The sequence below is a fragment of the Aethalodelphis obliquidens genome, unplaced genomic scaffold, assembly GCF_003676395.1.
Source record: "Aethalodelphis obliquidens isolate GAN/ISIS:26980383/991018 unplaced genomic scaffold, ASM367639v1 scaffold12, whole genome shotgun sequence".
In the NCBI taxonomy this organism is placed as follows: domain Eukaryota; kingdom Metazoa; phylum Chordata; class Mammalia; order Artiodactyla; family Delphinidae; genus Aethalodelphis; species Aethalodelphis obliquidens.
Window position 1 is genome coordinate 39,792,198 of NW_020837956.1, and position 72,089 is coordinate 39,864,286.

Consider the following 72,089-nt stretch of genomic DNA (forward strand, 5'->3'; position numbering starts at 1 on the left):
CCTGGCCTGGGTCACCCTCACTCTAACCCTGAGAGGTAGGCACACATATGCGGCACATTTTACAGAAAAGGAAACTAAGGCTCAGGAAGCTTTGTTAAAGTGCCCAGAGCTCATGGTGGGAAGTGCAGAGTGGCTTCCTCCCCAAAGCCCACTGCTCTGTCCACAATCAGCTTCTGCTCCCCTCCGCGGAGACCCTTCTTCCTCAGGGCCTTTGATGGCCACAGTCCTCCGAGTCAGCACCTCCATCAGGTGTGAGCCCCGGACAGCCCCTGGGTCTCCTGGGTGCTGATGGGCTTCCCGCATCCCCCTCGTGCTGGCCGGTCCTCCATCCCCGGCTCCGGCCTCTGCACGACTCCCGCGTCTCTTTCCAACTCAAGCTCTCTTCAGGTTACAGAGCCACACTCCTCCCGGGGCCTCCCCACCCACAGCGCCTCTGCAGCCTGCTTGGCTACCCTCTCTTGAAGCTTCTTCTTTTCTCCTGCTGCAGTGATGAGACACGGTAGAGAAACAAGGTTAGAGAAAGGGGCCCCAGTGAGAGATGGTTGCATCCCCATCACAGGTCAGAGAGCAGGATAGGCAGCCTCGCCCATCTGCACCAGAGCAATTTAAGGGCGCCTGTGGGTTGGTTCCTACCGGGGTTGTAGGACAGGGGCTGGACAGCAGCGTGGGGTCTTGACACCCTCCGGATTCCTCCCTGTCCCCACATCGGGGCCCTCGGGCCAAGAAGCTCCAGTTTAATAAGGAGATCAGGTGACGCGGGGGGCACAGCACACTGTCTGAAATACTCAGGCCCAGGTGCCGAGAATCCTGCAAACAGCAGATCAGAGGGAGCGGGTACCCAGGGCAGGCGGTTCTTAGGCAGGCTGAGCGCGGGAGGGCTGCTTAGGGGGCAGAAGGTACCATCAGGCTGTCTCAGGGGCCCGGGGCTGGGAGTCAGGTCCTGGAGCCTGAGTTCCTCATCCGTGCAGCCCATTTCATATCCCCTGAGAAAGTGAGTCATGAACATGAGAGACTTTGCAAACCCCCTCGCACCAGACCTGCCATAAAGAAGGCCTTTTTAAACCTTCATCAAACGAATGAAGACATATCTAGCGCTCCCTACATGGTACCCTTGTGAGTCAGATTTAACATGATTAATGAATTTTATCATTAGCAATGGGAGGTGACATTCAAGCGTGTGTTTGGATTTGAGAAATAAAACAGGAGAGTCTGTTAGAGGAAAGAAAGAAAGCTTTGCGTTAGAGTGACGATGAGAGAAACGAAAAAAGCAACACTTTGCCAAAATCTCGCCCATGGGAGAAGCTGGGGAAAAGGCACAAATTCTCGTAAAGAACAGGCTTCTCTGGGCGTGTTCGCATACCAAGGGTCTAACTGCGAGAGGAGTTTTGTCCTGTCGGAGAAGGAGAAAAATCCCTCCTCTTGTTTTGGCTTGTGCAACCAGGCAGGGCTGGGATTTTGGAAAGAAAGTCTGTATTTATGGACGACCTTCACTTGACTTACTGCCACTGACAAGCCAGCCTGAAGCCAGGAGCTCCGTCTACGCAGGATCCACACCCCTTCCCTCCTGCTTCGCAGGGACTAGAAAGTGTCGCCCGTCAGGTGGATTCCAAACGCAGTCTCACGGCCTCTCACCCTCCCCTGGAGCAAGCGGGAACCTAGCCCGGCGGCTTCAGAACGTTTCCTGGACACGGGCAGAAGAATGGGCTCCCGTGTCAGAGGAGGTGACACAAGGCACAGCCAGAGCAACCACAGACACCGGCTGCAGCTCTGGGAGCTTTGCTTCCGAGAAGCTGCTTTCCAGGCACAGCCACGTGAGCTACCCTCCCTCTGGGGAAGATGCGAAACCGGGGAGAGGAACATCTCTGTCCCCTCCCACCCCTTCAGGCTCGCAGTACCAGAACCTGCCCTGGGATCTGTCACTGAAACAGAGATGGAGTTTCAGATGTTTGCCTCTCCGTTTCCCGTCGTTTCAGCTGCCTTCGTGGTCCTCTGGAAAAATGAGTCTTGTATTCACTTATTCATGCGTTTAAGCAGACGTGGGTCTGTTCGCACACTCATCCGTTTAAGTAAACTGGGCCGGGTCTGTGCTGGGCGCAGAGAGCACATAGTGGCAAGGAGGAGTGGGTCTCCTTCTCCAGGCTCACCCTTTGCCACGGCCGTGGAGCTGCTGGACGAGCCGTTCACCTCAAGGTGACACGGGAACCCACAAAAGTAAGCGCAGGTGCCACCCAAAACCACAGCGGCCAGGCCAGCACGGGGTCAGGGCAGCCTGGGGTATTTCTGGACCGATAACATAAGACTTGGAGGACAAGTATGCATTAGGCGTTAGCCAGACAGAGAAAAGAGTAAATTCTCATCTTCAGCTTTTGCGTAACTAAAAAGGTTCACCCTGGTGGGAGCAAGGCTGCCTTATGGACAGAAAGCTGGAAAAGAGGCTTACTACAAGGATGCAGACTCATCAGTCTCAGGAGGGAGCTTGGACCCAGGGGAACGGAGGACCTGTGAAGGGTGACCAGCTGGCGAGTGGCCTGATGAGATGTGCCTTGGCCACGTCACGCTGCAGAGCGGGAGGAAAGCAGGGGCAGGATGGAGGGCGGTGGTTACAGTGCTGCTGGTGGTTGGGACCTGAATGAGGATGAGGGTGACAGTACAGAGAGAAAGAGGAGGAAGGGGGAGGGGAAAGGGAGCGGGAGGCCGGCTGACGGGGGTCTGCCATGTGCGGAAGGAGACAGCGACGAGGGAGGCTGTTTTTTTGTGTTTTTTTTTCATTGGAGTATATAGTTGTTTTACAATGTTGTATTAGTTTCTACTGTACGGTAAAGTGAATCAGCCACGCTATACATATATCCCCTCTTCTTGGATTTTTCTAAGGAGTCTTAGCCAGGCTGATGGAGAGACCAGGAACACAGGTAGCCCCTTAGAGGAGCCCTGCCTGGGACCCGCACGCTGGGCACCACCAGGGAGAGCGTGGCCGGCACGAGCACCAGTGTGGACCCCAAGGCCTGGCAGCTGGGGTGACCGATAAACACGTTCTGGGCAGAGGATGTTCTTCAAGGGAGGCCCGAACAGTAAGCTTCCTTCCAAGGCCATCCTCATGACTCAGGTCCCTACCGTGGGCATCGAGGGAAGAAAGGGTGGCATTTGGGAGGTCTGGAACAGTAAAGAAAAGGCAGGTTTTTCAGGGGACAGAGAATTTGGTGATGAGCTCAAAGTTGAGTATGATGGGCTTGGGGATGCCTTTGAGGGATCCAGGAGGAGAGGCCGTTAGAACCTCCTGGAACCCAGAGGACAGAGAAGTCCAGGCTGGGAAGAGATCTGGGGAGTGGTACCAGCACTGTGGTACTAGGATGGCATCACACTGGGGGAAGGGGCAAAATGAGAAGAGAAGAGAGTCCTGTGGGGTGGGGAGGGCAGGAGGGAGGCTCAAGAGGGAGGGGACGTGGGGACTTCTGTGTGCATATGGCTGATGCGCTTCGCTGTACAACAGAAACTAAGACAGAATTGTGAAGCCGTTATACTCCAATAAAGATCTATTAAAAATAAAAGTGAGCAGAAAACAGAGAAGCAATAAAGAGGGCTTGAGGAGAAAGTACTAGATACGAAAATATAACCACTAAAAGGCACTATCAAAGGAGGCAAAAGAAAGTCTAAACATTGAGAAATTGGTCCAATGTTCACAGCAGCCAAGAAAAATGAAGGTTTAAAAGTCCCTGTTGGGTTTAGATACACAGAGAAACCTCCACCACTTTGGCAAGAACAGAGTCAGTGTGTGGACAGAAGGGAAACCCTGTGAGTAAGGGCTGGTGGGGAAAGCGAAAGCAGAGTGTAGGACACGGTAAAAATGCGTCAACAGGGGATGAGACAGACGGTGGTACCCAGAAACGGAATGAGGTCGAGGGAGTTTTTGAGGTTTTTTTGTTTTGTTTTTTTTCAAGTTTGCAGATGCCTGAGATATTTGTTTAAAAGCAGGAAGGAGCCTGTGTATGCGAAAAGTTGAAGATTTTGGAAAAGGAGCATCAGGTAGAGTAAGGCCACGGAGGCATCTGGAAGGGTAGGATGGAGACCCCAGATGGGAGAAGCCACTCCAGCTAGGAGGAGACAGGAAAGACGGGTACCTGCGGGGATCATACCTTTGCAGTTCTGGGGACAAGAGGTGGACAGATGTTTACTTTATGGTCCCCAAGTTCTGTGAAGTAAGTGAAGTGGTCTCTTGACAGTGTAGGTTACAGGTGGCCAGCTCTGCCAGTAGATGAAATTGGAGACATTTTTGCACAGTTCTGGGGGAGCACAGGAGTGGGGGCCATCCAGGCCAGCCTGGAGGATGGCAGACAGCTGTGGAAACTAGGTGGAAAGCAACCATGCCTCCATCTACACTGCAGGCAGCAACCATGCCTTTGACTGTATCTGGGTTCTGTGAGCGGGTGTCTTTTAATGGTCATGAAAACTTCAAAAATGCTGAACTCTGCAGGTTATCATAAAACCCAGTATTCAAGGTTGTTACCCTCTTTTCCCTTTGAAAGGAGAATGCCACCATGCCTGTGAACTTGTAGTATGAGTTGGTGTTGAAACTGGCTAAAGTTCCTCTCAACTCTTTTAAGGAAATATCAGTGAAGTTTTTGAGACACTTTGATGATACACATTGAAAAGTCCTACCCCTGAATCATCCCAGCTCCCAAAGCACCCACTTGGTTGACTCCCTGTAAGCACCCTGCACGGCAAGTACACCGCTACCATTCGTTTTGGTCAATCAGTCAACCTAACTCATGTGCATCCCCTATAAGACGAGGCATGGCCTCTGAGCCCCAGAGGAAGGGAGCAGTGCTGAGAGAGGGTAACTTCCACGTGAGGAGATGCTGTAGATTAAGAGATCTTGCTTATAAGAATCAAGCCCAAAATTCTGTCTATTTTGTATTTCCATTTGTGAAGCATTCCATGTGATTTATCATGGGTTCTGGACTCTCAGAATCGATTCTTTGTTCTGACCAATATATTCCTGGACACAAATTTTCTCCAAGTTTTTAAAAATGATACAAAGTCTTAATATTTCTCCTTAAATATCGAACCGTAGATTATGTTGGAATGTTACTCAAGAGGCCCTCAATAGTAGAATTTGTTTTCTAATGCAGTAAAAGCAACATTCCAAAGGTAGCTAATGCTCACATTCGGTGCTGTCCATTAAAGAAGGAAAGCTGCCCGTTGTAGAAAATAGTCGAGCCCAGTCACTTACAAGTGTCATCGTTTTAAATGACGTTGCAACATTTGCCTTCTTTTCTTGGTCATTTTCTTGTCGTCTACTAAGGCACTGCAAGTGTGTAATCAGTGCGACGGGTGAGGTGAAGAGCACTTTTGTTTGTTTGGTTTGGTTTTTGTTTTTTCAAGACTCAGGAATTTATCAGAAAGGTTAGAGAAAGGAATAGAAAGAAAAGGAAAGAAATATTGATTGATTCACGTAGAATGTTCCACAAAGAGTCAACAGCCACCCTTGGATACGTGCATGTCGTATAAATAGACTTCCGTGTGTCCACTCCCATTCCAGTCTGTGCCACAACTGTGGGAGCTGGGCTGCTCCCCGTTTACAGATGAGGAGACCAAGGCTCACCCAGCTCATAGGTACAGAACCCAGATTCTGTCTGACCCCACGGACCGTCATTTTTCTGGAATATCTTGCTGCCTCCTGCTAGTTTTTTTTTAGCTCATTTAATCCTCCAAATAGCCTTGCCGATTAGGAATGACTCTCCCCGTATTTGCAGAAGTGGCCTGAATGCATTCCTTCTCAATCTTTGATATTCAGTTAAATCACAGCCTTCTCTGGAGGCCCTCCTTGATTACCTCTGCCTTTCCAGGTTGGGTGGACTTTATCTTGTATATAATATACCTCTGTTATCACTTTATCCACACGGTGTTGAAATTACTTGGTTTATGTGTTAGTCTGTTTTCTACTGCAGCCTGGGTGCTTCTTGTGGGCACTTGCATACTTAAAGGTTGATGAATGAATGAATATATTTATTTTGAACATAAAATACACAAAATTCAGTAAGAGTAAGAATTTGATAAAATTTCTTTACAGATGAATTACTGGAGCCCACCCTGAGAATGGTTTGTCTAATTACGGTTGAATCGCACCATGAGAATGACTCTTGGGGTGTCATTCATTCATAAATTCTTCCTCAGGCAAATCCCAAGTACTCTGGCAGCTTCAGTAATGAGCCTAGTGTTCTGATTGCCTCCAGCAGTTTACTTTAGGAGCCTGGCTGGTTCTATAACGTGGAATTGAGTAAGCAATGTACCTACTTCTCATCCCCGAATCATGCTGATAATTTTATTCAGATACAGCTTTCTCTTTTTCCTGGAAATCCGTATTGTTTTCCGAATGTCAGCTAATTGTGCAATGCAGTCTTATGCTCTGAGAAAACCGGGGTCATCACTTTGAGTAAATCTTAAAAACTCCAGATACGTCTATAGAAGGCAAAAAAATGACATGCTCAATTTTTAGGATAATATTCAAAAGATGTCTCATCTTCCTTTATCTCTCACAATTAGCCACCAGGACAATAAAATGCCCTACCTACCACACTTGTGTTAAATTGATGCAGTCACCTCAAGGGAAGGACCTGGTGAACTTTCCTCTGGTCTTGGTCTAGTGCATGTTACAGGCTCCTCATTGCCTCCCAGATCAAGCCATTCCTGAAGGTGCCCTCATTTCTGGCTCATCTACTTCTCTCCTCCATGCCTCTTTCACTGGCCCTAGTTAAGTGCATGTTATAGGGATACAATATTGAGCCTTTAAAGGTCTGAGGAAAGGATTCTGGATTCTCCCGTGCAAGGTTCATGGGCCCTTGGGCTCTGATTTTTCTGTAGTTTATAATGTACATGTGCGGACACACCATAAAACCGTGTTGGTGTTTACCTACTCCTGGAAACAAATGTCCCTTTCACAGAACACTCTTAGTTTTAATGTCAAGCACCGCAGTGATACCTACAAAGGAGCAGTAATTGCTAGTCATCCTGACATGATAGCTCTTCAACAAAGATTGAGACAGCAGGTCGGGGTTCCTCTCTCTCCCTCTCTCTCTCTCTGTCTTGGTCTGTCTGTCTTTCTCTGTCTTTTTAATCATGATGATGTTTCACAGTTTCCACAAGAAGCCAACAGATGCCTCCTCTGTTTTTGCAAAGCAGTCACATTAGCACGCACAGAAGAAAGGAAAGAAATTGATTCACTTTACACCCCCTAGAAGTTCACCACCGAGATGGACATCAACACGGGTAAGAGAAATAGCTTTGTAAGTAGTCTTGTTAAACACACACACACATGGGCTTCCCTGGTGGTGCAGTGGTTGAGAGTCCTCCTGCCGATGCAAGGAGCATGAGTTTGTGCCCCGGTCTGGGAAGATCCCACATGCCGCGGAGGGGCTGGGCCCGTGAGCCATGGCCGCTGAGCCTGCGCGTCCGGAACCTGTGCTCCGCAGCGGGAGAGGCCACGACAATGAGAGGCCTGCGTACCACACACACACACAAAAAAAACACAGACACACAAGAAATGAAAAGTACTCACGCTCAGAGGTAGGCATTTTAATCTAAAATCTGCAGTAAAACATCACCACTCTGGTTGTCCTGGCAAAGGCTTTGGAGAATCCTGACTAAAATTCCTCTGAGGCTCAGTCCTGGATTTTCATGGAGAGAGTAGACGGCCTGCTGGGAGCCTCACCACACACAGGAAGACAGCAGCGAGCTTGGTAACAAGATTTTAGCTGCTCCAACTTCCCAGGACAACAGCCCGAGCCTTCCAGTGGCTGTGTCAATTTCCAAAGTATTCACCTCAGTTATGAAATCACTAGGACTCCATGAAGATGTACTGAGTCAAATCAAACCTCTTATTTTATGATATTTCCCATTCACCAGTGGAGAAGAAATTTTTAAAAAGTGAATAAAAGAAAATAAAAATGACACAAGAAGGTGGAGGGTGCCTAAGACGACACCTCCTAGGTCGCCGGTCTAGGGCACCTGGACATTCCTTCATAGGGTCCCACTTTGTGGGATCACCAGGGAGCTTGGCATGTGCTTCTCATGGGTAGTGAGCTCTCAGTTTCTCCCCCACCCTCTTGGAGCCCCCTGCTCTCTGGGATTGGTGGTATTGGGGTTGTATTTATAACTGAGTCAAGAGACTAAAATGAAGCAAATATAAAATACAGAGCTATTTGCACCTCTGTTAGAAACCAAGACATCAGCATACATCACCTGCCCTTAATGAGGAAGAGCCATGCAGGGCAGCAAAGCCAAATAACCACACAGCAACGCTGAAGGCGCCAGCCATAATAACTAGAGGAAGCGTAGACTCCCGTCCAGGGTACGGATTATTGCAAACTTGTTATACAATTGATTTCCAGTGTAACAGGGTCTGGGTCCCTTCCAGCAGACCCTCGGCTAACAGCTAGTCCCAGAGCCTGGGTCCCTGCTGCAGCTGCCAGGCCACACCGATCTTTGTAAGAGCCAGGATGAAGCAGAGCCGTCCCTCCTCCAGGGCTGGCAGGAGGTGCAGACCTTGCTAGGCCCCCAAGCCCACAGCAGAGCATTCTGAAGCCCCAGGGGTCTCAGGCTGGGAGTGGGAGTGGGAAGGTTGGTGGAAGAATGATCCCCCTTGGGTCATTACAGAAGCAGTAGCATTCCGTATTCTCATGGACCTGCCTGTTACTTAGACTGCATCGCCCCTTCCCGGCCCCTACACCTGCCTCCCAGATCAAGCCATTCCTGAAGGTGCTTCAGTTCTGGCCCACCTTCCGGGCTCATCTGCTTCTCTCCTTCATGCCAGAGCCACGCTGAGCCTACAGCCTCTCACCTTGTCCACCTGCCCTTTCTACCAGCTGAGGGCACGGAGCGCCTTCTGCTGGGAGTATTCTTTCCCCTTCATCTCCCTGGAAAATGCCCTCTGTTTCTAGATGGGATCCAGTGTTCTCTAGGTCAGTTTGCTAAGGCTGCAGAGGCAAAGCACCACAGCCTGGGAGGCTTCATCGACAGAAAAGTGCTCTCATGGTTTTGAGACTGAAAGTGTGAGATCAGGTGTGGGCAGGTTGGCTCCTTCTGAGGCTGGGAGGGAGGTTTGCCCCATATCCCTCTTCTGGCTTCTGTCAGTTTGCTGCCCATCTTTGATGTCCCTTGACTTGTAGAAGCATCGTCCAATCTCTGTCTTCATCTTCACCTTCTCCCCACGTGTTTGTATCCAAATTCCCCTCTTTGTATAAGGACACAGCCATACTGGATTGAGGCCCACGCTAGTGATCTCATTCTAACCTGATCACCTGTGAAGACCCTGCTTCCAAATAAAATCACAGTCGCAGGTACTGGGGGTGGGATAGGAATTTAACACATCTTGTGGGGACACGATCAACCCATAAATCCCCTCTTCACATTGCATGTCCCACTCCCATCCCAGCCAGGCCCCCCTTGATGTGGCCCACAGACCCCCATACATATACCCCGGCTACACCTAGGCTCCCAGGAGATGGGCTATTTCACTTCCTGATTCCTGCCCCACTTCTCTGAGCTCCTTGAGGGCAGAAGCAGTGAAGACATCTTTAGACTGGGTCCCGCCCACCATGGCCCCAGAGTAGGGACCGAAGAGAAAAATGGCTGTCAGCTTAACAAGATGTCCCACATCCTCCTAATCTTCAAATCGATGAGGGTCATCTCTTCTCTGAGACTGTAAATCCCTTTGGGGAGGGCTCCCCGTTGTCCCCTGCACCTTTCCCACAGTGGGTTCTGGAGGAAGCCAGAAAGTACTGGATTTGTCCCATCAACACACCCACGAGGATGCTGGATCTACCTGGGTGCTTGTCGTGAAAAGTCTACAGAGGAAACAGGTTTGGTTGTTTCAGGACCGCATCTGCGTCTTTCACAGGAAGAGACAGAGAGGCCCGATTTCTCCCTAAATTCATCCACCCCTGAGAATAGAATTTTCATTTCTGGAACTTCTCATTAAGTGTTATTTGAGAGCACGCAGTTGGTATTTCTCTAAATATATTTGGGTTGCTAATCTCTTGACCCTTGAAGGGAATCTCTTAGTAAGTATTTTTAGCATTCAAATAAAAGTAGCAAGTATCACTGACTAATTTTAGGCCAACCCTCAAGAATAAAACACATGCCTCTTTGGAGAAAAGTTTCCTGACTGTCATGAACCAGTTGTTCCTTTTCAACAACCTCTGGTTTCAAGTATCAAGGTGTGCTTAAGAGTTCTACAGAGCAAACATCCTGTATTTTATCCTATGGCTACACCTTCTAATTGACTTAGACACGACACAAAGGAAGCAATAGCTCTCCTTATCGGCCAAGGGAGATGCAACAAATGTGCACTTCCTGATGCTGCAGTTGATGTGGGTCAGGCATCTTCCCTCCTGGCCACAGAAGCGTCCGCTTTCCTATCCACTGTGCCTGCATCCTTCGTAGGATTGAACACGCCTGGGAGAAGACGTGGGGCAGCTGCCTGAAATCCCCCAGCAAGTGCTCTTTTGTTCCTTGAAGACTCTCATTTTGCTTTCCTCTGACCTGAGCTCTGCAGGCTGACCACGTGGGCAGCTGGGGAAAAATGGTGGAGGTTTCCTCTACTATGGTTGTTGTTTTTAAATAGCAGCTTTATTGAGGTACAATTAACATACCGTAACATTCTGCAATATACAAGTCAGTGGTTTTCACAGAGTTGTGCAAACAACACCATTGCCTAATTCCAGAACATATTCAACACCCCAAAAAGAAATCCCATTCCCATTAGCAGTCACCCCCATCCCTGTCCCTGGCAACCACTAATCTACTTTCTGTTTCCGTGGATAAAGAGGAAGATTAGCTTCAGGGATCGGCTTGTATATTCAATGCTTTGCTCAGTAAACAAGACAAAATACAAAGACTCAACGGTAATTCAGTTTAATTTTCTAGGGAACTCATTCTGTCTTATTAAAAGAAAAACAGTGACTTTTCATTAGGACTGATGGATTTATTTAGCTCCTGTCCTTGCGGGACAGACGGGAGAGACCGAGGTGTCAGGAAGCTTGGACTCACCTGTCCTAGTCTCTTAGGGTGTGATCTGGCCTCGTGAAGCTGGGAGCTCGTAAACGTTGGGTGAATCCATGACGGACCAGAAGCGGGCACTGAGGACAGCACGGCGGGGCTCATCCTCAGAGCGCTGTCAAGTTACGACAGACTATGCAGGTGGGCGGCTCTGGGTCCACAGCCCCTCCATCAAGCCTGATTCACAGCTCAGTGATAACAGAGCTTGAGTGGACCAGTCCCCTGAGGGGTGAGCTGGAGGCAAGACTTGAATTTCTAGTTTCTTTGGGCATCCCTGCCCTGTTCTGTGTTGAGCAAAGTCAGTGACTGAATAAATACTTTCTGATGATGGACTTGGCAGGTAAAAATCATAACTCAGACAGCACAAACACTCACACATCCGTGTGTTTACTCAACAGACATTGACGATTGTCGTGGAAAGCACGCCCACACCGCTCTCTCGAGAACAGAAGACTAGCATGGATCTGGACACTGTCCTCAGGAGCTCACAGCCACTTTGGAACACGTGCAAAGGGGCAGAAAGAGAGGGCACACTTACCAACAGCCACGTTAGGAGTGAAAACTGACCAAGTCTAGGAACCAAGGCCGGGAGGAATGACAGGTTTGGAGTGGGAAGAAATTGCTTCCACCAGGCTGGCGAGCCCTGTGACCATCTACCCCTCGCTGTACGTGGGCGCGCAAGCTTACACACACGTGTGCACACACACACAGACACCCGTAATGAGAAAACTCCCTGATCACTGAGCACTCACTCTTGGTCAGATGCCTTGCTCATAGCTTTATGTGCGTAGTTTCCCTTTGCCTTTTAATAACCGCCAAAGATAGAAATGTTATCCCCTTCTGTCCTCAAGGAAGTGGAGAAATTTCAAATATCATAGATCTCGGACAGTTGGAATCCAGGGCCATCTGACGTTTAACTTGTGCTCTCATCCAGGAAGCCGAGGTGCCCCTCTGACTCTGGAGGGAAGGGACACTGGAGCCAGTTCTCAGTACAGGTGGCAGTTGGACAGGTTACCGTGAGGGGGATGTCCAGCCACGTGGGAGGAACAGAGGGCGCAGAGCCGGGGGCATGGGGTTGGGATGCAGGAAGGGTAAGCAGAGTGTGGCAGGACAGGGACTCTGGCTCAGATCTGTCCACACAAAGGCCTCCAGGCTTACATCCCACAGCGCTTCCGCTAAGCTGTAGAAACTGTGTACAATTCTCATCATAGGATTTGGGTACATGAAAGACTTTGAAAACCCAGCAACCCCCAGGGCAAGGGACACGAACAGAGCTCCCCTGTGGTAGCCAGGAGCTAATCCTCCTGTGGAACGAGTGCATCCCAGGCCCATGCCCTGTGCAGCTCCGTGCCCAGGACCGCGGGGTGAAGGGGGAACCACGGGCTGGGCCAGAGAACCTGGAGCTGAGACCTGGGGGGAACGTGGGTCAGCCTGCAGAGCTCAGGTCAGAGGAAAGCAAAATGACAGTCTTCAAGAAACAAAAGAGCACTTGCTGGGGGATTTCAGCAGGATCAAGTAATTTCCAAAGAAGAATAAAAATTGGTAGATTGCAGGGGCTTCCCTGGTGGCGCAGTGGTTGAAAATCTGCCTGCTAATGCAGGGGACACGGGTTCGAGCCCGGTCTGGGAGGACCCCACATGTCGCGGAGCAACTAGGCCCGTAAGCCACAACTACTGAGCCTGCGCATCTGGAGCCTGTGCTCCTCAACAAGAGAGGCCGCGATAGTGAAAGGCCCGCGCACTGCGATGAAGAGTGGCCCCTGCTTGCCGCAACTAGAGAAAGCCCTCGCACAGAAACGAAGACCCAACACAGCCAAAAAGATAAATTAATTATTAAATAAATAAAAATTAAAAAAATAAATTGGTAGATTGCAGCACTTTCAAATCACCCAACTTTGTAGCTTCAACCGGTATCCTTAGGTGAGGGCAACTAAAAGCAGGGACTCTAGACCCAAAAGGATGGGTTTGAGTTTTCAAGCTGCTGCTCATGAGCTGTGTGACTTTAGAAAAGTTCATAAACCTCTCTGTGCTTCAGTTTTCTCATCTGTACAGCAGGGCTAACGTGACAGGCTCGTGAGGATTCAAAACCTTCTACATGTGAAGTGAGGATAGTGGTCCCGGGCTCACGGGGAGCCCCAGCAGATACCAGTTTTCTTTCCATGGCCATGGTCGCTTCCCAGGATGCCTGGCAAAGCCCTGGACACGTGTGCTTTCCCTGGATGCCCAAATAACCGGGGTTCTTAGAATAGGAGACGATTCTTCAAAGGGAACATGAAAGCTTATCGGGAAACATCAGAAAACTGGGTAGGTTTTAACAGCTGCCAAGTATGAATGTATGGGACAGTTCAGGAAGAGGAGAGTAGACTCTGGAGACCCCTTTCTGAAACACTGATTCTCCTGAACCCACTTCAGATGAGCAGTACAAACCGCACCGCTAAAGGGAGAGTGGAGGGCAGGGTGAGCGCACCAACGCACAGGTTGCTGGGACCCGTACCAGCCCTCTAACTAGTCTGTGTCCCTCGTCATCCACTCACTGATTTTATAAATATTGCTGAAGCCAGTAGTCGCCTGTGTCTGACACTGTGGGTTATAAAAGAAGGATAATCAGGAAGACTTTTTTTCAGCCACATGCAGTCTTATAGGAGAGATTCTACATCCCTGTTAACGTTAAGAGACTTCACATAATTTCCAAGAGAATGAAATCACCACCTTTGTGTATTCTTCTCCAAAATGTTTAACTTGAATCCATTCAAGCTTTTAGTTAGAGGTAGTTAAGCAATGCCCAACCTGAACATCGTCTCTCCCACCAGGCCGTGCATGAGAAGAAGAACTGTTCTATATTCAAGAAGACATGGGGCTTCACTGTTGATTTGGACGGGGTGTGGCTTTGCTCACACAGAGACAAACGGGGAAAATGCAGGACCTGGGTACGCAGTTTAGGTCTACTCCCCACAACTGTGTGTGTGCGTTTCATGTCAGTAAAAGGGAGACTGAATTTTAAAATGTGACCTGAGCAGTGTGGGTAGTCGGCGCTAAGAGTTTAGAGGAGAGAGCGGTGATTGCAAGTGAAGGGGTCAGGGAGGTGACGGAACAGGCAGGACTTCTACCGTTCCTGAGATGGCCGGCAGAATCCAGTGTGTGATCGGGACTTGTGGGGTGCGGTGGATCTCGTCTGGATGAGGGTCTGACTTAATTGGAATGCAGCTCAGTGAAGATGTCCTCTGCCCGACACTGATGCGCGGTAGTATGTGTGTGTGGGAAACGCTGAGTACAGTGGCCTGCCAGTAAGAGCAGTTAAAATATTAATAGTCATTCATGATCAAATCTACTTTTTCCCCTCACCAAAAACACTTCTCCAGAGAGAAATGAAGCCACATAGCCTAGTGGATGAGAGCACATTTTCTGGTTTCAGGATGCCCGGTTTTGAGTCTCTCTTCTGTCATCCACTGCTGAGTAATCTTAGAGGAGTTACTTAACCTCTCTGTGCCTTTGTTTACTTGAGTAACAATGCAGGTGATAATAGCCCTACTCAAGTCATTAGGTTGCTGTACTACACGACTTACTCTGGGTAAAGCTTAGAACAGTCCCTGACACATGTAAATTCTAAAGCAATCTGTCAATGCCTTGGATTTAAAATAATAATAATAATAATAATAAATTCACACAAGTCCAACATCAAATTCATTTAAGTACCGAAAGGAGATAAACAATATATTTACAATGGACTGTGGAATTACACGCTACTTTCATTGCTTTTTTTATGCTTATTTATGTTTTCTTTCATTTGCCGCAATTAATAAGTGGGATTTTTACAACAGAAGCAAAGCAATGCAAATTATATTAGATCTTTAGCTATGAGGAATAATATAGTCTTTGTTTATATGGTATTTAAAGACAGAAAAGATTTGCATATATTCTTGGATCTGAATCCCATATTATCCTCATTATGACAGTGGAAACAGTGAGCCAAGGGTCTGAAGGGTTAAACTTCTTTCCAAGGTCTCAGCATTAGAGCTGGCCTTCTGCACCACAGCCAAAGTTTTCCCCTTTGCTTCTTATCTGCAATGAAAAATATAGGAATGCAATTGACAGGCCTCCTTAGTGATATTTCAGAGCCCCTTGTCGGTACCTGCAATACACTCTTGTGTCCAGGAGCACTTGGAATTCCTAAGCCCCTAAACAAGGAGTGTTTTTGAGGAAGCCAGCACAAGTCTGCCGCTTTCTTATGCATGCTTCCGCACTAATTCTGAAAGCCATGACAAAGGGAGCAGGGCGTTGGCAGGCAGGGGTCCTGTGGGCCCATTCAAATGCCTCCGACCCAGTTTTCAATCTGAGAAGGTCGGCAAGGTGTGGAGAAAATGCCCATGCCACGCGCTGGCAAAAGCTCCAAGTTGAACTCTGCCAAATCCCACAGCCAGCTCCTGAGAAGTCACTTTTTCTTTCTCTTCCCTGAGGCCCTTTCCACTTCCAAAGCTACTTTATTGTTCTGAGACTGTGTCTCCCTCCGGCCCGTGGTCCTTAGGAGACAGGCGAGAAAAGGACTTGTTAATGAATGATTGCTGGCTGATCCATCAGGGGCTCTGACACCCACCTTTGGTGAGCTGGAGCCAGGATCTCTGCCGGCGGTGATGCAACCCAGCACTGCTCAGAGGAGCGTTTAAGACCCATTGGTCCCCTCGATTCTTGCAGGGCGACCCTGCTGCCCTCCATTTCCCTTAAAGTTTTGCTGATTTGATATTCTTTTTCCCCCTAAATTGTTGCTTTACTTTTCTGCATTCCCTGACTTGACTGTTCCATGTTGCTACGGTGGGATTTCTCTGGTTGTTTGGGGCAGGGGTGGGGAAGCTATAAAAACCTAAAAGGATTGAAGACTCCTGGGGGGAAAAGTGATTTGTAAGACTTAAAACAATATCATCAACACAAAAGACATTGTTAAAATGGAGAGGGGGGAGGAGTGATGAAGTGTATGCCTCATGTACACATTAGTCCCCAACGAGTCCCAGGACAGAGCAGCGAGAGAAAAATGGAACTTGGGAAAAGTTTATCGTGTCCCAGGCGTGGACTCAGTAAGCTCTTTGCGTCAGTCATCTTCTTTAACCCCCATTAGAACTTTTGAGATGGGGACTACTATTCTCTTCTCACAGATAAGGAAATTGAGTCCGAGGAAAGCTAAGTGACTTGCCCAAGGCCTAAGTAGCACAGCCAGAACTCAAGCCCAGATTCAGTTTCCTCAGCATCAGAGCCTTTAGTCCCGACACGACACACAACCACGTCGGAAGGCAGAGCCCAGAGCAGTTCGGTGATTAGCCAGGGACCACGCAGCAGGTGAGTGGTTGAATAAGGAACCGAACTCAGGCTTCCCAGAATTCCATAGAACACGTTTCACACGTGCACATGCACACGCACGCACACTCACTGACCAAATCAGCTCTTTCACTGCACTCAGTGGGTAAACACCACTTGTTCAAAATGAGTTGGTATCATTTGTTAATAACTTTTTGACTAGAGCCTACACAAGTTCAGACAGATGGGCTGACGGGCTAAACAAAGCAGGAGGGACACAGGAATCCCCGGCTGAGCGTCAGTCCTCTGAGAAGCCTGATGCGAAGTGAATGACACAGCCATAAACGGAGAGGACACGAACCCGTAATCAACGGGCGCCGTTGTATAAACACACAAGCACCAGTGATAAATGCCGTTTGGAGGGGCAAAGTCCAAGGGTTAACACTCCCTCCAGAGGGCAAGCGGGTTGACCACAGGGGCAGCAGGGAGCCCTCCGGGTGGAGCAGTCACTGCAGGGCTCCTGAGGGCTGGGTGGCCTGTCCAGCAGGCCAGGGTGCAGCCCCTGCAGTGCAGGAGCCCAGAGGCATGGGCCTCACCTGGTGCCTGGACACAGTGCACGCAGAACAGGACCGGCGGGGGCTCTGAGGGACCCGAGACAGTGGCAACTGATGTCACGGCCAAGCTGGGCAGCCTTTAGAGTCAGCACTCACACCAACCATACGTCACACTTCCCCGTAACAAACAGCACCGAAACCTGATTTTAAGCGGTTATTCTCAGTGTTGACCTAATTGGATGACCTCATTCATAAATTCTTATTTAAGGCTGAGGTCTAGGTGTTTAATGAACAGCTGTGTTGGCTCAGGCAGAAGGCATAGTGGAAGAATCAAGACCAGAGACAGCTGGCCAAAAAGAGTCATTTACTAGCTGAATTTCCTCAAGTTAGCTACTTAACCCTTCTGCTCCTTGGTTTACTGACTTACTTTAGATGAGAATATCCCCATTACACCCACAAAAGAACACTGTAGAGTGGTGTGAGATGGTGTATATCTTATAGAGTGACTAGCCCATAATAGGTATTTAAGATCTATTCTAATATACTAAATTAGGTATATTCTAATAAAAAAGCTAACAAATATATGTATTTAATTACAACGCTAATAAATATATACCTATTTAATAATTATATATTTCTGAAACTTATTAGACTTTAAAAAACAAATTATTTTAAAATGGCAACTGTCTTGCATTTTATCTAATAAAGTTCCCTTTAAGTTATTTTTTCCCTTTTCGGATCTTCAAATGCCATGTGAATTTCATAAGACATCCCCATTCTAGCAAGGGAGAATTAAAGAGGTGATGTTTTGTAAAAGTGATTTGATTCAAAATACCCATAAAATCCCCTTGTCTATTTGCCTTCAAACATGTGTACCAGTGATCAAAAAATACGTAATAGAAAATTTCCAACATACAGAAAAATAAATGCAATGAACCTCACGTTTATATTATCCCTCTTCAATAATCAATAATTCATGGCCATTCCCTTCATTAATAACTCATCTACTAGATTTTTTTATTGAATTATAGTTGATTTACAATGTTGTGTTAGTTTCTGGTGTACAGGAAAGTGATCCAGTAATATATATACATATAGTTACATATATATGTATATAAACATTCTTTTTCAGATTATCCATTATAGTTTATTACAAGATATTGAATATAGTTCCCTGTGCTACAGAGTAGGACCTTGTTGTTATCTACTGGATTATTTTGAAGCAAATCCCAACATCATATCGATCCTGTGATTTTTAAATAGTTCTTTTTATATGTTTATAATGATACAGAAGAACTTAGTAGCCAGTGATTTTCTTGAATTAATTTACGTTATGCTATATTGTAAAGCACAGATTAGATACGACTTGATTTCCCGTTCTTCCACAAGCTGGATCACTAGCAGGCCTCCCACCATTAATCATTCATGAATTAGGAGTATATTAACAGCAGTAATGAGGACTGTTATTTATTGATTATCCACTCTGTGCCAGCACTGATCCACACCACGTATTTTCCAGGAAAACAAAGCCCAGGTGGATGAACTATTTTGCCCAATCTTAAGCAACGGGTAAGTGTCTGAATGGAGATTTGATCTTAAGCCTTTAGAAATCCAAGAGCTTTCAGTTGTATCATTGGGAAAACTACTATTGAGATTGCACATTTCCTTGGATATGTCCCCATGTGTGTCCTGATAACACTTAAAAATGTCCATCAGTGCAGTGGTACCAATGCCTTTTGACTTCATCATCGTTTCCATTCAAATGAAATATTAACTTTCACGGTCTTTAGACGTGAGTTGCTATTAACAGAAACGTGAAAAAAGAGCGCGAGCAGTGACTCCTGGGCTTCTGGGTGTAAAGCCAGAGATTTGTAAGAACACTTGCAGGGTTAATGCGCACCTTTGCCGGGAAATCTAAGCCACTCACCTGCTCACGCCCCCAGGTCACAGCCCTTGGTTGATCCTGGGCTGGACCTGAGCAAGGTGCAAAATTCCTCTGTAACCTCCAGGGAGGCGTGAGCCCCCGCAGAAGTGGAGCTGAGCAGAGAGGTTCCCGTCACCTCCAGTTCATCAGAAGAAGAGGCCAATGTCTCCTTTCACGTAGCAAGAACAATGCGTGACACGGAAGCCTGGACCCAGGTGAAGGCTCCTACCTTCCAGTGATTTCCAATGTCACAGGCACTCAGGACCTCCAGCCCAAGTGTATAATTTACATTTCGGAAAATGCCCACATGGTCAGATGTAGATTACTGAGGAAATCTTATCCCTTTGCCACAGAAGCCAGTCCTTCATTGTAATTTATACAAAACACTGAACTAAATAAACATCTATTTGACTAAATTGACCCTAATTGTCTAATAGTAAGTTTCTGCCTTTGGGCCAAGTAGAGGCTTGATAGAAAAAATTGTGTTCAGTGGCAGAAAACAAAGAAAATGATAATTTTTGCATAAAACAATTGCCCTATATAATCTTACCTGCTTATTAGTAATACATCATGTAGGCTTTAATCACAATCTTTCACTGTATGAAATAGCCATTATCTAAGTAACATATTAATCATGAATGTTGTTTCTCAGTCCATATGTGCAGCTTTGGACCTTCTGATCACAGAGATGCACTTCTTGGACCGGAGTGGTTGGGCGGGGCCATGTGACTAGTTTTAGCCAATGACACGTGAGAAGACTTGACACATGGAATTTCTGGGCCAAGCGAATTTGCTGCTGCTGCAGACTTTCTGGCGTGACCAGAGACATTTCTAGCAGTGGCCTGGGTTCTGGAGTGACGTGTGGAATAGTGGCCCTGGCTGATGTGAATCGTGCAAGATGGGAGCCGGAAATAAACCTCCTTGTTCTTAGCCACTGAGGATCCAGAGGGCTTTTCTTGTTGGTTGGTTGCTTGCTTTTGGCTCTTTCTTTCTTTTTTTTTTTTTTTTTTTAATCACCACACCATAGCTTATCCTGACTAATTCAGGTAAATTTTCCCAGTAGAAGAAATTTAGAAAGCCTCTACCCTTTCCTGAAAAGTCTGTGCTACAAATTTGGAAACAACCAAAAGAAACCACGGACTGCTTCTTTCATTTCATTTCACTTAATATTTAAATGTAACCATAAATGTTTTAAATAAACTTCAATAAGACTAGTATGTTTTAAAAATTGCTGCCTTCATTTCCACAAGAAATACCCTCTGGCAATGCTGACTCAGGTAATATGGTAAATACTGCATCATAAGAAATGGTATTCCTGTTGCCACTTTTTCACTTTGTGAAATGATTTATTTGTGGTACGAACCCTACTTCTCTTCTGGATGACGTCAGGTTTCTCACAGGCTTCATTTGAGGGGAGGCAGTAACAGGATCCCGTTCAGGTCCTGTCTCATTTCCATGCTGTCTCTCATCCCCACGGTATATACAAATACAGTAGGGCTGTCACTGCAGAGGCAGCATCCTTGGGGGATGCTGCACTGAAAGTGGCAGAAAAGGTGGCTTTCTGACTCCCGTTCCAGTTGTCATTCAGCTTCTGTGTCTTAACCCACTTCCCGGGTATGACAAGCATGACAACTTGATATCATTCACACATGACTCCTCTCTTCCTAGTAGACTGCTACAACTTTCCCAAGCCCAGGCTCTGTTCACAGGAACATAGTAGCTCTGTGGTGAGCAGGGGTCTCTTGCACAGCAGACCCCTGTCATGCGTATCCTGGGTGCTGCTCTCTCCACACGGCTTCATCTCGCCGTAGGTCCTTTTTGGTTTCCCAAACATAAGATAACGTCTCCGACCCACCAGTGCATCTTCCTCCAATGTTCTTAGCATAATTATGGCTGTACTTCCTAGGTACATATTAACTGTCATTTCTGCGGGATTTGGGAGAAAGGGGAGGTGAGAAGCTGAACATACCGAGCCGAAAGCACTCTGTTATTAAAGCAAATGACAGGTAAAATGGTAAATATACTGTATTAGTTTGCTTGGGCTGCCAGAACAAAGTACCAAAAACTAGGCAGCTTAAATAACAGAAAATTCTCATCTCCCAGTTCTGGAGGTCAGAAGACTGAGATCAAGGTGTCAGCACATATGGGTCCTTCTGAGGCTGTGAGGGAGTGTCTGTTCCAGGCTCTCTCCTACCTTCGGGGGCTTTGCTGACAATCTTCGGCGTTTCTTGTCTTAGAGATGCTTCACCCCAAGCATCTAGATTTCTATCTTTATCTTCACACGACATTCATTCTGTGCGCGTGTCTGTGTTCAAATTTCCCCTTTTATAAGCACACCAGTCACATTGGATTAGGGGTTCACCCTACTCTGGTATGACCTCACCTTAACTAATGACGTCTGCAATGACCCTATTTCACAGTAAGGGCATATCCTGAGGTACTTCAGGTTAGAATTTCAATGTATGAACTTGGGGGAGGACACAATTCTACCCATAATACATACCAATTGCTTACACCAGAAAATTATTATTTGCGTACGGCTTAGAGGGGTTTTATAAATCGGTATGCCATCGAATTAAGTCAGCTTTGGTGGGAAAATGATAAAATTTACTCTTTTCCATTTTTTTTTCCTTTCCATCCCCAAACTGAAACTTAACCCAACCTAGGGATGTAGCTTCAAGCCAGTGATGTAAAAAGAAGGAGTTCATGGGCAGATTTCTTGGAAACAGGAAATGATACTAATTTGGAGGGGGATGGAGCAGCATAGATGTAAGTGGGGCAACAACAAGGACAGAAGGAAATCTAGCCAGTAACACACACATCTTTGCAAACTCGCCAGCAGGAAGCAGGAGAGTGAACGGCATGAAGCCCTCTGAGTATCTGAAAAGGAGGGGTGCAGATTCTAGCCCTGTTTCGCCTCCCAATTATGTTTTATTTAAAATAAAAGAACGTACAAGAAAACGCTGCATCAGCCGCAGCATGTGACACACTGTTCTCCAACCTCAGGGAAGAGACCAAAACTCTCTGGTTCAGTCTGCTTCACTAAGCACCCATTCAGGTGTTCAGATGGTGAAAAATAAGTGAATCAATATTTTTGAAATAGTCATTGAGGTAGTCTTAGGGATGAGATATACACGCCTATTGGTTTCTTTGTGCCAATTTTTATTTTCTGCAAGTTTACATCTGAGTGTACATTTATGTTATCCCTCTTATCCGGCATCACTTTCTCTAGCACACACGTGGATCGAGGTATGCACATGGGTGTATTTCTGCACAGAGGCTGCATCAGTAAGCTTTTCTTGCATAAAGACCACTCTAAAACTTGTTGGCCTCAGCCAACCACCTTGCAGTTCAGGGTGGGCTCAGCTGGATGGTTCTTCTGTCCTCTGTGGACTCCTTCACAGGTCAGACTTGAGTCAGGCCCGATGACTTTAGGTGGGCTTTCCCTTCTGTCTGGGGCCTCAGCTGGGATCACTGAGCTGGCTGGACTCTGGTTTTGTAGCCTCATGAGCTCCAGGCTCGCTTACAGGGTGACCAACCAAGGTTCCAAAAGGGCAAGCACAGACATACATGGCTCCCCCAGGCCAGATGGTATCCGGCACAGCATCATCTCCACTGCATTCTACAGGCCAAAGCTAGTCGTGGGACAGCCCAGCTCCAGGGTTAAGAAAATGGACTCCATCTCTTGGAGCGGGTAGCTGCTAGGTCAAACACTAAGGACCTTGATGTAGGGGCAAGGGGTCACCAACATCCTTAACTTTAAAACTGCCACGTCCTTCTCCTCAGGGAAACAAAGGGGGCACTGGGTACAGGAGCAGAGCCAGGCCACCTAACCCTCAGGGGGGATGCAGCCCTGCTCCAAAGGTAGATCTGCTTGTCAAATCCGGAGCTTTGAGAAGAAGCTTCAAGAAACCCATTCTTAGTAGTAGGGCAGAAGCAGACTCATGCTGTTGCTTGTTAGAATACATTTCATCAGTTTGGAGACATTGTCTAGAAAGTATTGCAGTGTTATATACTTATTGGTTCATGTGTATAATTGTATGTATGTATGTACAAGTACACCTAGGCTGGCATTGTTAGGAGTAAGGATTTCCATGTCAATGAATTTTTCAGCAATTTAAGATTATCCTTTTAGCATTAAGTAGTTTAAATAAAAGTGAAACCATGTTGGGTAGAGAGCCTTCTAAGACACATGCAGCATCTCCCTGTTTCTTTTCTTTTTTTAATTTATTTTTTATTGAAGTATAGTTGTTTTACAATGTTGTGTTAATTACTGCTGTACAGCAAAGTGACTCGGCCATGCATATGCAAACATTCTTTTTCATATTCTCTTCTATTATGGTTTAATCGCAGTATATTGAATATAGTTCCCCTGTGCTGTACAGTAGGACCTTGATTTTTACCCATTCTATATAAACCACTTTGCATCTGCTAATCCCAAACTCCCAATCCAACCCTCTCCCACCCCCCCTCCACCTTGGCAACGATCAGTCTATTCTTTATGTCCCTGATTCTGTTTCTGTTTCATAGATGGGTTAATTTGTGTCAAATTTTAGATTCCACATATAGGTGATATCATATAATATTTGTCTTTCTCTTTCTGACTTACTTCACTTAGTACGATCGTGTCTAGCTGTATCCATGTTGCTGCAAATGGCACTGTTTCATTCTTTTTTGTGGCTGAGAAGTATTCCATTGTATATATGTACCACATCTTCTTTGTCTATTCATCTGTCCGCATCTCCCTGTTTCTTAATCAAGGTACAGAGTTACACCTTTCATCTGTAGCAAGATGGTGAACCTGGGAGGTGATGACACTAAATTATTCATCATTTTATTCCCAAAGTCTGGCATAGTTTCTCACATGTAGTAAGGGCTGAATAGATGCTCTTGGAATTGAAACAAATTGAGTGCTGAAAACAAATAGGAACTCATAGTAATAAGTCAGCTTTATCGTACGGCTAGCAACTATACTGTACTCTGTACAATAATGTAACCCCTTCAGAGGGACGGGGGGGGCATGGGACAGTTTAGACCAACACTAAGTGGCTCTAAACAGCTATTCTTGCTAGGTTCTGTTGTCTCTATTTGACAGTTCTTCTGTCTCCTACTGTAAAGGCTTTTTTTGTTCGTCTCCCTTCACAGCCACATCCTACCCCCAAATGTGTTATTTCCAGTCTGGAGAGCTGTCCTCACTACCCCTCACATATGTCAAATGCATTTCCACCTCAGTGCCCTTGCACTCACTATCCCCCCGCCTGGCTCTTTCATCAACTATCTTCATGGCTTGGACCCACTCTCCACTCAGGTCCCTGCTCCAGTGTCACCTAGACAAAAGGACTTTCCCTGGCCATTCTGTAGCCCTGTGTCTTACATCAAAGCCCACCTTTTTTTGCACAAACCCGCTCCATTCTCACACCCCTTTTAAATTTTCTTCACTGATTGAAATACGTGTATCTGTTTATCTAGTGTTTCCTCCACTAGTTCCATGAGAAGAAGGACTTTGTTTTGCTCCTGCTGCTTCCCGAACCCAAGACGGCACTCGTCACAAGGAGGTCCGCAATAAAAACGTGTTGGCTGAATGAGACACGCGAGACTGTGAGACTTTTTCCAAGATTAGAGTAAATATTAATGGGAACTGAAGAAGCCTTCCAGAAGCCATGGTAATTAACGAGGGACAGGCTTTGCATTATCTGTTTCAACTTGCCAGAGGCTTGGGCAAGTAGGGAGCCACACCTAACAATTCCCTCTGCAGGTTCTGGGTGGCGCTCCAGTAGCTGAGGTTAGAGAAATAACTTCCCAGGGAGAGGAGCATTAGTGCTTGTATTTATCAGTATAAACCCACCTTCCAGGCTGATCTTGTTTTGTCGTTTATAAGCTCTTCAGTCCTGACAAAATTGAAAAATACGTGTTTTTGACTAAAAGGTGTGCAGACAATGGTTTTCTAGGTCTACAAAAGTCAAATTTGTGGTTTCTGATTCTTCATATGCTGGTATGCCTGGAGGATGGTGTCCCGACCAAGCAGCCTGAAAGGCTTCCGTCCTGCGCCACTGTTTGGAGTCAGCCCCCAGCACCGAACAGTCAAGGTCCTCAAACCTAGTAGGCGTTCCTCAAGGTCACTACCGCTGCACACAGTAGCTTTCTCAGCGCCTTCTTTTTAAAGAGGAGACAGCAAAGTCTCAGTGATGTTCAGGGTCTTATTGGGGCTACTGGGGCAGAACTGGAATTTGAGACAAATTTGAACAAATGTAGGGTGGATTGCACCCTGGGGGAGCCTTTCCTGGCACCTGGATGGAGTAAAGCTCAGTTTCACCTGTGCGCTCCTCCAGTTTTCTCAACATAAATGTAGCCCATAAATTATTTTCAGAGCTACATAGTGAATACTGTCTTCCCAGAATAAACTGCACATTTTATGCATCCCTTTTTATTGCTGTACTCCTCCTGATTTTGTTAATGAATTAAATAAATGATTTGATACGTTAAAAAGAATCCATTGGGTCAACTAGAAAAGTCTGAGTGAGCTAAAGGAAGCTTTACTGTCATTGGCAGGCTACATAGTGCCTTCAGGGTCTGGTGGATGCAGACGCCCCTATGATTAGCATCCCTAAACCATTCTGGTAGAATCTCATGGAGGAGAAACATTAAAAAAGACCTCTTTGTCAAAACTATTGCCTAGCAATAGGGGAAAGGTTAACTAGATCAAAGTGTAAACACATTATGTTAACGTTTTGAAATCATTCTTGAAGAAATTGGCAATATCAAAAGCCTACTCTACAATATTAGGTGATTAAAAGCAAGGACAAAAGACATCAAAATAAATCTGTTTTACTTCTATTTTTCTTTCAAGGCACCTCAAATAGTAAAGGAGTTTCATGGGAGAATTCTGGTGCTAGTTAAACTCTACCAGACTATACAGAAAGAGCGCCCAAGTTCTTTTTACAGATAGAGAACAAACTGATTTAAGAAACCTGACTCATGATAGTATAAATCATACACCTGTAATCACCTGAATCTGTGTGCTTGTATATGTGCAGTCGAACACACACACACAAGTGTATATACGTGACATCTGTTTACTTCTCCCAGCACTGAAGTCCTCTTACTGTCTTTGGGAAATTTCCTACATTAAGTATTGCTGCCTCTCGTTGTAGAAGCTGAAAAAGACCAAGACACATTCCCAGCCAACTAGATGCACCTCTTCTGAACTTGGAATTACAAATGTGGAGCTATGCCCTGGGCGGCTGGAATGGAACATGTCAGGGGGAGTCACAGCTGCAGGGACAGTGGAAGTGTCCCCTGCAGAGTGCTGACACAGAAACCACTGGATGGCTTTTGGGGCATGGTTTTTTGGGCTTGGTGCTAGCTGCTACCCAGCCTTCCTTGTGTCTCTGTTTCCACACTGGGCTCTGCAGCCTTCCAGAAGATTCTACTGTTCAGTACGTTTGTCTATTTGTATTCGTGACCAGAGTTGATTTCTACTGCTCGCGCCTAAGAGCCTCGGCTACTTGCTGCATGTGCTACACAACAGGGCCTTGGGTTCAGTGCCAAATGTGACCTTGAAAAGCACGTGAGAAAACAGTTCAGAAAATATTGCAGACATCATATAGGATGCCAGGGTCCTGGCTTAGATGCTAAAGAAATATAACTTTCCATTTAGGAAGCCTGAGTCCATTAGTGAACTCCACTAATAGGTCATGAAAATTAATAGCTAGTAAATATATTATTAGCGTTTTTTGAATCTTCCTAATGGGAAAATCAACTATTTCAAAAGTAGCAAGAGTCACATTTGGCACCAGGACATTACTCAATGCTTAGTGTCTGCTCTTTCTTCTGACTTCTTGTGAAATAATTAGAGAAGTTCAAACAGAAATATGTGAGCCATCATGATTTTTTTTTTTTTGTATTGTAAACCATCATTATTTTCTTACTTACATTATGTATTCAATACTAATTTTCTATCTATGGCATAGTAAATTTATGGCTATGTAAATATGTTAATATTTCTCCATCTAGAAAATGAATGATTTTTATATGTTTTGTTTGTGAAATATTAACTGCAAAAATTCATTAAGTATAATGATAAGACTCATTACATAGTATCTTTCATCCTGAAGATTATTAGAAGGCTTTACAAACTAAAAGAAAAATAACCAAAAAAAAAAAAATCCCAAAGCTAATAGAACCACCATCCGTCACTGAAATAGAGCTATGCAGTTGTTTGCTTAGCCTATTTGAAGTCTTACCTCTCAGTGAAAAAAAAAAAATATCAAGCTTAAACTACTAAAAAATTACCAAATATTTTTTTCCTAATAATTAATATGATTTCCTGATTGTCTTTCAATTAATGTGTTTTACCTAGTTTGGGTTTTCAGGAATGGAATTAGTTGGAAGAAGGAGAAAATATTGATGGGTATTAGGATTTGGAAATAGGACCGGGGATCTACGTTAGCCAGGACTCTCTAGTAGGATACATAGAGATGTGTAAGAGGAGATCCAATATGGGAATTGACCCCCTGGGGTCATGGAGGCTGAGAACGCCTTGATCTGCCATTTGCAAGATGGAGACCCAGGAAAGTGGGTGACTTAATTCATTCTGAGACCAAAGACCCGAGAAACAGGGAAGCTGCTGGTGTCAGTCCCCAAGTCCAAAGGCTCAAGAACAAGGGGCTCCGACGTCTGAGGGTAGGAGGAGATGGACGTCCCAGCAGAAAGTCAGGCGGACAACACTCCCAGCCTTCCTGTGTCTTTTTCTTCTATTGGGGTTCTCAGACAATTGGTGAGGGTGGTTCTTTTTCACTCTGTCAACTGATGCAAATGCTAATTTCTTCCCATAAAACTCTGGCATGCACACCAAAAAATAATGTTTTATCAGCTATTTGGGCATTCCTTAGCCCAGTCAAGTATTCATGAAAATTAAACATCCCACGGTCCACTCTGGGCACCCCAATATTTTTTCCAAAGTTTTTTTGTTTGTTTGTTTGTTTTGCTGTATGCAGGCCTCTCACTGTTGTGGCCTCTCCCGTTGCAGAGCACAGGCTCCGGACACGCAGGCTCAGCGGCCACAGCTCACGGGCCCAGCTGCTCTGCGGCATGTGGGATCCTCCCGAACCGGGACACAAACCCGTGTCCCCTGCATTGGCAGGCGGACTCTCAACCACTGTGCCACCAGGGAAGCCCTCCAAAGGTTTTTGATTGGCTTTTCCTATTAAATAAAGTGCTGTGGTCGATGGTTGTCAGCATAGTGAATAATCACAATCACCCAGGCACACATCCTTCAGCAGTTCGGTAAGTCATTCATCACCCTCTCAGTTATAAACCAAACTCCACCCTCTCTTTTCCCTGGGGGTTTAACTCTATGTAATAAAAGAGAGACATGGTATTCCTCAGCTCATTCATTCATTCCACAAATGCTTGTTAAGAACTTCAAAGTCACAAGGGCAACAAAAAATATAACAGCCATAGAAAGTGTAAAAGAAGTAACACAGGGCTTCCCTGGTGGCGCAGTGGTTGAGAGTCCACCTGCCAATTCAGGGGACACGGGTTCGTGCCCCGGTTCGGGAGGATCCCACATGCCGCGGAGCGGCTGGGCCCGTGAGCTGTGGCCGCTGAGCCTGCGCGTCCGGAGCCTGTGCTCCGCAACGGGAGAGGCCACAACAGTGAGAAGCCCACGTACCGCAAAAAAAAAAAAAAGAAGTAACACAGTCACAAGAGCTCGATTACTGATTAGGGCATGGGGACTGGTGGAGTGCCCTAACGCACAGGCTCTTGACCTGAGAAGTCAGAGAGTTAGATGCTGGTCCTGACCCCTTGATTACCTGTGCTGCCTGGTTGTTTCTGGGAGCGTGTTTTAGGACACGACAAACATTTAAATTGTTGACTTTTCTTTAAGGAGATTGCTCTCCACAATATGGGTGGGTTTTATCTAATTAGGTAAAAGCCTTGAGAAAACAAAAAGATGGTTTACCCCCACGTGAGGGGAGTTCTGCCCCAGAGCGTCCTCAGGCTTCAGCTGCAGCCTAGCTCTTCGCTGTCTCCAGCCTGCTGGTCTAACCCCTCAGGTGTTTTTGGACTTGCCAAGACCCCACAACGACCTGAACCGATACCTCAGGATACATTTCTTTATACACACACATTCCATTCGTTCTGTTTCTCTGGAGAATCCTGACTAATGCACCTTCTAATCCAGATGCTTGGTAAGAGTAACTCTGTAAGGGAAATTTGATAAAGGCCAAAGCAGTACTAAGATGCATCCACGGCATCCCTGTAATTCTTTGAGGTGTCCAGTTTGTTACTCTCCCAGACCACTGTCTGGGCCAGCTGAGCAACTTCCTCTGGCACAGCTTCCACACAGGAACCACCTCTGGCCAGGCTGAGTCCTGGAAGGGCTCTGACTGTCACTCAGTGGGTTTCCCGGGCCTGGACACTTTTTCAGGTGCTTTCTACTTTCAGAGTTCCCACCAACCTTGGACTTGAGCATGAACCATCTGTCCTTGGTTCTTCTTTAGCCACCTTCCTCCCTGGTTCAGGTCTGGTCTAGCCAATGGGTAGCAGCCTCCCATTGCAACTAAACTTGGTTTCCATTCTTCTTTCTCTCTGAAGTATACAAACCCCACCGCTCAGCATTGAATTAGCACGATAAGTCATTCAAGTGTACAGTACCATATCCTCCTGTTCTTCCCATCGCATTTATGTATCTCCATCAGCGTTTCAACTCTGTGAAGTCTTTCATCAACAGTCTCCTGTAACCGGGAGATAATCATTCCCCTTACATTACACAGGGGCTAGTTGCTTGTTTTTTCTTTTAATTTTTAAATCTGTTCCCTGCAATTATGTGGGAAATGTCCTGTTTTTGTTTTATCCTTTGTTATCTCTTGCAGAACACCTCCACCTTCTGTTTTATTTTGTATGTTAAAACATACAACAAACCGTAGGTCCCAACCTGGATTTTGTTCCTTTTCTTCTCTCTCCTTTGGTACCCAGTCCCAAGGCTTTGTATCTTTGGAGGCCAGTTTTAGTGCCAGTTAATTTACGTCAGCAGGCCTCACAGAGCTCTGCAAATGTTAGTGAAGCAAGTGAACACCCTTATGAAGGGAGGATTTTGGTCCTCACGTCACAGGTAAAAATCCAAACCCACAAAGTCTGAGTGACATTGACACCTGCCCACCATTTGAGAACCGCCATCGTTCTCATTGCTGTGCATCACTTTCCAGAAGACAAAACGGACTGAGAGGTTAGGACAGTGTTGAACTATGTAAATACTCAGTCTGCTCATTATTAACAGGCCTATAAGGTTTCCCATTTTTCTTTTTTTCTTTTTTTTTGTTAGAGAAGATATTCGCCATGTGTTTCTTCTTTAGGTCTTTTTTTTTTTTTAATTTACTTATTTATTTTTATATTTATTTTTGGCTGTGTTGGGTCTTCATTTCTGTGTGAGGGCTTCCTCCACTTGTGGCAAGCGGGGGCCACTCTTCGTCGCGGTGCACGGGCCTCTCACTATCTCGGCTTCTCTTGTTGTGGAGCACAGGCTCCAGACGCGCAGGCTCAGTAGTTGTGGCTCACGGGCTTAGTTGCTCTGTGGCACGTGGGATCCTCCCAGACCAGGGCTCGAACCCGTGTCCCCTGCGTTGGCAGGCAGGTTTTCTTTATTTTCTCACCACACGCCTCATAGTCACTCAATGAGCAAGCGATGAAAAATCAAGGTGTGGCAAGACAAGGGTGTGTTTAGTCTCCTTATTTGGTCCTCAGACACTGACTTGGGGCAAAGTAAGTTTTGTTTTGTGTGATTCTCTCTCTGATTTAGGGCCATGGGTCTCAGAAGCTGGTCTGCGGCCCCTCAGCCTTGGAATCAGCTGGATACAGTGATTAAAAATATAGTTTCTAGGTCTCATTTCAAGAACACTGAATGGATATTTTGGGCAGTGGGCCCAGAAGTCTGTAATTTTGATTGTGTGACTTTGACATTTGTTTGGAATGTTTGAAAATCAGGTTTGTGTTTCATAAAACGTTATGTTATCTGTATTAGTGCTATAATATGTTTATGTTTCCGCAGTTAAAGAAGTTTGTCAACTGAAATAACAATAAAAATGTTTTAAAGAATTATATCAAACTTGAATTTGACTAATTATTAGAGAAATGCAAATCAAAACTACGATGAGGTATCACCTCATACTGGTCAGAATGGCTGTTATCAAATACTCTACAAATAATAAATGCTGGAGAGGGTGTGGAGAAAAGGGAACCCTCCTACACTGTTGATGCTAATGTAAATTGGTACAGCTGCTATGGAGAACAGTATGGAGGTTCCTTAAAAAACTAAAAATAGAGCTACCATATAATCCAGCAATCCCACTCCTGGGCATATATGAGGAAAAGACAAAATATCTTATTCAAAAAGATACATGTACCCCAATGTTCACAGCAGCACTATTTACAATAGCCAAGACATGGAAGCAACCTGTGTCCAGCGACAGGTGAATGGATAAAGAAGATGTGGTACATATATACAATGGAATATTACTCAGCCATAAAAAGGAACAAAATAATGCCATTTGCAGCAACAGGGATGGACCTAGAGATTATCATACTAAGTGAAGTAAAACTTAGTATGAGATACAGAAAGACAAGTATCATATGATATCACATGTGGAATCTAAAAAACTGATACAAATGAACTTATTGACAAAATAGAAATAGACTCACAGACATAGAAAACAAACTTATGGTTACCAAAGAGGAAAAGAGGGGAAGGGACAAATTGGGAATTGGGGATTAACAGACACTCACTACTAGATATAAAATAAATAAACAACAAAGACCTACTACATATCAGTGGGGACTCTACTCAATACACTGTAATAACCTATAATGGAAAATAATCTAAAAAAGTACATATATATATCTGAATCACTCTGCTGTACACCTGAAACTAACACAACATTGTAAATCAACTATACTTCAATTTAAAAAAAGACAAAAAACAAAAAAAACTTGAGTTTGGGGATTGACTAATCTGTAAACTATTTGCTTCTCCCCTTCCCCATTATGAAGTGCAACACAGACCATCCCCCAAACAACAGAACAAAACACCGAGCTGAGGGCCCTTTAGTTTGGACCATTGGGTGTTTAAAGTGTCAGGTAGGGCTTGTTTCTCTAGCTTCCAAGGGTCACAGATTATCTAGCTGGATTCCTTATTCCTTCCTTTATAGGACCTGCAGGTTCTGAAAGCGTGAGTCTATACCAATGCCTCCAAACAGGCCCTCTGAGGGTAAATAAATAGTGGCTGTTTGTATTATTTGTTAGACCCAAAGGGAACCTCAAATATGATCTAGTTCATTCACCAGTTTATGTGTGAAGAAACAGAGAAGCAAAGCAACTTACCTAAGACTGCACAGCTGAACTGGGGACTGGACAGAACTGGAAGCCAGTTCCCTGCTTCTTCATCCAGTGACCCTAGTAGTAGAGCATGCCATCTCTTCTCTATTCCAGAACAGAAGCCTCTAATCTTGTCACATCCTACAATCCTAGCTGTTAAATTTTTTGAGCATCACCCCCAATATATGTATTATTTCCAAATTATATATGTGTGCCACTGTCAGTCCAATCAGTAAATGCTATGAAAGGATAACCTCTTCATTTTTGTAAGCTAGAAATTAATATAAATAAAGCATGACTATTTTTCCCCATCATCCCTCAGAGGATGCCGCGCGATTCCAAGGATGCTAAGCAACCACTCTTGGAGACCACTGCATCAGGACCAGAACACAACTTCTCAAGGCAAAGTGGCACATGCAGTCCTTCAAGAGCTCGCACGAGTGATTTCTAACTGATCATGGCTGGCCTACTAGAGTTTGGAGACCATGGGACTATTTAAAAAATACAGTATAACAAAGAATCATTTCTAACTCTTATTCTTTGCCTTCTTATGTGATTCTTTGACAAACACAAAGCTGAGAACTGCTTTTTACGTGTAGCCCGTGTCACCCACGGAGCAATCCAAGGTGACCACCGGTTCCCAGCACGGCCCTGCTAGTTGGCTAATTATGAATTACTGTGATAACAATGAGATTTAGTCTCACTATTTAAATGGCTTCTCTACTGTGCTTTTAAGAGGTCTCATCTATTACACGTGGGAATGACGTCCTTCAAGTGTGTCGTAGCAGGAAGCTCTGGCTGAGAGCACAGCTCCAGAAGGCCTCTCCCGAAATATCAGTAAACTGCCCTACGTCATCTTCTCCGTGAAGGAGAACAGGGAGAAAGTCACGGTGGCCAATCTCCTTTCTCCCCTAGAGCTGAGCAGGCTTCTGTTCTGACACCTGCTGACTCACACAGGGGACTCTTCTCCACTCACAAGGGTTTGCCACCCGCCATGTTCCCCCCAGAACCCTGGCACAGAGCTTTCCAATCCAGCTTTCACTTCTGAGTTGTTCCTTCAGCCCACATTTTAGTAAGCTTCCTTCAGGCTTCAGTGCCAGGGTCTGGGGACACGGGCCCCAACAAGGCAGAAGGGTCCCTGTCTTAGCAGGATGACAGCCTGAGGCAGTCCCTGTGATTTACTGAGCTTTCTCTGAGCCTACGACCCCATTTAGTCCTGACAACCACGTGTACGCTTGAGCTCAGCTGTAGCACCCAGACGAAAGGGAAGCACAGGACGCTTTGGTACCCGCTCCAGGGATGCACAGCGGAAAGACTGGAAACTGGGCTCTCCAGGCTGCACAGCGGGGGCTCCTGTGGACGCGCTTAGTCCCTTCCACCCCCGGTTCTACTTTGAAGGGGGGTGAGCATGTGGAACTTACCTTCCAGATGGAACATTGAGGGAAAGGGCTGCAGACGCTTGGCCAGGCCCTTCACCCCGGACCAACTCTTCACTTCAAGGACCTTTCTCTAGATGTTTCTCCAACAACTAAAATATTAAATGTCCCCAAGAGTGTCCCTGATCTCCCTCTTTCCACTTCCATTAAAGTCACACCAACCAAGCGAAAAATCAGATTTACAGACTCTACCATTTCTTTTTTCCTGGCTCCTTTTTCTTTCCCTTAATCCAAACGCAACAAAGTTCCTTTGATTCCTCTCACTCGTGTCCATCCTCCAGCTCCCTCCCCCTCGGAGGTCACCTCCACTCCGCTAGCTGCTCCCCCTCAACTCAGGGTCCCTGGCCGCTGCGGCATCCCCGGGTCGTCGCCAGCTTTGCAGAGGTGACTGGCCATCTTGTCCGCCCAGCATCCTTCACCCCGAGGTCTCTCCTGTGCACCTTGCTTTGCTTCTGGCTACACTTACTCGGAAAGGCTTTCTCTCTACCCCTCACCCAAGCCCCTCAGCTCCTGTGAGACGCAGCCCAAAGGCCCTTCTTAACGAGTGTTTGCAGCCAGTGTCGTCTGTTCACGTCTCTGGATTATACAGACTTGGACTGAAAGGCAGGCTCGTAGCCGCTTCTTCCCAGGCCTCTCCTCTTGGTCTCACGGCAGTGTTCTATTTTGCCTCTGGCTTGTGTGCTCCCCCGAAGCAAAAGCCCTTTATTTGCACTAACTTCTGCTAGCTCTTGGACCAAAAGTACTTTTTTTTTTTTTTGCGGTACGCGGGCCTCTCACTGACGTGGCCTCTCCCGTTGCGGAGCACAGTCTCCGGACGCGCAGGCTCAGTGGCCACGGCTCACGGGACCAGCCGCTCCGCGGCATGGGGGATCTTCCCGGACCGGGGCACGAACCCGCGTGCCCTGCATCGGCAGGCGGACTCTCAACCACTGCGCCACCAGGGAAGCCCCCAAACTACTTTTTGATTTATAAAACACTAGCAAGTGAAAAGGGTTTAGGCAAAAGTGATTCTTCTAGAACATTCTGGTCTGATTTAAAATGATGTTGAGTATAGAAATATTTAAGACAAGATTTCATACTTCCCAGCTTTATTAAATAGGTCATAAATGGACGCAATTTAAACATTTTTTAATGACTCAGCAACACTGTGATAAACACTGATTTTTGTAATGTGATAGAACAGTGACACACTCAGAATCACCTGAGTCAAGCTGTTTAACCTCACACAAAATGACCCCAGAGTTTTGAGCTATTTGTTTTTTATAGTTTCCTTATTAATCTGTCTTCTCCTTCTCTCCCTCCCCCTCCCCCCTCCTTATCCCCCTCCCTCACCGCTGCTTCTTTAGGTCCTGCATTCACTCCTCTAAACTTGTGGCTTTTGACATTCTATGAGTTAGAAAATCAAAAATTTACCTATGAGGGACAAAGTAGGAATGAATAGTATTTGAGGACCCCTTTTCTGAGATGCCATCAACTAAGTCAAATGAACCCTAATCTAATGTGACAGTGAGGAAGATTGTGCCTGAGGGACCAGGCACCTAGAAGAGCTGTTTCCTGGCAAATGGGTCACTACACACTTGAGAGATGAAGATGAATGAGGGACATTGTGTCATCCTGAAGCTCTACAAATGTGAGGCAGTTCTCAAACACATCTTTGATATAAATGTTTCTTAAAAATGAATCTAAACTTTTGGTGGGTAAATCCAATGTCCTGTATGACTGTGGAAATGCTTGACATTTCTGTCTTTCCCTCGTTACCATTTTTTAAAACTTTTTTTCCCACTTTTATGCATTTTACTAAACTCTATTTTCCAATGTTTAACACACTATCCTCATTCTTTGGCTATTTAAGCTGTTTTTAGTTGTTCTCCCTGGGTTAAAAGAAACACAGATCTACTCAAATAATGCCAAGGAAATGGGGTCCAGTGCGGTTTGGGTTTGGCCACATTTAGGATAAAATCTGAGGAACAGCCTCTCACTCCAGCATGAGCTGTGGTTGGCAATGATTGGCTGCTGGTCAAGGACTCCGGAATTCCTTTCCCCTCTGCTTCAGGCTCACACCTGTGGCTCCAGCCATCACGTCTATATCCCAAATGCAAGGAAGGAGCATTTGCAGAGGGGCACGTGTCCACTCTTCCCTGCAGAGGCGTTTTCCTGGAGGTCTCACTGAGCAAGGCTGACTAACAGCTCCCTGCTCAGGACCGTGTCACAGGTCACCTCTCTGCAAGGGAAGCCACCTTTCTGACTGGTCATATTGTGATTCAGGCCAAAGTGAGTTTTTTAGGAAAGAAAAAATGGCCAAACAACTATTGGGTAGGCTGCCAGTGGCTGCTGATTTACTTGGTAAACCCCACTGAACTGGGGCCAGAAAGCCACCAGGGATCCCCCCTCCACGGACACTGGGATTCCCTCGTTCAGGAGTTCCAAGATTCTCCCTCATGATTTCTCTGCTTCCCATTTCTGTTTCCCAGGTTTTCCATTTGTTTTTGACCTCCTTTCAGCCTGTAATACCTACTCCAGCTCTAAGAGCCCCTCACGACCTCCCTACCCAAATCCTGCAGAGAACTAGGCCAATCTGTATGTTTTTCAAGTCCAAATCTGGGAAGGAGGAGTCTGATTATTAGTTCAGCTTAGCTCTTCATAGAGACCAAATGAATTCCGGGTTCGAAGCATGCCTGTCATCCATGAGCCATCCTTTTTTTTGTTGGTTTTATTTGTTTGTTTTTGGGCCACACCGCCATGTGGCTTGTGGGATCTTAGTTCCCTGACCAGGGATCAAACCTGGGCCCTCGGCAGTGGAAGTGGAGTCCTAACCATTGGACCGCCAGGGAAGTCCCCATGAACTGTCCTTTAGTTTGGGGGCCACTAGGCCTAATTAGCCCCAGTCAGGGGCACCAGGCAGAACGCAGTCCTTTAGTCCAGCTGAAAAAGGGAGTATGCTAAACCTGGCAGAATGGGCCACAAATGATTGGCACCTATGGTATGCAAACTCAAGCTAAGTACACTGGTGATTATTTCACAGAAAGAGAAATCGAAAGGGTCAATCTTATCGCTCCTAATTTTTTTCAGATCTACTCAATGTGCTACCTATGATGATGAGATCCATCTTTCTGTCTGATCATAGAAGAAACAGTCTGTAGCTCTGCAATTCAGTCCTAGCAGAGGACAAAACAGAAAGTGGTAGAGAGCTCTCCTGCCGTGGCCTTCTTCCATGCCACTACTCTCAAAAGATCAAAGTGCGTCCCATTTTTAATGAAGTCATATGTGCTTTACCCAGTGTCAAAATCAGGATTTTGTCACCAGCTACACATATCGTAAAAGTAGTTACTTTCAGGTAGAACCAGTCTATCTTCCAACAAGAATATTATCATCCATCCTTTTGTCCAGGTATACTATTTTCACTGCCCTTTATAGATAAGCCAGCACTGGGGTAGGGTACATCACCTCTTCCTTTCACTCCCAGATTTCCTGGGAGAAAAGCAAAGTCAAACTTTTCACATTTTATGTTTTCTTACCAGTGATATTTTAGCCATAGATGTCTCTTCAATAAATTTAACCACTGAATTAAAAAAAAAAATGTTTTTCTGCTTTTCTGAAGCCCACATCATTGAAAGGCAAGGAGTGTAACAAACAGCACAGGGAGTCCCAATGAGGAGTTTGAAACACATTCAGGGTCCTTTAGTGTTAATTGCAAGGAATGTTTTATGCCAGGTGTAATTTACTCAGGGTCTATTTTTTGTTTCTTTTAAAATATAAATCAAAATAAAATTCTACTGAAGTGAAAGACATCCTAAGATATTCATGAATGAAGCAAAAACATCGACTATATTATATCGATATAATGTGTTGCCATAGATAGATAGCTCTGTTACTCGTCCTTTGGTTCATAGTGAAAATTCGTACAACTAAGAGCCTATGGGTGGTTGTGTTAATTGTGCGCCTGGAGATTTGTTACAACACAAACGTTTCTACAAAAGCAAATTTAATATACAACAAACACTCACCATGTAAACACATCGTTTTAAAAATCTGATAATAATTCCAAGGATCACTTACAGGCTTCCATAAAAGTATTTTATATCAAGAATCTCAATACAGAACGATTTCTATGTCAAAATACATTTACACTGTAAATTGTTATAGAAAAAAAAAAAAAGACACAGAGAAATGGAGTTCGCTGGTATTGAATTCAACAGCAGCAACTGCCCCTGATATTTTTCCTTCATTTTCTACTTCAAGCATTTCTGACAATACATGTTCATCTACCCTTCTATACTTCGTCTATGCTTTGACTCACTCAGTTAAAACTCTCGAGACATTATTACCATGCTTATTCCAACTGTCAGCAGCTCTCACACCAGAGCACTTTTAGGCGGCCTACTCCTCTCCAGGCTGACACCCAGTATTTTCCAAAACCTGTCCATAGTATCAGTAGGGAGGGCAACACTTTAGGAACTGGACAGTAGTTATCAAAATGCAAAACTGGAAAAAAGTCACATGAAAACCACAAGTGCAGATCGATCACACAATTTTATTAGAGTCTTTTGAAGAAATGTATTCCTCTGTGAAAAACTCTTGCAAAAGAGACATTGGGGTAATACTATTTCCAACCCTGAGCAATAGTACTGCATACCAAGGGGGTGAGGCAAGAAGCTGGTTCCATTGAAACACAAGCACAGCCACTGATATGCTCTATGTGATCAGGTTTTTACAAAAAAATACATAGTTTTCAATAAATAATGCTTAATTTTACAACTTTGATACAGCAATGTCATACACTGTTTTAACACACGAAACTCTGCATGCTAGACAGGGTACAGAAGACGAAACTTTGCCATGCATTTTTTTCCCCTTAGTGCTATCAGACACACGTCATCCTCCAGCGCATGGCCTCGGGGAGCGGTCCCCTCTGTTTCACAGCCTTCAGGCATGCGCTGGCATGCAAACTCTAAAAAACGGTCCCCCCACAAACCACTCAGACTTCTAAACAAAAGGGCTTTTCAGCTTTCCTGCTCCCAAACCTGGAGTGGCTCTGAAAATACAGACGTGGACAGTGTCATGCTGGAAACATCAGGTGGCTCTGTCCTGGTGGCCTTCAGGAAGCACCGTGGAATGCCATCACCACTAGGAGTCCCAAACCGGAAAAGCAGGCCTCCCTCCTAAAACAGTCCATTCAAAAAAAGGTGTCACGGAACAAATGCCAAAGACTCTTAAACCCACCACATATGTACAAGAGTAAAAATAGACAAAATGGGAAATGAAGGGTAATGGCGTAAAATGTTTCGCCCGATGAGATTCAAGGGCATTGTTTCTGAACAGAAACTGGATGAAGAAAAATGTGTGAGGGTGCCCTTTGTCAATATATATTTGATCAAAATTCTTTACGTCGTATATTATCAGTATTTCCAGTTGTTCTTTTTTCTTTTTTCAAAGAGGGAATGTAATAGGTCTAATAAAATAAGGTAAGCATCAAAATCACTTCAAGGACCCTAGAGTACATTTTTTTTTAACACATTTTCACTTTTCATCATATTGCTTTATTGTGTCATTTTCACAGCAGAGAAAATCCACGTCTATGTGACTACGTAGAAGAAGTTTGATCAAACATTGAGAAGGAAGCCTCCATGGCTGCCCATCCAGGTTGTCTCAATTCATCGATTGCTCATGTCAAAACACATCTCGGCTCGACCATATTGCTCTTAGTGTTTCGTTTTCTCTACAGAGAAGTGATCCGTTTGCAACAGAAGTTCCCAAGTCATGTAAAACAGTCCTATCTGTGCACTGGCAGAGGTATTGAATCTTTTCAGAGTATCTCCACCCAATAAAATTATTACTTTTATACATGGAACACTATGAACTTATGTTTCCCTTTGTAAGCCATTGTATACTTTCTGCACTTTTGTGCTTTTATTGAGTATAAAAATAGGTCTCCTTTAAAATTCTGTTTAAGTTCACTAAAAAACTACTTGTTTGTGAAATTCTCTTAAAAACTCACTGCATCCACATGGAAGAGATAAAACTAATCAGGCAGCTAATTGATATAGGTAGTGTTAAAAAAATAACTACAGTGAAAAAAAAAAAAAAAGAACCTATGTTAGGATTCAAGAAAAAAGCCAGTAGCAAAGTAAAATGGAAGAGAGCTGAGTTTAATAAATTGTGTTTAATCTTTATTGTGATTGAAAATGTGGGCTCCACAGAAAGGGGGAGAAAAACGAGATGTTATCAAAGAGCAGTATTTGCCAGATCATCAAATAAAAGGGGATGTGGTAGAATAAATCCAATAAATGAACAGTGAGAAAGAACTAACGATGAAAATAAGCCAGATCTCTGAAAAGCACGTGTAAGAGTCATTACATGGAGACGTTACTTTGGGAGCTTGTGAATTCCCGTGTTGGATATATAAGGCTCAGTCTTGGTATCCTCACAGGCCTAGGCTATACAAAGGGTATTTGAAACTGACATTCCTAATGGAAATTTTATAAAATTTGGCCCTTACAATAACTGAGAAATATCCTGAAAAATCTTCCCTGAAGCTATAATAAAGAAAGTTTCTTATCTACTGATAAAATCGACAACTCAGTAAACTATTTTTGCTGGTCATCCTACATAAGAAAAAAGCACAAATATATTGGCCTCAGAAATCTGTTAAAAGCAGGGGACCACACAGTAAAAGAGTATAAAGATTCTATAAACGGGAGAGTCCAAGAAAACCTCTCCAAAGTGTTCACAAGGATACATATGCCCATTAGAAGAAAAAGTAAGAATATACATATTATTAATCATATCAGAGAATAAAAAAGTTAAGACTGATATAATATATTCATATTGAATGACTACTTTGAAAGAGAGCAACTTATTCGCTTTATTTCTCAGATTCCTTGGGCAAGTCATTTAAATTCTGAAGAGAAAAACAAATGTAAGTTTCTAGAACTATACCAATATCAAGTGATTCTGGTTTCAACTCCCAGAGATGGGAAAAACAAGTCTTGCTTTTTGAGTCTTTTTCTTTCTCAAAACAAACAAACAAACAACAAAAACCAACTAAATCCTCCTGACTGCTATAGGCATGCATATTCAAATCACTTCCCCTCCATTAACATTAAAAAGAAACATCTCTGCCCAAAATGGTTTTAATGACTTTTTTTTTCCAGCTAAAGGATATTCTTTCTACAAATAATTTGCCCTGTGACTGTAGTCATTCATAACATACATAACATTTGCAAAGCACAGTTTAAATACACTGCCTTCATTAGCATTATATTTTTTTAATAAAAGGGATGCATATCAGAGTGTAAGGACTGGAAGATTATTTCCACAGTTTAAAGAATTAATAAGAGAATGCTGGTTCAAGTTCTTAAAGATGGAAATTTTAGCAAAATGCCATCATAAGTCTGGGAACTACTTAGAAACAGCAGGGTACCCGCTGGCTAGGCTGCAGTGCACTCAGCGCCTCCCCGCCCCCGCCCCGTGTTACTATTTAAAAATATTCTGTCAATGCTTAGTTCAAAATAAGACTTACTTAAGAGACCAAAAAAATGCAATTAAACTTTTATTGAAGACTATCCAGTGGCAAGAATATACCTTGTGTATTATATTATGTTTCAGACATTCAATAAAGAATTCATTACGAATGACTTTCACAATGCATTCATCAAAACAGCCTTAAATATTGTTAAAAGCGCATTCAAGCGCCTGTCCTGAGTTCTAACAGGTTTTTAATTTTAGATCGCCGATCATCTGTTTTTCTCTTCTTTTACTATCAAGAACTTAGGCTACATAGCTTTTTAAAATTTTCTTCCAGACTATGTGTTTCCATTCTGAAGCCAAATCATTACATGTTACTAATTTACTTAAAGTTTCTACCTCACCACAGAAAATGTCCGATTCATCTATGATTGAAACATAAAATACATGCAACGTTTTCAGATTTTCAAAGTACATAGACTCAGTCTTATAAACGGGTTTGTGTTTTCAACAAGTTTTAGAACTGCAGCAGAGGGTCGCCACGTAAAATCCCCAGCACAGAGAAGTGTCAATTGTAAACCGCTGGTTCAATTATTCGTGGCTAAAATGAATGTCCCACCAACGACTACATCAGTCTATCATTTGTGGGGGGGGGGGGGGGGGAGAAAAAAAGGTAAACAATTCCAGAAATCCAGTTCTAATATTGAGAACCTTGTTAACACCCTCAGCACTTTCTCCTCCCAAGCGGTGTTCTACTGAAATCTGATGGTTCCTAGAAAGGAAAACAGCCACAGAAAAAAAATCTGTCCGTCTACTGCCAAAGCTTGCTGGCTTCGCATCGCAGGGGTGGGGTCTGGGGTGGAGGCTCGCGGCGAAGAGGAGCGAGGCTGCGGGAGGCCGAGCTGGGAGAGCAGGGGCCAAAGAGGCAGGGGAGCGGGGGAGCGAGGCCCGAAGGGCGCCGGGGACCCTCTGGCCTAACAGCTAGCGGTGGTGTGTGGCCGCTTCCCTTTGGTCTTGCCAAACCTCGGCAGAAATGGAGACCAAACCTTGGTAAATCAATTCAGTAGGTTACGAAGAGAGTTGTGATGATTTTGAACCGAGTTTTTCAATTAGCCACGGCAAGCGCCTGCGCTCGGAGAGGCAGAGCTGGAGGGCTGGCTCTCGGGGCCCTGCGCGGCCTCCCCGCAGCCTCCCTGCCTCCCTCGGCGCGGCCCCCAGGGCAAAGAGGGGCGGAAGGCACGGAAAGTGAGCCAGAGCCAGGGTCGCGCCAGCCAGGGCCCGGAGATACAGGCCGGGTCTGGGAAAACGAGAGTGGGGGGAGAAGCGGGTGGACTGGCCAGGCAAACAGTCCCCAGCGAGCCCCAAGGCGGCAGCTACAGGAGGAGAACAACCAAGAAGCCGAACCACCTTCCCCGAGGCGCCCTCCGCCCCAGGCACGTTCCAGGGCGGCCCTCGAGCCGGCGCGCAGCGAGGGAGCCGGGGACCCGGGTTGGCTTTCTCGCTCCCGCCCCGCAGCCCGGCGGCTCTCCTCCCCACCCGGCGGCTTCGGGGCATCGGAGCGGCTGTCCCCGCGTGCCTCCAGGCCCCAGGGCGCGGTGCGCCGAGGCGCACGCGGCGGCCGGGCGGGGAGACCCAGGCGCCCGGGACCCGGGCTTGGTCCCCTGTGTCCCCGGCCGCCACGCAGGCGCCCTCGGCCCCCCCACCCCGGCCCATTCCAGCGGCTCTGCGCGCACAGACACCCCAACAGCCGCGGCTCCGGTCGCAGAGGGCCTGGCCGTGCCACGTTCCTCCGCCGCCCTGGGCCAACCCTCTGCGCCCTCCTTCCCCAGCCTTGGACCCGCCGCGCCCCGCGCTCCCACCGACAAGGGGGCGCCGGAAAGAGACGGACACCGACCACCTCTCCCCTGCGCCGGTCACCGCTCGAGGTCAAGAACGGTAGCGGCGCCTCCCACCAGCGTCTACCTCTGCGCACAGGCGGAGATGCAGCGTCAAAAAAAAAAAAAAAATTCAAAACTGGAAACGGCTGTCCCCACCCTTTAAGGAGGGAGAGCGGCAGGGATCCAAGCGTTCTCAGCGCTGGCCACTCACGGGCGGCTGTCACTGCGACGCGCAGCGCCGACGCGGCCCCTCGCAGAGAACGCAGACCCCCGCGGGCGCAGGACGCCGACCGCGCGCTGGCACCGCGGTCCTCGCCCAGCCCGCCCCGCCCGGCCCGCTCCCCGCGTCTGCCCGCGCCGCCCGCCCGCGGCCCGGATGGGTAGGGAGAGGAGGGCGACAGCCAGGGAGGAGGAGGAGGTGAGAAAGGAAATGGGGGGGTGGGGTGGGGAGGAAAGGGCAGGCGGAGAGAAAGCGTCCCCGGATTTTCCTAACCGGCCACCGAGTAAGAGAAAAAAGAAATCGGCCTGCCCATTGACCACTTTCAGCCTAAGCCCCCGAGTGTGGGATCCTCTTCTGCCACCTCCCACCTGAGCACACACCGGCCTTGTCTCTGTGCTGCGACTACAGAACGGCCAGGATGAGTTCCATAGAGACTATGGGCGATGCGAGTTTCTATCAGGTCCAGCTGATTTATTAAAATTGTCAAGATACAGACTTCCAGCACCAAAAAAGAAAAAAAAAAAAAAAGAAAAAAAAAAAACAGGCAATGATGTCGACAGTGCATTGAGTCTGCTTTGCCACCATTTGCTACAAAATATGCAGATGGTCTGTACTTTATTTAGGTTATATTGCACAAAATGAGAAACTTTTTAAACTATGTGCCTTTTTTTCTTTTTGCTAAAAATCGAGAATCCAGTTTCAAACCTTCCATCTGGGGCCCCATCCACATATCACAGCGTATGAGATACATAAAGTCCTACTATAGTACAGTACATATACAATCTTTAAACTAAGATAACAGCTCTGAGGTCTATATCACCATTTTCAATAAATCTTTACCTACAAATATTGAACAAATCTCTACTATAGCTGTACAAAAAAAAGTTTGCTTTTTTTTAAACCACAAGGCCTTTAGATGCAAGGATTATTTTAAAATTTTAATCCTTTTTAAACCAGGACGTAACGTACCAACATACTTGCATGCTAAAAAAAACAGAGGAAAAAAAGAAATCAAAAGGGAAGAAGTGCCTGAAAGTCTTACTGAAAAAACACAGCAAGAATGTTCCCTTTTCACTGTACAAAAATACGCCTGAAAATATATTAATTTTTAAAAAAGACTGAGGTCTGTTATGTATCAAAAATGTTTCAATACCTTTTGTACTGAGGTCTAGGCTGTCTGGTATTCAATCAAGGAGGTATAGGGAACAAGTTACAAAAAAAAAGTTGGCAAGTAGAAATCACATTTGTAAAACCATAAACAATTTGATCTGAAAAGTAAACTCTGATCTTAAGTCAGTTCACAGTTTTTTTTTTCTTTTTTTTTTTTTGTAAGCGTTTGTACAGTCTGCATTTTTTCAAGCTCCCTGCAGTTTTGTTAAGAATCGGATGCATAGAAGACATCAGTTTTCTCCCTCCAAAAAAATAAAATAAAATAAAAAATTTGCCATGGTCCCTTTTTTTGTGTTTGTTTAAAAAAAAAAAAAAAAAAACAGTTCTTTAAGATCTCTTAAGGAAAAAAAAAAAAACAACACATCTCCAACCAACTCCCTAGCGTTAACAGTCGCGCTGCCAAAGGGTCCTCCGCAGGCGTCTTCCAGACTTCAAAGCCCGACCAGCTTCACACAGCGCCTTCCGGAGCGGGTCCTCCCTCCCCTCCCCCGCCCCGCCCCTCCGCCTTTGTTGCAATCGCGAATTTCAGAAAAAAAGAAATAGTAATTACAAAAACACATTTGAGGGGGAAAAAATCACAACTCCAGACTAGGTATGCAACTACCTTGAGACACGATCAAGGAAGGGAGGGGGGACAAAAAAAGGACAGGAAAAATGTTTCAAAACTACTCATTTCACTTTAACTCCACCAAAATTTTCATCATCTTTTCCAATTTCTTTGTGTCACGACATCATATCAATACCAGCATCTTCTTCTCTCCCCTCCACCCTACCGCCACCACCATCGACACCTCCTCCCCCCCCGCCCTCCTCCTTACGACCACCACGACCTCCTCCCAAGGAACCCTGCTCTGCACCCGCCGAGAGAAAGAGCGAGAAGCGGGCGCCCCTCTCAATACGTGAACACCAGGTCGGAGAAGTTCGCCTCCAGCCAGTCCCCCGCGATCATCTCGCTCAGCTCGGGCGTGCAGTAATCGGGGAACTCGAAGTGGGAGCCCAGGCTGCCCTCGCTGAACGAATCCAAATCCTTATCCACCAGAGACAGGGACAGGTTCCCGGCCGCCGCGCCGCCCCCCAGCTGCTGCTCGCTGGCGCTGTGCGCGCTCTGGGAGAAATTCAAGCTCAGGTCGAACATCAGGTCGTCGGCGTCCTCGCCGCCGCTGCTGCTGCTGCTGCTGCCGCTGCTGCTGCTGGACGAGGAGGACGAGGACGAGGACGAGGAGGTGGAGACGGAGCGCGAGGACGCGGGCGACAGCGCGGGCTGCGCCAGCGGCGGCGGGTGCTGCTTGGTGATGTTCTTGAAGCTGTAGTAGAGGCGGCTGCCGCCCCCGGCGCCCGCGGTCGCGCCGGCCCGCACCTCGTCGTAGAGGCTCGCGCCCTCGGGGGACTCGGCCGCGCTACTCAGCGTGGGGCTGGCGGGCACTTTGGCGACGTTGTAGCGTCTCAGCAGCTGCGGCGGCTGCTGCCCGGGCGGCTGCAGGAGCTGCGGGTGCGGCGGCTCCTCGTCCTCGTCGTCCGCCTCCTGCTTGATCCGCAGCTGCAGCTCGTCGTCGTCCTCGTCGTCCTCGTCATCCTCGTCCAGGAACACGCACTTGACCGTCTTGCCCGCGCCGCCGCCGCCCGCGCCGCTCCCGCGCAGGCTGCCGAGCACGTAGTCGTCGCCCGCGCCGCCGTAGTCCCCGGGCTGGGCCGCCTTGCCCGCGCCGGCCTTGGCGCCGCCGGCCGCGGGGGCCGTAGGGGCCTTGAGCTTGCCGCATTTCTTGCTGGAGCCCTTGGAGGTCTTGGCGCCGCCCGCGCCGCCGCCCGCGCCGCCGCCGCCGCCCGCCGCGCTCTTCTCGGGGCTCTGGCTGGCGCTGGGCTTGGCCGAGGGGTCCATTTTGGGCTTTTTCCGGGGCCGGTACTTGTAGTCGGGGTAGTCGGCCATGTGCTTGAGCCGCAGCCGCTCCGCCTCCCGGATGAACGGGATCTTCTCGCTGTCCTTCAGCATTTTCCACCGCTTCCCCAGCCTCTTGGAGATCTCGGCGTTATGCATGTCCGGAGACTGCTCCATGATCTTCCTGCGCTCGATCTTGGACCACACCATGAACGCGTTCATCGGCCTCTTGATGTGGCCCGACGCCGTTTTGCACCAGTCCGGGTCGCTCTCGTCCAGGGCCACCGGGCTGCAAGCCATGAATTCGCCCTCCTCCGTGTCCAGCGCCTCCCGGGGCAGGTTGCTCTCCGCTTCCAAGCTCTCGGCCTGCTGCACCATGATCCGCTGCGGGGCTGGGTGCTCCAACCCGGGCCGCTCGGTCTCGTGCGGAGCTCCCCCTCCCCCTCTCGCCCCTCCACCTTCCCGGGCAAGTTGCAAAGTCCTCGGCACCCCGCGTCCGCGGCTCCCCCCCTCCCCCCCGCCCCCCCTTCCAGGCTGCACACAGCGGCTGCGGCGGCTTCGGCGGCGACGGCCGCCCGCTCGCGGGGAGCTGCGGCCGCGACGGGAGAGGCGGCGGCGGCGGCGGCGGTCGAAGCAGCCCGGGACCCCTCTCTCCGGCTCGTGGCTCCCGCCGCGAGCGCCGGACCCCGAGCACTCCCAGGCGCGCGCGCTCCTTCTGCAAAAAGTTGAGGGCTCTCTCCCAACTAGTTATCAGGGTGTCATATGGGTGACATCACTCCCCGGGCCAGCCAATGGCTGGGGGCCGGCTCCGCCCATCTGCCTTTATTAACTCCGCGGCCCCTCCCCCTCCCCCGCCCTCGGGGCTGCTTTGCAAAGATGGGGGGTGGGGGAGGAGGAGGCCTGTCTGGAAATATGTTATTTTTAAAAAATCCGCGTGTGTGCACAGATGCGCCTCTCCCCAGGATGCTCCGGAGCCGCGCACGGCCCCGTGGCGGGCCGGCGCTCCCGGGGCGAACCGGGCTAGTCCCGGCGTCGGAGCGAACCGAGGACCAGGTCCCCGGAGAGGCCCGGCGCCCTTTTGTGCCGGGTCCGGGGGAGGCCGGTCAGAGTGAGCAGACGAGGCGCGCGCTCGCTCGCCGCGGGCGCACGCTCGGGCACGCGCACAGCCCGAGACGGCGGGTGCGGCCCGGCCCGCCCGGTGGGCGCAGCTTCTCCCCGGCGCGCCCCCGGGGGCTCGGCCGCTCCCCGGCGCCGCGCGCCGTCAGAGTCCGCCCGCGGCTCCCGCCGCACCCCGGCCGACGGAAGGTGGCGCTTTAACACAACAACCTTCCCGGGGCACGTGGGCTCTCTCCTCCTTTTCCCTTTCTCCTTTTCTCTAAAGCAGAGACATCCGTTTAAAGCCCGAGAGGCTGGATTCCCCCTCCTCCGTTTGCGTTTTCCGTTTTGTCCTTTTTCCTCGTCTGTTCTTCCTCCTCCGCGGTGTTTGGAGACGCCGCGGTGCGGGTTTGGCGGCGCCGGGCCCCCGCGCGCCCCGCCCCGGGCGGGGGCCGGAGTAACGGTCCGTGGGACTCAGCGGGGGCCGGGTCCTCGCCTTCGATCCGGCCACTCCCCGGGCTGGTGCTAAACCGGGTCCGGGACCCTAGAGCTTCGGCACAGCCCCGCCCCTGCGTCGCTCGTCCCCCCCCCCCCCCCCCCGCCCCTCCCCCGCCCCCCCCCCCAAGCCCCCCTCCCCCTCCTTCCCAGTCCTCCCCTTCCTCTTTGTCCCCTCCCCCTGTCTCGGTCACCAGCGCCCTCCAGAGCAGCCTCGTCCTGAAATCTCGCCCCGAGCTAGCACGCCTTATGGGTCACTCGCTATTGTAGCTGAACAACCCAGACCAAAGAGAAAACCAGGAGCACCCCAAGTTTCCAGTCTAAATATTCCCTATGTCTGTGGCAAGGTGGGACCGACTGCCCGTAGAACAGAGACACGGTGAGCAGGCTAGCTGATGTCAAGCCCGTGCCCCTTCCGTCTCACTCTGATTATTTCCAAACGCGGTTTTCTTTGTGTGTCCCTGTTACCCGTCTCCGGATATTCTGGGGGCAATTTAGAGAAAACCGCCGCTTCCTGTGCATTCTCTGTTGTCATCATCACCGTCTTCACACCCTCCGGCGTTGGGGAGCTGGCAACTTTGAGTAGTTCCTAAGATGCTGCCCTGAGAATTTCACAAGAAATGTCAGCTGCTCAGGACTAGTGAAATTAGCCAAACCTGCTTCCTTTCAGGTGCTCTCTCTGCGAAAAAAATACTGCATTACCTAAGCATTGCAGTTTTTCTGGCGTCTTTAATGACACAAAATGGTACCATGTTTTCACAGATCCGTATTATTATTATTTTTTTAATCTTCATGGCCATACCCTCCCCCACCTACGTTCATCCTAAAGAAAAAACACTGCATCAAACACTTGTAGTACTCAGGCCAATAAGGCAGGCGGTTTGTTTTTTTAAGGGCCAGAGGAACCGTAAGAATTTTCAGTTGTTCTTAGGGGGTAACCTGAAATCTGGAGACGTATGAAACCCAAGGCAGTGTGTGGAAATTCATCTTCTCCCCGCAAGGCCAGCCCTGCATCTTGTTTTTCTCCTGCCTCACAGGCTTCCCAGCTCTTCCAGCCGTTGGGAACACCACAGGAGGGTAGGGATGGCCTGGGTAGTGACCCTACCCGTGCTGCACCCCACACTCCGGCTAGAGGGCTTGAAATAATTTAGCTCAGTTGCAATATTTTCACGCAAACTACGAGGGTGCCTAGCATTTTAGACTCTGAAAGAGGATGCATTTGAAAATCTTTGGCGAATTCAGTATTTATGCGCCTTCACTCGACAGCAAAAATCAGGTTTAACTTCTTACTTATTTAATATTTTATGCAAACACATTTAGATCTTTTAGTTTTCCTTTTCTCTTGACCTTTGTTGCACAGAGTCCAAAAATATAGTCTTTGGAATACATAAGTAAGCCACATTCCTATTCTTCTTAAAGCATCTATTTTTTTTTTTCAACTTTGTTTTTAGAAATTAGGTTTAACCTCAGAATGAGAATTATGTGAGGGCTGAAAAATAATGGGCTTTATTCTTAACAGTGCTGGGATCTTCTTAGAGGAAGTATAAGGTAAAATTTACTCTTTCAAATAAGAAGTGTAATTTCTGTTCAAAGAAAGATGGCCATTTGTTAGGGAAGTTAAAGGTGGAGGAAGGAGGTTGTTTATTTGTCGGAGAGGACCGGAAATGATGAGAAGAGGTGAGTGGGTGAGGGTAAACCCTGTGATGTGATGAGTCTTTCAATAAACAGAGACTGGAGGGGGAAAGCAGGCATTGCCGGTGTGCCCAGGAATGTGGTAGAGCGGATTTCTCCCTCTGTGCCATGGGCAAAGGTAAAGCACAATTTTCAGGAGGGATTAACCGGATTGCTATTGTGTATCATGTATCCACCCCACAAATTTAATGTTAGCTCATTTAGTGAGGGGACTAAGAGTGAGGAAAGGAAAAGAAAACTAAATAACTCCTCTCTATACCTTTTTTTTTTTTTTTTGGTTTCCTAAGGAAAAATGTTTTAAGTAGTATAACATTAAAAAAAAAAAAAAAGAAAAGAAATGGGCACGTGTTTGAGACCTGCACGTTTCTTACAGGAAGAGTATTTATGTGTGGGAAACACATGTTTTCAACACCAGCAGTAACCGACTATTTAAAAGAATTTTAGGCTAACAAAAAATGCGGGCTTCTCTAATGATACACCTCTTGGAAGTCTAATTTGGTAAAACGGAAATTTATCTGCTATTTTTTAAACCACTGAATGTACCTCAGGATTAGACACATCTTCCATCTTTTAATAGTGAATATACATGTTCTATTTGTGTGTATATCCACCTATGTACTTGTTTAGAAGCAAGATATGCAATCTTCTTATTAACAATAAACATTGTTGGATATATAATTAATGTTCAGAGTCTTAAGATTTACTTTGGATTATCAGAGCTACAAAAGACTATTTTATGGTTATTATTATCTTTTTTACAATTGCATCTTTAGCAAAAAAAATTATAAGGACTGTTATATAAGAGGGTAAGATATTCTACAAAATCTCTCAAAATTACAAAAACGCAATTAGAACAAATATGCAATGTACCTTTTTCCTTTGAAGAAGAAACATTTTGCTAAGTAAATAATACACTAAAAATATCACTGGGTGAATATCTGACTCACTGAATGGAACATGCCATTTTTAGAAGTATTCTGACTCCATGCGTGTCCCCGTTGCTGAAAGGATGCCGTGCAAGGCGGCTCTTCCTTTTTCTTCTCCTTGGACCTACTCTCCCAAGGTGAGTTTTCAGCTCTTCGGCATTCAGCTATATCAGACCTCAATCCTGAATTTGGACCTGAATATCTTCCATCTACGGGACCTCCCCCTTTCATGTCCCTCCCACAGGGTAGTGGGTATAAACTGAACTCTACCTATTTTCTAGGCGCACACACACACACACACACACACACACACACACACACACACACACACACACACACACACACACACACTCTACCCTTCACTGCTGCTCTTCATATATTTCCTACCTTGGTGAAACTTACCAAAATAGAATGTGGGCACCATCTCAGCGTCATTACCCCAGACACATATACTTAAACACTGAAGTTTTCATAAGGTGAATATTTCTGTCTCAAAGAATTCCACAAGGTCAGCATGATCAGACACCCGCCTAACTCTCCAAATCCCAGCTTGCCCCAGTCTTCTCATGAGGCACTGCCTTTTGCATTTATTCTACCCACTGGAACTTTCCTTTCACCGGACCTTTGCATTTAGAGCCCATTCACTGCATTCAGACCTCAGGTGCAATGCCCCTCTCCCAACAAAGCAGGCTGCCAAGGACTGTCAATACCTTGCTTGGTCCATCACATGTCCGAAGCGAAAATAATCTTCTTGTAATCTCACTTGTTTATTCTCTGAATCACCCAGCCGGAGAGTAGGCTCCATGAAAGCACGAGCAGTAGGGCAGTATGGCGCAGGGCAGAAACTCTTACAGTACACACCCTACAGAAACCAAAGTGTCACAGATTAATCTCTCTCCTTATTAAGTAACATTGTTGGCTAAAACCCACTGAATTCACCTATTAAGGAAGTGCTACTGTAGTTTGTTAAACACTGACTTAGGGTTTGAGAGCTAAAACTCGGAATATTCTACCTTGGATTGAAAATTCTGGTTCTGGTGTCTTTTTGTTTTTAATTGGGGACCTTATGTACTCTTCGAATTTTATTTAATAATAACAAAAGCATTACACAAACTGCCTCTGCATTTAATGTCTTGTCTTTTTTATTAGTAATATGAGCTGTGTATTCTTTTTTAAATAAATAGACTTATTTTTAGGAGTAGTTTTAAGTTCACAGCAAAATTGAGTGGAAAGTACAGAGAATTCCCATATGTCCCCTGTCCTCACACGTGCACAGCCTCCCCTCTATGGATGTCCCCGCCCCCTGGAGTGGTTCATTTCTTAAAAGTGATGAACCTGTATTGACACATCATAATCACCCAAAGTCATAGTTTGTTTACATTTGGGTTCACTCTTGGTGGTGTACGTTCTCTAGGTTTTGACAAAAGCATAATGACATGTATCCATCATCATAGCATCACATGGAATAATTTCATTGCCCTAAATATATCCTTTGTGCTCTCCCGCAAAAAGCATCCCTCCCTCCTCCCTCCAACCCCTGGCAACTGCTGCCTTTTTTATTGTCTCCATAGTTTTTGATTTTTCCAGAATGTCTTATAGTTGGAGTCATATAATATGTAGCCTTTTCCTACTGGCTTCTTTCACTTAGTAATATGCATAGAAAGTTCCTCTATGTCTTTCCATGGCTTGATAGCTTCTTCTTTTTCAGCAGTGAATAATATTCCCCTGCATGGATATACCTCAGTGTAATTTATTCATTCATCTACTCAAGGACACCTTGGTTGCTTCCAAGTTTTGGCAATTAGGAATAAAGCTGATATAAACATTCATGGCGGAGGGTTGTGTTAGCATAAGTTTTTTTATTCTTTTGGGTAAATGCTGAGGATCATGGCTGGATCATATGGTAAGAATATGTTTAATTCTGGACGACATTGCCAAACTACCTTCCAAAGTGACTGCACCATTTTGCATTCCCATGAACAATGAGTGAGAGTTCCTGTTGCTCCACAACCTCGCCAGCATTTGGTGTTGTTGGTGTTTTGGATTTTAGTCCTTCTAATAGATGTGTGGTGGTATCTCGCCACTGTTTTAATTTGCGTTTCCCTGCTGACATATGATATGGAGCACATTTTCATATGCTTCGTTGTCTTCAGTGTGTCTTCTTTGATGAGATGTCTGTTCGGGTCCTGTACCCATTTTTGAATCAGGTTGTTCATTTTCTTACTGTGGAGTTTTAAGAATTCTTTGTATATTTTGGACAACAGTCCTTTATCAGATGTGTCTTTTGCAGAGATTTTCACCCAGTCTGTGGCTCGTCTTCTCATTCACTTGAGAGACACCAAACCCCTGGCCTCCCTGTTCCCACACTGCCACCAGACTCTTCCTTCCCGCATGAAACTTGGACACAGGGCTCTCCAAATTCATGTTCAGTGAAGCCCTTCACCCTTGAACAAAGCCCACACCCCTTTGCAATTTGAGTAAGGGCATGTGTGTTTTCTCTTTCTGCCTCTCCAGCTTCATCTGTTTCACAATTAACAAAATCACAGAGGAGCGCTAGGGCAGCCAGCACAGGGCAGTGGCTTCCAAACATATATCTGGACGGTGACCTGCCATACGAAATACATTTTACATCACAACCTGGCACACACACCCTCTGCACAAATACAAGTGAAGCTAACTACGGGGTGAATGTTTGTGGTTCCAGATAAAGCATTTTCACATATTCACACTGGTCCTAGTAACCAGCCATTTGCTAGAACTTGATTTCTTTTGCAATTTAAACAAACTTTACTTTCATTAAAAATATATTACTCCAACTTTTTTTTTTCTTTTTTTTTTTGAGAACCTGCTCTGGAAAAGGCATTCAACTGGGCACCCCAGGGATTATATATATATAAGAAGGTGAATAACTGTTTCCTCAAAGCATGTGTTTTTAGTGTCAACAAAGCTGCCCTCTTACACTGCCGGCTCCCAGGGGCTGTCCTTCTCCAGCAGCCGGCATGTTGCTCCGGGAAAGGAAGGACAGAAATGGGGGCAGGGAGGATGGCTTCTGCACATGATGCTAATCCTTTACCATCTGAACAAAAGAGAGACACAAGCGCTGCAAACATGCCTGAGTGCACTGCCTAGAGTTGCTGTCTGTAAGGGAAGGAGAGAAGACAATTGTCTGCCCTCCCCAGGATGGAGAAGCCTATTCTCCTAGACTGACTTCACTCCCTTTTGTATCAACATCCTTGTCTTACATACCGAAGAAGACAATGTGTATGGTTGTGTGTGTGTGTGTTTATAGGAGTGTAAAATAAAAAGGAATGGATAGACAATTTTGAAAGTACAATTTTAAAATCCACCAAATCTGATTTCTTCACACATGGCTACTATCTTGGTGGTTGTGTCTTAATCTCATCTTAGATAAAACATCCACGTCCAGAGCTATGACTGTGTCATTATTTTTGGTGATGTCTCCCAAGGGAGACACAAGAGAACTAGTGACTGTCTTTCAGGTGAGCATCCTGTCTATTTCTGGGATGCAGTTGGCATAGCTACAGGAGGGAGATGGCTATAGAGGGGCCTGACCAGGAAGGTGAGATCATCAGTTATGTCAGATGCAACACCTCTGTTCTCCCCGCTAGATGTGATGAGGTAAAGTCCTAGCAATGCCTTTTTCTGACTAAGCAACTTAGCTGTGGCCTGTGCTGCATCTCTCCTCTCCCCATGAGTCCTGTAATCAACTAAATCTTTCCTTAATTGACTCCTGAACTCAGGTGTCTACTGCTGTTTTCTTTTCTGGCCCTTGCTGAATCAATCACTCTCTCCGTCTCACCGTCTCTCCGGGCGCTGGTTCTCTTTCTCTCTCTCTCTCTCTCTCTCTCTCATCTTTTTTTCTTTGGTATAGCTGAGATTCTTTTTTTTTTTTTTTGACTTGAATTTTTGTATTATTCGTGTTATCCCCATGCTATAGGCCGAGCTGCGTGCAGTACAAATAATTATTAAATTCTAAGTAATCATAACACAAACAAGGAATGGAGTGAGATAAAGCAAACCTGTCAAGAGGATGGCTTTTGTCACTCTCCTTGAAGAGGGCATTCATGAACCTACCTACCTGTGGTCTCCATCACAGTAGCTGTTAGCTGTTGTGCAAAAGTAGAATAAAGGGCGTCTCCTGCCAGAGGTGGCGGAGGATGGGCAGCAAGAGGCCTCTCGTGTACACCTGTGCGGACAGCAGAGCGAGAAGGCTGCATCCCGGGTCGGGAGGACTTGCCTCTCCGTGGCTAACAGTAACGAGCTGTGTAACCTCTGTGCCGATGGGTAACCACTTTGGGTGTTTTTTTCTTCACGTCCAGGACAAGTTCAGACCAGATGGCTTCCAAGGTCTTGTCTGCTTCTTACCACTTTCTAATGTTTACATGACTAAACTCATCATTCTTGCAGAAATCATAAACTGAGGGACGTCATTTTGGTTTCATTCTCTTAAATCATACTTCTGGCGTCTACAGCTTCATTATATTTTAAATATGTTCACTTCATAGTGACTCCAGTGCTTTATGGCTGTTACTGTTTTCTCTTTTTCATTTAAAGGAAGCACATACAGGCACACCTCGTCCTATTGTGCTTCACAGATACTGCGTCTTTTACGAATTGAAGTTTTGCAGCAACCCTGCATGGAGCAAGTCTATCAGTGCCATTTTCCCAACGGCATTATTTTTAAATTAAGGTCCGCACATTATCTTTTTAGACATAATGCTATTGCACACTTAATAGACTACAATATAGTGTAAGCATAAGTTTTTTATCAATTTTTACTTGCTTTATTTTTTGTTTTTTTTAAATATGGGATATACATATAGTGGAGAAACCATCCAGCCAATAAAGATAATGTAGATATACATTTATTGACATGGAAAACTGTCAGTGTAAATAAATACATTCATGTTTACATATATACTTGCACATCTGTACACATATAAAGGGGAAAAAACTCTAGCAATGAAAAAATGTGTAATATATTTTTTTTAATTTTTAATTTAATTTTTATTTTATATTGGAGTGTAGTTGATTTACAATGTTGTGTTAGTGTCAGGTGTACAGCAAAGTGATTCAGTTATCCATGTACATATATCCATTCTTTTTTTCATTATTTTCCCATATATGTTACCAAAGGGGAAAGATGTGGGGGGGGGATAAATTACAGGTTTGGGATTAACATCTACACACTACTATGTACAAAATAATTAATTAACCATGACCTACTGTACAGCAGAGGGAACTCTACTCCATATTCTGTAATAACCTGTAAACATAACTTTTATATGCACTGGGAAACCAAATAGTTGTGTGATTCTCTTCTTTGTGATATTTGCTTTATTCTGATGGTCTGGAAACAAACACACAATATCTTCGAGGTGTGCCTGTATTCACTGCAGAAATGTGGAATCAAAGAAAAGCAAGTACAGAAATCAGAGTTGCCTGCACATACCCAGGGCTAGCATGTTGGTGCCTCTCCTTCCGCCTCGATAATGTTCTCTCTACTTCCTTTAGTTTCTGTTCCTGAGGACTCTGCAGAGACCACATCCTCTTCCTCTGCAGCCTGGCGCCCTTCTCTGTTGTAGGGATGCCCTCTCCTGACCCTGGGGCTCCTTCTCAGCTGCTGCTCTCCGCTGAGAAAACCCCATCACTCTCAAGAGTGAGCACAGCCCTCTATGACTGGGTCCTTCCGGGGCAGCCCTCATCCAGCCTCCTTCCTCCACGGCCCCTTGGTTCATAGAAGCACCCAAAGCGCTTGCCCCACCGGATACTGGGAGGCCACCAGTTCTGACACACCTCAGTCTCCCCTGAGCTCCCTCCCAGGATGGGGACCTCACGGGGTGGTGTTGGCCCGCCTTTGCTCTCAGACATGGTCCCCATAGGTTGGCAAAGGGAAGAGGAAGGCCCTGTCTAGTTGGGCTAAGGACAGAGAATCCGGGCAAAGAGGATTCTTCTCAAACCTCAAAACTGAATGGAATTGTCCCTGCTGGGCTTTCGACTTGGTTGGAGCCCACGGCCTCTATTTTCCTTCCGGTTTCTCCCATCTGGAATGGAGATGTCTATTCTATGCCGGTCCCATCACTGTATTTTGGAAGCAGATAACTTGTCTGCTGTCACAGGTTCACAGCTGGAAAGGAATTTGCCTCAGGATGAATCATACCTCTGGTGTCCACCATACCTGATTTACATGATATTTAGACGAGATTTGGAGCTTAGAGTTCATGCAGGAATGGGCTAAGATTTGGGGGGTGTTGAGATGGAATGAATGTATTTTGCACGTGAAAGGACATGAATTTTTAGCAGCCAGAGAATTGATGGTTAGGAGTTCAGTGTTGTTTCCCCAAAATTCATGTGTTGAGGTCCTAATCTTCAGGACCTCAGAATGTGACTATAATTAGAGATAGGGTGATCACAGGTGATCAAGTTAAAATGAAGCCATTAGGGTGGGCCCTAACCCAGTATGACTGGTGCTCATAGAAAAAGGGGAAACTTAGACACAGAGCCACACACAGAGGGAAGAAGATGTGAAGACACAGGAAGAAGACCACCATTTACAAGCCAGGGGAGAGGCTGGAACAGACCACCCCCCCAGTCCTCAGAAGGAACCAACCCTGCCCACACCTTGACCTTGACCTTCCAGCCTGCAGAACTGGGAGTCCACACGTGTCCATGGCTTTCAGCCACCCTGTGTATGTGGTGCTTTCTTAGGGCAACCCCAGGAAACTAAGACAGGGGCAGGGGGCGAGGGAACAGAAAAACACAGAGCTCACTTCTGTTACATGTTCCATTGAAAGAATTTTCCCCTTTATTGAATCTCTAGTAATTAACTTAAGTCAGTTTGGGACTCTGTAAACTGTGTTGCAGAGGTGAAGGCTCCCGTTTTCTCCTCTGAGAACCGCAGGAAGGAAATACCGGTGAGACACAGCACGTTTTTAATCACACTTCCTGCCCATGCCTCAGCATGGCATGACCTCTGCCCTCAGCAGAATCGTTCCTTCATCATTGCCGGCCCTGTAGCACCTTGTGCACACTTTTATTACAGGATTTATCACATTTACACCCCAATCTTCCCTGTGACAATGGGTTCTGTAAGGGCAGAGACAAATCTATTCACTTGGCCACCAGGCTGCCCGTAGAGGACATGTGAGGGACCGACCGAGGTCTACCATAAAGGAAATCCTTCAGGGTTATTTATAAAAACCTGTTTCAGTGCTGAGATGCTGCTATACAATGAAGTTCCTCCATCCAGTTTCCCGGGTACATCTTGGAGACAGGAACAGCTGACAAATACAAGAATATTACTGAGCATTTCAGTTTAGAAATCTCACCATCATGGTGGGTGTTACAGGTAGAATAATACAAACAATACCAAGGCTCAAAGAGAAGGCTTTCCTATATGACCATAAGTTCCCTTAAAAGTGAGCCCATTTATTTCCCCTTGTGTGTTCCCTGAGGTTAACAAGACGCCTGCTGCAGAGTGAGGGTCAACGTGCCCCCTTAAATGAACAAACAAGTAAAAGAGGAAGGAAACCCAGAGGTCACGGTGGCTTTGAGAGGATGGCAAGAGAAAGAAAAAGAAAAACCAAGAACAAGAAAGGGGACACATGATCCCCCTTCTGTAGATCATTGTTTCTGCCTCACAGGGTGACCCTGCTCGCGGCCACTGCACCTGGCGTTCATTCCAATGATATTCTTCACCTTGAACTTGTCTCTTCTCTTCCCATCCATGCAGCTCGGTGCTGTCAATATCTTACCAGCATGTTAGTGAATTTGCTCTCTTAGTTCTTTGTGGTTGTTTTTTTCCCCTCTTGCATGAATCTACAGGGGGTGGCCTAGAGGAAAATCCAGGGTCGCCCAAAGTGCACGGTGTTTAGACACATTTCTCGTGCATTTTCCAACAAAGTTTTCATGCAGAAACTTCAGCTCTTTGATTCTCTTTCCCTGAGGATGACTCTTCCAGGCAGATTTCTCCCTCTTTCATGAAACAAGATTCCTGGGGAACCTTGCAAGTTGTAAAGATCCGTACAACCCATTTACGTATTACACGTCACTCTAGAATTTTCAAGTTCATTCTTGAACTTGAAAAGTGGGCCATTAGGGGACATCTCACAGAAGTGGCTGGACGTGCCCAGGATGAATCTGAAATAAGTCCAGCAAAGTACGAAGCCCTAATGCCCACCCATCCTCTCCCGCACTGTGCTCCATTGAGCCAGGGGACACAGAGACCACAGATCTGACTCAGGCTGGAATTATTAACTTACAGAGGTAACAGCGATAATTCCACAGTGTCTTGTCCTTCATTCCCCTCACTCCATTTCTTGGAGCAATGACATAGTTGATCCTGCGTCTTTGGTATTTTTCTCAGGACTTAGTTCTGTTATGTCTACACCGATGCCAGGCCTCTGTCTACCCTCTTATAAGCACAGAGCAAGGGGATAGTTAATAGTATTCCAGGCGAATACATGGCAGTATGAGTGAGATACTGCTGTGTGTATTTTTGGTTCTGGCAGTGAAGAATAGGATCTGAGGCATAAAAGGAAAGATATTTATAGTATTTCCTGGTCGTGCATTTACTTGCCCAGCTACCTCAGCTGTAGCTTGTTTATTGTGTTAATGCTAATTACAGCCATGTGACAAAATCCTATTACGCCCTGTACAAAAATGGTTAGCTGTTCTATATGACATATTCAAGACCAAATGCATGATTGACATAAAAAGCCCTATTCCACAGACATAAATCAAGTCTAAGCTTGGCCATATTTTCCGTGAAATATGAGAATCGTGCACGCTGCCCCCACTCCCCATACACACACAGAAGTGATCTGCCTTAAACCCAAAGACAATGTATGGTATCCAGGTTGCCTAATTAAGAAAGAAGCAGACTACATATTCCCTTTACAACAATATTCTTTATTAACTGGTTGGAACTACTGATTGCCTATTTCAGCACTGCATGTTCTGCAGTGTCTAGAGGGGTCACTGTGTCTCTGGGTGTGATATCAATAGGATTACAGGCACATTTTCATGCACACCTCACGCTGAGCATGTAACACACACAATTTTGAATCACAAGTTCTGACTTTATGGCTTAGAATCTCCATTTACTAAATGATTCCACTTACCCTATCTGAACCTCAGTTTCCTCCTGGAGAAAATGGCTCAGTACCTCTGACCTATCTCTAAGGTTATTGAGAGGTTGAGAGGTACTTTCTGAAGCTCCTGTATGATTATAAAGCATTTTTACAAAAATGGGCCAAGACATTCGGGAAATTGAGATAGCAACCGGGAAAGAAGGCAACCACATCTTCTGGAGATGTGTTTATTCTGTGTTCGTCATGTAGGCACTGTTTGCCAGAATGTTCTCTGGATAGAAGGGATGGAAAGCAAAGAGAGCAACATTTAAATCCATCTCATTAGCATCACTTAGACAAAGTTTTCTCGCTGCTAGGTTAGGGGCCTAGTTGAAATTAAGACATGGAATTTCAAGAGTGTGGAATCCGGTAGTCATCACTGCAAAGCTGCAGGGTCCTTGTCAAGCTGGGAAGAGCAGGGGTAGATGCAGTGTTGGCAGGGAACAGCAGGGCAGTGCTGAAGTTCAACTGCAATGGCGCACTTAAGCCAGGCCAACTTGGTTCTTCCTGTTGTTCATGCTATGTAGGAACTTCTGCAATTCCAGCTCTATTAGGGGTTGACAGAATATAGGAGATCATAAATAAGTGGTAGAGTAAATTATAACATACCTTGATGCTGATTAATTTTGTCTCCAGGGTCTCAGAGTCAGAAGAGAAGCAGCATGATGCCAAGCTACACAGTAACCATCTCAATCTCAGAAAATACGAGTCTCTCTTTTTCACCCGCACGTGCACTGAGAGAATCCTACTGCAAAAAACGTTTTCCAGGCAGCACAGTCAGGATACTTGATTTTTTTCTGCCCATAAAGCATGTAACCATGTGAAGACCAAACTAAAGCTCAGGACTTTCCATCATTTCCTCAATCTCACCTTGGATTAACTGTTGTTAAAGTTCATGTCAATTAACTGTTGCCACCATGATGAAATTACAGCTTCTGCTTAAAGGACACAGTCCCCACCGATTTGTACAATTCCATCAAGAGCCGGTCGTGTTTGGAATGACTGAGGTCACTGATCAAAGCCGGTGGTATTTGCTCAAGGCTCTGGGTTATTTTGGCTATGGAAAGCATATTTCACATTTAACGAGCAAAGAGGACAACTTATCTGTCTGATCTATTACAAAAAAGATCATTTCGGGTCACTTTATGTCTCAAGCTTTTCTGTTATTATCAATATTCTTTAATTATTCATACACATATTTATCTATTTAATAACGATTTATGAAGCATCAGTTCTGTCCCAGCCACCACGTTCAGATTATTAATGAAGAAGACACCTTTTTACTTCAGCTGAACATGTATTTAATGAGTGTGTGTAACGTTCCAGACACTGGTTCGAATGCTGGAGATGTAAAGGGAAACCCCTAGTCCTGTGAGGAAAACACATACACACTCAGGATTTTAGTGCCATTCGTTAAACAAGGAGATGCCTGTTAGAAAGAAATATTAGGTAGACGTTTCTGGATAACAACTTTCTTCTAAGAATCACTTTAGGATATTTTCCACTGTGGTGAGGCAAAGAGGTTTTACTCATTTTGAAAGGGAATGTGCTTGATTCTCTTTCCTTTACGGAAATACAGTCGTTAAGGAGAGTGGACAGTTTGTTTGAAAGAGCACAAGCCTTGAAGTCTGGGGAACACGGTGCAACTCCAGGAGCTGTTTGTCCTTAACGTCTGTCCTGAAAGTCTGAGTCCAAGAATCACAAAGAAGTCACAAGCGTACTGGAAGTAGCCTTCCTACCTGTCGTTACCTCTTGCTGGAGGTATGACCTTGGGAAGGTCATATCATTGCCTTGAGACTCCTTATCCACAGGATGGAAGTGATAAAATCTTCCTTGTCTATCTTCAGATTTGTTTACAGACCGAGGTGACAACTGCTTGTAACAGGATCGTAAAGTATAACGTGACATAGAAAATGGAAAGTATTTTCTTCTTCTTCTTTCATCGTCAAACGACCTTTATTTACGCCAAGGTGTATAATCAGCACGCACATGTCTCTGTGTCTTCAAACGGGCGCCAGGAGAGTTAAGACCTATGATGACAGGCCTGTGTGTGTGTGTATGTAAGTTCTATCTTTATTAAAAAAAAAAATACTTTTTTAAAAATTGAAGTAGAGTTGATTTACAATGTTGTGTTGGTTTCTGGTGTACAGCAAAGTGACTCCGTTATATATATATTTATATAATATATATTCTTTCTCAGATTTTTTTTCCGTTATAATTTATTATAAGATATTGAATATAATTCTTTGCGCTATACAGTAGGACTTCGTTGTCTATTTTATATATAGTAGTTTGTATCCGCTAATCCCAAACTCCTAATTTATACCCCCCTTCCCCTTTGGTAACGATAAGCTTGTTCTCTTTGTCTGTGAGTATGATAGTGTTTTGTAAATAAGTCCATTTGTATCATTTTTTTTTTTTTAGATTCCACATGTAAGTGACATCGTATGGTATTTGTCTCTGTCTGACTTACTTCACTTAGTATGATAATCTCTAGGTCCATCCATGTTGCTGCAAATGGCATTATTTTATTCTTTTTTTATGGCTGAGTAGTGTGCCATTGTGTATACGTACCACATCTTCTTTATCCATTCATCTGTCGATGGACTTTTAGGTTGCTTCCATGTCTTGGCTACTGTAAATAGTGCTGCTATATTCAGGTGATTTTTAAAAAGTTGGACTAATTTCTCAATGCATCTGAGTGCATCAACAACAAGCAAAGTTAAAAAGAAAAAGTGTTAATATACCGAGAATTTGCAAGTGTGTTTCTTCCTTTGGTACAAGTGCCCCCAGGCTGTTGAGGCCTTTTGCTCTCTCCTGAAGCTTTTAACAGAAGCCTCAGAGAAGACCCAGCAGAGTTGTCCCAGGTTCCCTGAGGTGGGGCAGTGAAGCAGGGGTCAGGTCAGCGACTTGAGTGCTCCTCTGTCACGTAAGTCACTGGATATACACTGTGTCCAGCTCTGTCAGATTCGCCTTTCAACTTTGCTCCTTTTTTTTTTTTTTTTTTTTTTTTTTTTGCAGTACGCAGACCTCTTATTGCTGTGGCCTCTCCCGTTGCGGAGCACAGGCTCTGGATGCGCAGGCTCAGCGGCCATGGCTCACGGGCCCAGCCGCTCCGCAGCATGTGGGATCTTCCCGGACCGGGGCATGAACCCGTGTCCCCTGCATCGGCAGGCGGACTCTCAACCACTGCGCCACCAGGGAAGCCCCAGATTTTTTTTTTTAATGTCAGAAAATAGTGCTGAATAAGAAGATAATTAATTGTACCTGATTAAACTTGGAGCATATGCCCATACAAGTATATAAATTACCTACCACTGTGCCTTACCACTTGTGTATAGATTTTATGTGAATAATCCCACACGTCATTCAGGATGACTCATTCTGAATGAAAGGCTTTAAAAATCACACAAAAAAATTCGGTGGCTTAAATGAACACAGGGGGAAGAAAAAAGCATCTAAGTAAGACTTTCATTGAAATGAGAAAAACTTGGCTTTTTAACAGCTCTTAAAGCATAAACAAACAAACCAACCCTAAAATACAATCCTTTTCTCTATCTGCTGTAAAGAAGAACCGATTCTATTTCAGTTGAACTGTTAGGGTGCTTGTTTTAGATGAAGGTCAGGGTGCCTTTTTGGAGACATTCATTCCAGGAAACTTTCTTTGCAAGCCTGGCCACCCTTCTGCTCAGCGTCTGGCTCCAGGCCGGGCGGTGAAGATTGCCTGCCCCCCTCGACTGCTCCTTCACACGGCGCCTCCCTCTTCTCCGAAAGGACTCCCTGCTCCCCAGACACCTGCCTGAACCACATCTCTCGGGAGGCCCCCCTTTATAAAACCGCTGCCGCCACCGTAGGCTTTTCCTTCTGCCAGCTGCCTCATCCCCAGTCTCCCCGAGCGACGATTCCCTCCGCAGCATCCCAGGGCCACTGCGGTGCCACCTCCCGCCCAGAGCCTGAGTCCCCAGCTGGGCAGGTGTTCAGCTGCAGGACCTGGTGATGCAGGCGGAGAGGGGCCAGGAGCTTTGCGAGCATCGGTGCCTCGAGCTGCGGGAGGAGCTGGTGGGGGGACACTTGGCGACAGAGCTGGCCGCCCGCCAGGACTCCCCGGGGGCCCTGGGCACAGACCCCCGGCCCGGCCACTGTGGACCATTTATCAAGGATGCCCAGGGTCCTGAATGCTCCATTTCCCTCTACCACCCTGCTCTCTCACTCCCACGATTTACCGCTTCTGTCTGGTCTCTTCCTCACCAGGCTAAGCCCTTGCTATTAAAACCTGGTCCCCGCCAGCAAGGTTGACATCATCTGGAGGCTGCTTAGGAATGCAGGCTTTGGGTTCACCTCATCCCTGAATCGGAAGTTGCCTTTTCATGAGCTCCCCTGGTGAAAGCTGGAGTGCACCAGGAGGTCAGTGGACCTCACCAGCCACCTTCCTCAGACGACGATCTGGGGTTGCTGACCAGATCACTGTCCTGTCATTCCCTTGCTCAAAACCTTTCCAAGATTCCCATAGTTGTTTGAAATGAGGACAGAATCCTCTGTCCAACACAGGCATCCTCAGGAAGGCCTAACCGTTCCTTTTCCCGCCAGCCCTTCACTGCCCCCTAACTAAACCCTGATCTCCAGGTGGACATGCCACCAACAGCGGTGCTGGAGCGAAAGACATGTGGATGTCTAAATTTTTTTTCAAAATGGAGTTCAGGCAATTTACAAAAATGTGTATAAAGCAATAGCGTAAAACCAAATATGAGAATTCCAGACAAAGGAAAATCAAGGTTAGAAAAAGCCAGTGGAACAGTGGTGAAGCTTGATGCCTCCAGTGCATCCCACAGGGATCAGGATTCCTGGGGGCTAAATATTCAGCTTCAATATAGCAAGTAACCAAAATGAAAAGGGAAACAGGATCTGTCACCTGATTCCTGGGGTCCTTTATGTAAAGACAAACCAGATGCTTTTTCAGAATACATTATTCTTAGCACTGAAACATGGACGAATTGTCTTCCCGTGAACTCTCACTGTGAGAGGACATTTTTGTGAAGAGCAGCTTCCGTGATAGTTTTACAAACTAAACGCAACACTGAGAGTCCTCTTGTACTTCCACTGCCCTTCAGTGTGAGGTGTGAGCCTGGGACAATCCTCACACCCAAGAGTTCAACCAAAACCCCAGAGGTCAACCAGTAGGATTGAGAGGGCTGCCCCCAGGGACGAAGCAATGGAGCCGTGGGCCAAGCTCTGCAGGTGTCCCATCTCCCAGAATGCTCATATCATCAGAGGATTTCGGCTGAACTCTCTAGAAAGGGCCAGGACTGCAGAGATCGAAAATTGGTGATTAAGGGCAGATCCCATCAATTGGTACAAACATGGCTCAATTTTCAAACTATGCTTGCCAGTCCAATCTTCTCTTCTTGTTAAAATTAGGACGAGTCACGTATTTGGGTAGATCATTTTCTCTATGGAGAAGTCAAATATTCTAGAGGTAGCCCTCACTGGCCCCCGAAAAGCAATTCTGTGTTTTTGTCCACTATGCCAACAGTCATGGTCAGGAATCACAGGAGCCATGGAACCAGTAACTCCTTAAAATGGGCCAATACATTTATCCTGTTGTCACTTAATGCTCTTTCTAACCTTCCTGTTGTTAGAGAAGAAGAATTGTTTCCAGTAAGAAATCAAAATGCCGTCCCTTCAGAAGATTGATGCTTTGATTTCTTTATGAGGTCAATTGATATTTAGACCTTCCTGAACCGTACAATATTGAAATGACCGTAAAGAAAAAGGAAATTAGCTAAGATACAGAAACAACCTAAGTGTCCTTCAATGGATGAATGGATAAGGAAGATGAAAAAATATATATAATGGAATATTATTCAGCCACGAGAAAGAAGGGAATTCTGTCATTTACAACAGCATGGATGGACCTCAAGGGTGTTATAACAAGTGAAATAAACCAGACATGGAAAGACAAATGCTGCATGGTATCACTTATGTTTGGAAACAAACAAACAAATAAATAAATACATTAAAGAATAATAAAAAATATAAAATCTCACAGAAAGAGAGAGTAGAAATGTGGTTACCAGGTCTGGGGGTTGGGAAAATAGATAGAGGTTGGTGAAAGTGTACCAATTTTCAGGTATAAGGTAAATAAGATCTGAGGATCTAACATAAAACATGGTGACTGTACTTAATAACATTGCATTGTACAGTTGAAATTTGCTAAGAGAATGGAGCCTAAACGTTCCCCCCTGCCAAAAAAAAACAAGATACGTGTGTGAGGTGTTGGATGTGCTAATTAACTAAATGGGGGAATCCTTTCCCAATATATATGCAGAGCAAAACTCCAAGACATGCACTTTAGATATCATGCAATTTTATATGAGAATTAAGACCTCAATAAAGCTGAAGTTTAAAAAAGTGAAATAAAAAGGAGGAAGTTTAGACTTACTGCATATTAGGCTCTTTTCATTTACCTCAGTAAATGCTCAGGATTAGAAATTCTGTTTTAAAGATAAAGAAGCTTAGACTCAGAGAGGGTAAGTCACTTTACCCTTGTCACAGAGTTAGCAAGTAATAGAGCCTGATTCTAATTCAAATTTGCCTGATGCAGGGACCATTTCAAAATCCACTTCCACAGAAGTTTATTGGAAGTCTGTGAAGTACCTGGCCCCTTCTCATACACCATACCTTTTTTTAAAAAGCTTGGTTTCTGTCCTCAAAGATTTTATGATCTAGAGGAAAAGCCAGGGGTGCAAACAACTAAGCAAAACATGTTGTGAAGCAGAGAAACAAAGTTGTGTGGGAAGACCAGACCCAGAGGGGAGTGATCCAGAAAAGCCTCAAAAAGCAAATGATATTTGATCAATGCCTTGAAGAATGAGTAGGATTTCATCAGATAGAGAAGGAGGGAAGAGTATTGTTTTCAATTTACAGGGACCCCTGGCCATTGTTTATTCAGAAGTAGGGGAGGGACATCTGAGTTCATTATATCATGTTGTCAAATATGGGTGAAAATTTACATTGAAGCCTTTTGTCTAGAAGGAATTCTTGGAGGCCAGGAGCTCTGGCCTGTTTTTCTTGTATCAACAATGACTGGTGGGTGCAGGCTCTCTCTCTTCTCTGGATCATCTTACGTTTCTGGAATGCAGTTCGGCTACTGCCACAGTGAGTGAGTGTAAATTCCAATAGACCTAAAAGTTGGCGACACCTGAGCCATCTTTCTATTACATACACTTTAGAGGCTGAGTGGTTCGTGTGTTTTCTGCTTAATAATTGTAGTGCAGTGAGCGTAAGTACACGTTATTTTTGTTCTCAGTGATTGAGTGCAGGTCAGTGTCCTAAGGGTGCAGAGTTCTGTTTCAACTGCACATGCAGAATTTTAGTGTTGAAGGCAGTTGTCCTGCTGCCCTCAGAGTAACTTCAGGTGAGCTTTGGTGGTGTTCTTTTCTATCTTTATTTTCTAAAATTTTTAAATTTTTAAAAATTGAAGTAGAGTTGATTTACAATGTTGTGTTAGTTTCAGGTGTACGGCAAAGTGATTCAGCTATACACACACACACACACACACACACGCATATATATTCTTTTTCCGATTCTTTTCCATTATAGGTTATTACAAGATATTGTTCCCTGTGCTACACAGTGGGTCCTTGTTGTTTATTTTATATATAGTAGTGTGAATATGTTAATCCCAAACTCCTAATTTATTCCTCCCCCCACTTTTCCCCTTTGGTAACCATAAGTTTGTTTTCTGTGTCTGTGAGTCTATTTCTGTTTTGTAGATCAGTGCATTGGTATCATTTTTTAAGATTCCACATGTAAGAGACAGCATATCTTTGTCTTTCTCCGTCTGACTTACTTCACTTAGTATGATCATTTCCAGGTCGATCCGTGTTGCTGCAGTGATGTTCTTTTACAAAATCAGTTATTTCCTTTCCTTACTGTGCCCTAGCATGTGTTTGTTTGTCGTCCTTCTCCTGTTCTGTCACTTAAAGAGCAGTGTTTGCAGCCTTTTTCTCCTTATAAACGGAAGGTCATAGTAACAAGTGTCTTCATTCATTGAGATTATGGAATAGCAAACTATGAAGCGGGGCTACGTTCCCAATCATATGTCAGGGGATGCAGATGTGTGGTATTCTTTAGCACTTTCATCTTTGAATGTGAATGGTCAGAGTTTTGCTTACATAAAATTGCAGTGGCTTGTGGACTCAGGAGCTCGTGCCCTGCGACCCTGCAGATGGAGATTCACGTTCGACTTATAACTGAAGGGAACCCATTCCCATGTAAATATCCACATGGTTAAACCGTGAGGCCTACCCTTCAGGTGTGCACAGGACTCTTATGGGGAGCTGAATGCTGTGTAAAGAGAAACACAAACTGAATATTTGCACCCATCTTTGCACACACATCTCAGCTAAGTTCACGTGTGAAAAGAGACTACCAGTTGATGATATCTTCAGAGCAGAAGGGTGGATCCATACCTGCCTCCTTCCTTCCTTCTTTCCTCCTTTCTGTCCACCCCTCTCCCTCCCTACTTCCCTCCCTCTCTTTTCTCTTAGAGTCCTGCTTCCTTAGGGCTCATTCGGCCCTCTGTTCACCAGCAGACTTTCTCCTGAATCTCTGGGGTGTCTGCTCTGTCCAGAACAGGGTTCTTAGAATTCCCCGCTTCCCCACAGCCCAGGGTAGCCCCGTGGCAAACCCAAATTTCCAACAGCCTGTCGGGAGGCAGTTTAATGATATTCAGGCCATAGAGAACAGAGCAGCTGCCCTGCAGGTGGTCTTCCGGAAACGCTCCCCAGAGCCCAGCAGGAAGCTGGGTAACTTTAATTTGGTGAAGCAAATTTAATCATTTGCCTCTTTGTAAATGGAGACACAGGAAGAAACAAAAAAAGATTTTCTTGGTAGAGTTCTAACAAAGTGGCTGTTTCTGATAGCACAAGTGTCTACATTTCTCTTTCGTGGGATTTGCAGAATTGCAAGATTTTCCAGGAGCCGTCAAGTATGCAAGCACGTGTCATGCCAGGGAGATTCGAGATCTCCCATCTAAACCTTTGATATTGCCCCTTGCAGGCGGTTCTAAAAGTACGATCCATGCTTATTTAAAGGAAATAAAATGAATTCAGATCTTTTTGCCCAAGCCAAAGAAGTCCTCCACTTTCTGCCATTTTTCCCCTTTGCTAATTAGGAGCAGCCCAATTCATTACATATGAATGCATTTATAGATTTTCAATGTATGTCTGCCTTTTGTCTCAGCAAACCATCTGTAAATTACAACAGAAAACCTGCCAACTCTGAAAACCTTTTAGTCCTAATTATTACGTGAGGGGAGAAGATGTGGAGCAATCTTTCATAATCACTATCAAAATTTATCTCGGGTTTTATGACAACACCGTCCAGAAAATCATGCTGATCTGCAGCTATCTTTACGACTGCTCTGTGCTTGCCCTGCGTTGTTACACATCTGTCAGGGCTTCCTTTGTAAAGAAACATTTTTCTTTAAGAAAGTTAAAATTGTCAGGTAAAATTCTCAGCAAGTAAAAATCATGACCTCCAGAAAGAGGTCAAGATCATTTTTAACTTTTTCTATTGCAATTAATAATTGATTTTCCTCTTTCGGTGGATAAACTGGAGCTAAACATGAGCTACCTAGGTTTATCTGGTAAATTGGATTTAACTTAAATAATTTAATTCATTCAAAGAGAAGGGGTGACCTTCTGTGTCCAGGCTTCAGTGTGTTTATTCTTGTTAATTCTTGAATTTTAGGGGCAAATAGAGCTGAATAGGAAGTAACTTGCATCGTTCTTCTTCATCACCCTGACCATCACTGTGGTCATCACTATCACTATTATTGTCATGTCTGATTAAATTTTTGTAAGCATGATGCAGACGGTGGCAGGCAGGCTGCAGGTGCTTATGTTCAACGGGGAGGCCCAGGGGACACGTCACTTGCCAAGGGAGAGTGGCAGAAGCATCGCCCAAAGCTTGGGGGTCTCTCCTCTGCAGGCAGGGCTGGTGTCGAAGCAGCTCCAGCAGAGCTGGCTCACAGCTGCTACATGGCAGGGCCGGGGGTCCCCTGGGCGCCTCTTGGGGCTCTTTCACCCCTGGAGTCGTAAACACACAAGAAGAGTGACTGCATGAGATGGCATGTTGACTAGTGTCTCAAGCAGGAGGATCTGGATTCCCCCATCAGTGAGTCACTGAGTCCAGAAGCATGGCTGACGAGGGGCATCAAGAGTCGAAGTGTAGGGAGGAAAGAATGAGCTCCAGCTGTGATGATGCTGTGGCTGCTAGACCAACAGCAGCATTGGGACCCCAGCTCCCAGCTTCTGGGTTGTGACAGTGCATTTCATGCACCAACGTGGCTGAACTATGGTGCCCAGATGTCGGGTCAAGCACTAGTCTGGATGTCGCTGTGAAGGTATTTTCTAGATGAGATTGGCATTTACAGTCGGTAGACTTTGTGTGAAGCAGGCGACACTCCATAATGTGGGTGGGCCTCGTCCAAGCAGGGGAAGGGCGTAAGAGAAATAGACTGAGATCCCCTGAGGAAGGGGGAATTCTGCCTCCAAATGGCCTTCGGACTTGAGCTGCAGTATCGACCCTTCCCTGGGTCTCCAGCCTGCTGGCCTGCCCTGCAGGTTTCAGACTTGCAAGCCTCCACAATCGTGCTAGTCAGTTATTGAAAATCAACCTTTCTCTCTCCTATATACATATATGCTCCAGGGCTCCCCAGTTCCCTGTCTGCCTGCCTCGCCGGTTACCCACTACACCTGCCAAGCCTTGTTTCCTCCCTTTTTTTTCCTGGGGTGTTGATTGCTAACACACTTCCTGCACCCCAACTCCATCCCAGCAGCTGCTTGTGGAGATGCCCCCAAGATACCTGAAATGCTTTCTCCCCATCTTCTCTAGTGCCTTACGCCACATGGAAAAAACAAGTAACCACCAGTTTTTCAGTAGTGAAGTGTTATCTCTTTTGTGAAGGATTTTGACCCCCCCAAAGAAGAATTCACTGATCCCCCTTAGTTCCTTACACGAGCTGTCTGTGTGTGTATGTATGTGTACACACACACACATGCACTAACAGGCATGTGTATACAAGTACATATCATATATATGCTGCATGCATAGAATACACACAGATGTATGTATCTATGATGTATTCTGTGCATATGCTCCTATCATTGTAAGGCTACCCTTTATTACACTGACTGTGTACATTTACTACATCCTTAGACTGAAAACGACAGAAGCATCAGCACTGTCTCACTTGCTTTTGTTACTGTAGTGGGTCACCCAGTACGTGAAAGAGGAAGGAAGGAAGGAACTGGGGTGGAGGTGAGGGAGTAGAGACACGAGGAGACAGAAAAAGGAGCCTGGGAGGTTTGCTCAAATCAGTGCAGAGGCTGAGAAGAGGCTTCGGAAAGATGAGGAATGCTGGTAGTCCGAGAAGGCTTTGAGATGCAGTTTGAGGAAGGGTCTTAAGCTTGCTTCTTACCAGGGGTCATTAGTTTGGGGAGTAAAACGTACATAATTAAAATGATAAATGAAGTAGAATCTCCTGTACAATATGCTTTAAATACCTGGTCTCACGTGACCCACACCAAAATCCCAGAGTATGGATGCATCCAATCCGACGTCCTTTTTCCCACCGACAAAGACCAAAGCAGCTGACAGCTTAAGTTACACAGCTGGTAAGCGAAGGGGCAGTAGCTGACCCCATGCCCTTTCTCTGGCACCAGGATACTTCCTGCACATCAGCGGTGCCTGCAAAGCAAAGTGGCTCAGAATGATCCCCCCTTTGAAGACTCTATAATTCTATCCAGAGTCGTTTCCATTGTTTCTTACCTTTTGTGAGCTGTTTCAAGGGATAATAGGACACATGACATCAGAAGCATTCATGAGTTTTAAAATTATATCATTTAAAAAAAAATTCAGGGATAGAGAAAGGATGTACAACTTTAAATGTTTTGAATTCTTTAACATTTTCCAATCAGGGGTAATAGCTCTATATCTCAGTCCGTCACTCAGATGTTAACAGAAATGTCATTTTCTTTTCGTTCTCCTGTAATTCAGCTTAATTTTTGTCTTGAGTCTCCAGTCGACCAGGGTGGCAGAGACTGGCTCTTAGGTAGTTAGGGACAGTTCTATCCTGTGATGAGCTAAATGTCGGAGGGCTTATATTATAAGACTTTGGCGAGGGGAGGGGATACCTCTGCTCTGAAGTCATCTGTGCTCAGTTTCATCTGCTGAGATGCCCGCTGCCAGGTGCGTGGAGCCCGTCACCGTGTCTCCGTGAGGCATCACTGGGTATCACCTTGCCCTCCTGGCTGGTCACTCTCTCCAGTGCTGGGCGTCATGCAGGGTCTTCCTGCCTCTGTGTGTCACCCAGGGGCAGAAGCTTCTTGTCAACCCCGTGCAAAGTCCTGTCTCCCCAGATCCACTTTCTCACCTGTCTTGTTTTTCTGCCTCCTTGGGGTTCCTGCTCAGAATCAGGGAACAGGACCCTCTGCCATCTG

General features: G+C 45.7%; 1 protein-coding gene and 1 long non-coding RNA gene across 2 annotated transcripts; both read right to left on the minus strand.

Annotated features, from left to right (window-relative positions):
* Nucleotides 1–31,460: 31,460 nt before the first annotated feature.
* LOC113624160 (uncharacterized) lies at nucleotides 31,461–37,261 on the minus strand. The gene is made up of 3 exons (XR_003434250.1): nucleotides 37,252–37,261; nucleotides 35,681–35,686; nucleotides 31,461–31,630 (listed from the first exon to the last, which is right to left on the minus strand). It is a non-coding gene; the product is annotated as an uncharacterized LOC113624160 (long non-coding RNA).
* A 6,123-nt stretch (nucleotides 37,262–43,384) lies between these two features.
* On the minus strand, nucleotides 43,385–46,670 carry SOX11 (SRY-box transcription factor 11). The gene has a single exon (XM_027113906.1). The coding sequence runs from the start codon at nucleotides 46,599–46,601 to the stop codon at nucleotides 45,243–45,245; it is 1,359 nt and encodes a 452-aa protein (XP_026969707.1). The 5' UTR covers nucleotides 46,602–46,670; the 3' UTR covers nucleotides 43,385–45,242.
* Nucleotides 46,671–72,089: the final 25,419 nt, after the last annotated feature.

What these genes read in the sequence shown, in the direction of transcription:
- SOX11 (XM_027113906.1), bottom strand. Translation starts at nt 46,601, where the DNA reads ATGGTGCAGCAGGCCGAGAGCTTGGAAGCGGAGAGCAACCTGCCCCGG.